We start from the raw sequence: 72,089 nt of genomic DNA, 5'->3' as shown, positions 1-72,089 counted from the left end.
CTAGAACTGAATTTAGAATTTACAGGAAGCCAAAAAACTTGACCAAAGACCACAAGTACACTTTGGCCTATCAGTGAAGCATGAGGTTATGTTGCAAGAATGTCCAACATAACTGCCTTGTATTGTTTAAGCAACTTATATTGTTTAAAATGCTTACATATTTGTCTGACCAAGTTTTAACAGGCCTGTTTAGTAGTCAACTGCATCTCTTTTTTTAGTTATGGAATTATTTAAGTGAACTCAATGTGATAGAGCAATTTACTTTTTAAGCGCTGGATGTCAATACACCATTTTCTCTCATTTTAAATGAGAGGCCGGATCGCATTGAGGGTTTTCTGTTAGAACCAGGCCCAGGGTGGGTAATCGGGAGAATTCCCGGTGGGCCGCTTCACTTTTGGGCCGGTCGAGGAAATTATTATTATTTTTTTTCACATTTGTCACGTTAGTTACATTAGGCTACACACGTTCCGCACTCTGACACCGCAGTGCGCAGCCTCTGCATGGGTTGTACCTGTTGCTTCATTTATCCAATTTGTAAAAAGTGCTAATTTGGAATTCCACCATGGAAAAAGTGGGCCAGTCTTGGGCCTGAAACTCCCGGGCTGAAAAGTTGCCCCACTCAGCCCGGGAGTTTCAGGCCCAAGACCGGCCCTCTTTTTCCATGTTTTTCCAGTTCAGCTCTTACTATTGTGTACTAGTTTTTATTAATACAATGGTTCAACAAATAATGTAAAGGTTAAATAATAATTCACTTAAGCTGAGAAGTTAACAAAAAATATTCCACTATTCCACAAGAGTAGTTCTTATACTATACCATGTGTCAAAATGATTGATGACTTCCGGTCCCGCCCACTAGATATGACATCTGGTCCCCGCCCTTCCGGTTGTCCGTTGACTTGTCCCGCCCTTTCTGGTGTATATTGATAAGGATATGGATTGTTCTATCCAGCATTCGATCATGCGTTTTGACAGTTTTATCTACCGCATATGTTGTTTTTATCTACCGGTGTCTTTCCGGCATATGTTGTTATGGTTTGCCCTATCGTCCTAGCTAGTCGTAGATCATTTGGTTTTGACAGAAAGTTTTTGACCCTATTTGACCCTTTTTATCCTTAGATCATGTGGTTTTGACAGAAAGTTTGAAGACTGTGTCACACACAAGCATTATCTCTTGTGCACACAAGCTGGGTGTATTTTCTGTGTTTTTGATAGACATCTGTTTTTTGACAGAAAGTTTGACTTTGTTGTCCAGTTCAGTTATGTGTGTCTGGCTATGTGGCATCACAAGTGCTGTTAGGAAATGTGTCAGCATGTGATATCTCTGCTACGCAGACGTCCACCCTCACATTCCTGAGGTAGCAGCAAAAGTGAGAAAAAAAGAGAGTTGGTCCCTAAACATGTTTTATATTTCACACAAATAATATGCAATAATATCTTACTAAAAATCTACTGAAACCATTTAATTCAGCTTTAGAGAAACAAAAGAATAAAAAATCATATTACATAAACATTCCGTTCTTTAGGCCTATAAGTGTATAAAATAAAATAGCTATCTTGCTAATTTAACTAAAGTTGAAAACCATTCAGTTCTTTATAAAAGTATATAATGAAATGCTTATAAAATAAATATCTTATTGATCCAATTGTTTTTGATAAAAATCATATTACATAAAAAAGGGTATACATTAAAATGGTTATCTTGCTAATTTAACTAAAGTTGAAAAACATTCTGTTCTTTAAAAGTATATAAAAAAATAAAAATAAAAAAAAATCTACTGAAATTTCAGTTTTAGATAAAAAATAAAATTCATCTAAGTCTGCTGACTGAAGATTTCATGAAGCACCAGACAAATGGTATGTGTGTGTGTGTGTGTGTGTGTGTGTGTGTGTGTGTGTGTGTGTGTGTGTGTGTGTGTGTGTACGTGTGTCTGTGACAGGTTCCGGTAAATTAGTGTGCCGTCATCTTTCTGAATTTATTTCAAAACATAATCGTAAAAGTTTAAATATGATCTTTTAAAATTAAAAGACTGTTTAAATAAAATCTTTGAAGTTTGAATACATTCATATCTTCTATTTATCTTTTAGAAGATTACTGTAGTGATTTTGTTTAACGGTGACCTAAAGTATAATTGTTATTAAACAATGTCTGTCTGTTCAAAAACTTTAGATTGTAGAAAAACTGTACTTTTTAGTCGTCTTAAATCTCATTTATATGAAAAGATTCAATCAGCATTTTTTTGTCCATGCGGGGTTTCAATTTTTATGGTGGGGGCTTTCCATAGCTATAATGAATTTTGTACCGTACACCTAAACACAGAAAACTACATTTGTACATTTTCAAAATGAAATAAATAAACAAATCATTTAATATAATTTTGTGCACACACACGGTTCTAAAAAATGAACTAATCTCTATTTTAAATTAAATTATTATTAATAACATATGTTACTAAAATGTAAACAAAGTTTTAGCTAAATAAATATATAAACAAAAACACCTTACAGCCCCAGATCCTTCAGAGATAAACCACAGTGTGAACTGAAGCTTCAAGAAACAGGGTATCAGACCAGATGAGTCTCGGGGGACAATGTCACAGTAAATCTAGTCTGCTAACGCCTTTCCAGAGTACATCCAGAGTTTATACTAAATTCATTTAAAAGCATAACCTTAAAAGTTTAAATCAAATCTTTAAAGTTTTATTAAAATCATATCTTATATTTATCTTCTAAGAAGACTTATGTATTATTTTTAATAAACAACGTCTGTTCAAAAACATTAGATTGTTGAAAAACTGTGCTTGGGCATCTTAGATCTTTTGTCCATACAACATGTTGTCAAAGTTTTGTTGTTGTGTTGTTTTTAAGAAATCCGAGGACTCCACATTACTCTTATTTAGACTAAGTTGTATCATTTGCAAAATCACTGACACGGCATAAGTAAAGTTGGTCTTGAGCGAATATTTAATTTTACTCGTCTTAATTCAAAGTAAAAGATCATATCATTTTTACTTGCATCTCCCGAACTATCCTTAATCAGTGTGGAAACACACAGGGTGAAACCCTTTTCTGAGAATATCGGTTATCTACTCAAAATATATGTAGAAGTGTAAATCTGGTGTTTAAAATCTGTCTGGTGGCCGCATGAATAGACTTTGGGGAGAGCTGATGATACTATCTATAGCAGGAAGCATGCCCTTTGACCTCCTCGATTGTGGAGGCTTTTTTGTTTGTTTGTTTGTTTTTTGTTAAAGACCCAACTACAAGTTAGTTCTCCCAAAAGAATTTCTCCCATCTAGTGGTTCTCCCATCTACTCGCTTTTTCAAATGCGTGTTGCAACTGCGGTAGCCGTAATGTGTCAAGAAGCTATGACAACATGGCTTCCAATAGCACATCATTGAGTTTAACGATACATGTTCTACTGTTATGGCAGCTATATAATGATTTACACAACCAAGCAATGAAAAAAGCTTGTAATTTAGACCATACCTTTGACTTACCTGTCGAGAAGAAATCAGGCAACTTCCCTTTCAAAGTCTTTCTCCTTCATTAGCTCTTTCCACATGGGGAAAAGCTATCCCGATATTTATTTACATACCGATAAATTAAGTTTTAGCTTTTAGGCGATGAGGATTCCTTCTCCTGCATAACTATGATCCAGAATTATAATGTACTGTGCAGCCTTTTCAAATTTGTCTGGGGCAGTATCAACGTCTCTCATATGGTCTAGCGGTTAGGATTCCTGGTTTTCATCCAGGTGGCCCGGGTTTCGACTCCCGGTATGGGAAGACAATTTTTTTTTACATTGTCAACAAAATTCAAGTTCATCAATAATCATTTTTAGTTATCCATAGTCTTGGAGGCCTACACGAACTGCAGAAACAAGCAGAAGATATGTAAAAACTCATAAATGCTGTTTCAGTACTGAATCATTTTCACAAATACAATTATATAGAATTCAGAAAATTTCACTATGGAATATTTACTTTATCATTTAGTACATCATCATTTAAACTTTTCATCTCATAATTATGACGCATAGTCATAATTTTAATTTAAACTTTTTGTCATAATTATTACTTAATTCAGAATTACAATTTTTGTCAATTACGCCTTTTTAACGTAACACTATTTTGATGGTCCTTTTGAATGTGCTGTTGACTATAGTAGTGTTGATGATGAAACGTCTTGAGTTAGGCTAGCGCTTTTTGTCCCTCTCTGTTATTATAGTGTTTCAAGATGGCGGAACGGCACGGAAGCCTCCTTGGACTTACCCGCCCCATGTAAATAAAGATAAGAAATGTTTCGCTTACGAGGATAAGTCAGATCATTGGCAGAGGTCATTTTACACCCATGAGGACATATTTTATGAATACAGACAATGATTTTAGCTAATAAAATACCATTTTTTTCAACGAGCGAATCTACACATGAGAGGCCTTCAGAAGTCATAACTTCAGGGGTCAACAGCTTAGGCCCGTTGGTTTAGGTATTTGTAAAAATCAAATACTGTATTACACTTTTCAAAGTTACAATAAAAAGACCTGTTGTGTTCTGACACAAGGCCATTAACTTGTTTTTATAAATGTATTTTGCTTATTTCTACAAATATCGGCCTGAAAATTGAAAAATCAGAAAAAGAAGAAAAAAACAGTGTTTTAAAATACAACTAAACCATGATAATGTTTAGTTTAGATGTTGATGACTAAGCTTCTGGCATATAGTGCAACCACGCAACAAGAAATCTAATATTGGTGTAATCTTTGCTAGGTCTCACTCACGACACACAACTTTGTAAATAAAATAAAATAAAATATCATTGTAGTCATTGTACTGTAATTTAACCATATTTTATTGATTAATATTATGGCTTCATGTTGATTTAAAGTTTTTAATTGTTATTAACTAATACCTTTATCTTTTAACATCCGGCACAAAATGAAAGAGATGTATTATTTGAAAAAAAAAAAAAAAAAAAAAAAAAAAAAAAAAAAAATTGGAATGTTCACAATCACTATGTGTCAAAAACAGTATGCGTGTAAATAGTTGTGCTAAGTTCCACACCCTATGGACTAACTTTAAAAAACAAAACAAAAATACACATACATATATATATATATATATATATATATATATATATATATAACATACACAAATCATTTCTTAACTAAGCAACTGCTTCTTAAATTATCAGACACTCACCGCACTGATGTTAACATCACCATATATTGTGTTTTCTACCATGATTGTAGTAACTATTGTCCCACCATTCTTCTGGGCAATTGTTAAGTTAAGCTGATTAGGGTTCTGAATTAATGGCTGTCCCAATGATGTAGAAATATTATGCTTTCGTCGTTGTGGAAGGTTGTTAGGCTGTTGAACGTCACCATCTGTTAAAAAATGAACAATTAAATACACAACCAAAAACCATGTAAACATTATAGTAAAGCTTATTGAAGATTGAGAAACATATTGATTACTAAAAAGTAAATTATACAACTTTTCCTACGTTTGATATTCTTTTTTCTGATTTTTTTCACTATGGACTTGATCCTTTTTAATGCTGTTTTCTCTCCATATTTATTCTGTAGTTCCTCTACTGTGTCTTCCAACCTCCCTGTTGTTCCTCTCCAGCTGTGTTAACCAAAGACAAACAGTTAGAAGAATAAAATGTATGTACAATAGCAAAAATAAAGTTGGTCATTAGTTGTTAGGGTTAGATACACCTGTAGACACATTCATACACCCGTCCGCCTGTTTTCATTTAGCATGCACCAGAGTTCAAACATTCACTTTTTCACTTTTTATTTATTACATCGAGAGAAAACATGAATACGACACACTGCACTTGGATGAATACATTTATTAGATTTATTTAATAATATTACCAGTTCCATATTATCTTTATTAAAAAATAAGGCAATAAATGATTTTATTTTTTAAATTTGACTGCATTCTTTACTTTTTGATTTATGAATTATAACAGACTGATGGGAAAAACATTATTTTGCAGTTACTTTTTTAAAATTTGTTTTATTATTCAACTATCTCTTTCTTTTTGTTAGATTTTATTAGTTGTAATTTTATATATAAACATTTAACTTTTAAAATAAATGTTTTACAACAACATCACCATCTTCCGCTATATTTGGGCCTCCATGCTCATCTATTTACAGTATATGATATTGGTGAAGGGGGCCAGCATGAATATATTTTTTAGGGGGCCCCCGAATTCTCTACGGCCCCGTTCACATCGCATCGTAAGCGCATAATATCACCTGCTCAAGTACGTCTTGACGAGTTTCTTCTGTATTAAACAGCGAATCTTCTCAGTCAGATCGTCGCAAGATCTCAGGAATCCTCTCACACTGCTTGTGTTCACGCGCTCCATCGCTAACGATTCAAACTTCCATAAAGCGCGCCAAAACAGCAGCGCGGAGATGTGACGTCATGTGTCGAGCGGGCGCTCGTAAAAAGCACATCTTTGCATTTCTTCTGAAACAACAATTTTTAACATCACTATCGCAACACTTATCGTATTGCCGGCTGGGATTGTAATGTTTTGTATGCCGTTTTCTTTACACTCACCCCGGATATCTGTTTCCTGCAGTTAGCTGTAATGTTAGTGAACTCTAGGTCTTCTCTTTGTTCATATACGACAGTATTCGCATGAATTGGCTTGATTTGATAAAATTATGTTTTAAACAATCATCTTCACTTGAGACATTTACATTATACCGTCCTAGTTTTTAAATAGCGCTAAAATGTATATTTTAACCCTTTATGCGGATATGCCGCACAAGGTTCTCTGTTCTCTGGTTCTGTGTTTTTAAAAATAAAGACAAGGATACCTCTTTCTATAAGCGACCCTTAAAATCTGCATACAACAAAACACGTGTAGGTGTACGATGATTTATCAGAAAATTACTTTTGTTTGAAGAAAAACTTAAATCAGCTGGTGCTTGATAACTATTGAAGTTATGATGATGCGATATTTATCACGTTTTCATTTTAACTCAATACTCTATGAACTTTAACATCTTGTTGGTCAAATTAACTAAAGCCTGCGCATCCTAGCTACTTTCTAAATGTGTGTAACAGAACTTATGGTGAACAATTTAGCCATATGTTTTAAACGTGTAATGTTTAAACAAATTTTGTTACTGGACTGAGTGAAAATAATAAACTTCTCCTTTGTTTTTATTATTTATTAAGTTAAATGCAAATGATAGGAAAACTTTAGGATAGGAAAGTACGGACAGCGCCTTTGACCAATCCTCTACATATGGGGCACTTGCGCAGAGAAGGTGCACATTCTTTGCACACAACTAGGTGACCACAGGGGATGAAGACAATGTTCACTTCCTTATCCATGCAAACTTTGCATGTGCGCTCCTCTTGAAGTCTTTTTAACTGTTCCTCCATAGGCAAGTCTGAAAGATCTTGACTAGGGGATGCAGCTTCATTTGTCTGGGGCGTCGGGCCACACTCAAATTCCATCTCTAAAGCAGACTTCACCACAGGATTGTTCTCTTGTTCTCTCACAAATTCTCTTGAGTCGCTGTCTCCATTAGTCAATAGCTGCTCAAATAGTCTTGGCAATCTTGCTTGAATCTGATGAACAAACTCTTGGCCCTTTTCTTGCAAGAGGTATTCACATCTTGGAAACCACTTGGCATGTTCTACCCATGGATCATCACCAGACTCCCAACATCCGAGTACACCATCGCAACAAAAGCACTTCACGTCAACATTACGACCAACATAGTAAAAACCAGCCTTAGCCAATTGTTCTGGTCGAACAGTTATTCTTGAGGGCCAGTAGACAAATGTGAGCAACCTTTCTTCACACCGTTGCATTGCCGATACATTGAAAGGGCTAGATAAAGGTACATTATCTGCACAGACACCTCGAACGAAACGGCAGCTGGGGTAATGTCTCTGGTGCTCTGATACTGCACGATCTCCCGGTTCCCAGTTGCTAAGCTGGCCTCCACAACTGAAGCAAGCCACTCTGTCGCCCTGGCCAAGGTAGTAGAAACCAGCTTTGGCAAGCTCGGCCGGAGATAATGCAGCAGGAGTCCATTTCTTAAAGGTGTCAAGGCGTTCCTGTTCCCGACGCATGCCAAGATTGTGACAAGCCGGAGGGCGCTGGTGAGACATATCCATGTAACCGGGTCTCATTCTGATACTTCGGTGATGGCTGGTGTTGTACCCCTGCATAATGTCTTGTAAAACATCTATGTATCGTCGGGAATTTGTAGCCGTTAAAAATCTCCACATACGACTCTTTAACGTTCTATTAAATCGTTCTACGACGCTGGCTTTCAAATCGGTAGCGGTAGCGAAATGATTAATGTCGTACCTTTTCATTACATCTTGAAATTGTTTGTTAAAAAATTCTTTCCCCTGATCCGTCTGCAATTTCTGTGGCACACGACCCTCTTCGAGTATAGACTCGAACGCTCTAGCGACCTCGAGAGTCCACGCGTACTTGCTAAATACGTCTATGCACGTCAGTAGATATTTATTACCGTCGTTATCCTAGGTGTAGGCGATCATGTCGACTAGATCGGCCTGGAACTGAGTATCGACCCCGTACACGACCACTCTGTTTCGTTTGTATTTTATAGGCGCTGTTTTGTGTAATGTGTAAGCATCCTCACCAGCCAGCCATTCTGAAACCTTTTTATCGCTTAAACGGACCCCACTTTCTTTTAAGACGGCGTCCTTTAATCGTTTTTTACCCCCTAAAGAGCCGGGGTTGGAGGGTGTATAATAAGCCTTTTTCATGAGCTCCGACATGCTGCCGTTTCAACCGCTGCAAAAGAATAACGCGTACATGTGGTTTGAATCAATCTTTTATTAAAAAAGTTACAGGATACATGATATAAGTAAACATGGATAAATGATGTTAATATAACACAAGTAAAAATGGATATAATAGAAGATAGTAAAAATGATTATAATACAATATACATGGATATAATAGAAGATAGTAAAAATGATTATAATACAATATACATGGATATAATAATAATAATGTTAGTACAACAAAATCTAAGTAAAATTGAATATAATGATGTTAGTACAAAATGGTTATACCATAAAATATAATACAATTGGATATAACAATGTTACATGCATAGTCTAAGTAAAATGAAGTCAACGGTAATCTAACCAGAAAAGAAAGTCACGGCAGGCCATCATGTTACGATCTAGGATGTAATCGACATACATTTCGATAATTTTTTCAACGTTTTTAATCACTTTGACAATTTGAACAGCATCATCCTCATCATCGGAGTCATATTCTTTTGAATTCTTTACCAGCTCGGTACAGACATCCGCCACATACGTACAAGTACACAGCACATCGGTGATCCCTAGTAGGGATTGTGATTCACACATCATATCTAGAACCTGTTTTATCATTACATCAGGCGGATCGGTACCATAAGCGCATTTGTCCGTCAAATCGTCCCATGAATTAGCCAGTCCTCTTATATGTATCATATTTTTCTTGAGATTTGCCTCACGCACAGTTTCATAACACGGTGTATCAGGGTGGGATGCATCCGCAATAATCTTATTCATCAGTTCGGTCATCTGGTGTCTGTAATGGTCTTTAAACATGAATTCCATACAGCTCTTTAGGCTACAGGCAGCACCCATACTGGTGGGGTCTTGGTCACTCTCCATTCACGATCGAGAGACCTTCCCAGAGATCAACGACGTCGTGCACTATTTCCTCGCAGGGTTTGTCCAGAAGTCTCGCGCTGATTTCTTCTAGCTTAGCGGCGATGAATGGTTTGTCTTTTAATTCGTGCAGAATAGTCCCGACTGTTCCTTGAATCTCCTGAGTCCTTGCGGCACAATTATCCAAGCCTTGTGTTTTTGGGTCGGAAGTTTGCGTCAGGTTCAGGCAAACAGGACTTTCAACTTTTGTTGCAGTAGCACAGCAGTCTGTGGCTAGTAGAGCTAGATCGTGCGATGTCCTGAAATATTTATCATGACAACGACTGGGGTCCGCCTCTCGCCTCAGCATAGGTGAATTGTTCGCAACAAACATTTTGCGCAGGCTTTAGTTAATTTGACCAACAAGATGTTAAAGTTCATAGAGTATTGAGTTAAAATGAAAACGTGATAAATATCGCATCATCATAACTTCAATAGTTATCAAGCACCAGCTGATTTAAGTTTTTCTTCAAACAAAAGTAATTTTCTGATAAATCATCGTACACCTACACGTGTTTTGTTGTATGCACAGATTTTAAGGGTCGCTTATAGAAAGAGGTATCCTTGTCTTTATTTTTAAAAAACACAGAACCAGAGAACAGAGAACCTTGTGCGGCATATCCGCATAAAGGGTTAAAATATACATTTTAGCGCTATTTAAAAACTAGGACGGTATAATGTAAATGTCTCAAGTGAAGATGATTGTTTAAAACATAATTTTATCAAATCAAGCCAATTCATGCGAATACTGTCGTATATGAACAAAGAGAAGACCTAGAGTTCACTAACATTACAGCTAACTGCAGGAAACAGATATCCGGGGTGAGTGTAAAGAAAACGGCATACAAAACATTACAATCCCAGCCGGCAATACGATAAGTGTTGCGATAGTGATGTTAAAAATTGTTGTTTCAGAAGAAATGCAAAGATGTGCTTTTTACGAGCGCCCGCTCGACACATGACGTCACATCTCCGCGCTGCTGTTTTGGCGCGCTTTATGGAAGTTTGAATCGTTAGCGATGGAGCGCGTGAACACAAGCAGTGTGAGAGGATTCCTGAGATCTTGCGACGATCTGACTGAGAAGATTCGCTGTTTAATACAGAAGAAACTCGTCAAGACGTACTTGAGCAGGTGATATTATGCGCTTACGATGCGATGTGAACGGGGCCGTAGAGAATTCGGGGGCCCCCTAAAAAATATATTCATGCTGGCCCCCTTCACCAATATCATATACTGTAAATAGATGAGCATGGAGGCCCAAATATAGCGGAAGATGGTGATGTTGTTGTAAAACATTTATTTTAAAAGTTAAATGTTTATATATAAAATTACAACTAATAAAATCTAACAAAAAGAAAGAGATAGTTGAATAATAAAACAAATTTTAAAAAAGTAACTGCAAAATAATGTTTTTCCCATCAGTCTGTTATAATTCATAAATCAAAAAGTAAAGAATGCAGTCAAATTTAAAAAATAAAATCATTTATTGCCTTATTTTTTAATAAAGATAATATGGAACTGGTAATATTATTAAATAAATCTAATAAATGTATTCATCCAAGTGCAGTGTGTCGTATTCATGTTTTCTCTCGATGTAATAAATAAAAAGTGAAAAAGTGAATGTTTGAACTCTGGTGCATGCTAAATGAAAACAGGCGGACGGGTGTATGAATGTGTCTACAGGTGTATCTAACCCTAACAACTAATGACCAACGGCCTAAGCTGTTGACCCCTGAAGTTATGACTTCTGAAGGCCTCTCATGTGTAGATTCGCTCGTTGAAAAAAATGGTATTTTATTAGCTAAAATCATTGTCTGTATTCATAAAATATGTCCTCATGGGTGTAAAATGACCTCTGCCAATGATCTGACTTATCCTCGTAAGCGAAACATTTCTTATCTTTATTTACATGGGGCGGGTAAGTCCAAGGAGGCTTCCGTGCCGTTCCGCCATCTTGAAACACTATAATAACAGAGAGGGACAAAAAGCGCTAGCCTAACTCAAGACGTTTCATCATCAACACTACTATAGTCAACAGCACATTCAAAAGGACCATCAAAATAGTGTTACGTTAAAAAGGCGTAATTGACAAAAATTGTAATTCTGAATTAAGTAATAATTATGACAAAAAGTTTAAATTAAAATTATGACTATGCGTCATAATTATGAGATGAAAAGTTTAAATGATGATGTACTAAATGATAAAGTAAATATTCCATAGTGAAATTTTCTGAATTCTATATAATTGTATTTGTGAAAATGATTCAGTACTGAAACAGCATTTATGAGTTTTTACATATCTTCTGCTTGTTTCTGCAGTTCGTGTAGGCCTCCAAGACTATGGATAACTAAAAATGATTATTGATGAACTTGAATTTTGTTGACAATGTAAAAAAAAATTGTCTTCCCATACCGGGAGTCGAAACCCGGGCCACCTGGATGAAAACCAGGAATCCTAACCGCTAGACCATATGAGAGACGTTGATACTGCCCCAGACAAATTTGAAAAGGCTGCACAGTACATTATAATTCTGGATCATAGTTATGCAGGAGAAGGAATCCTCATCGCCTAAAAGCTAAAACTTAATTTATCGGTATGTAAATAAATATCGGGATAGCTTTTCCCCATGTGGAAAGAGCTAATGAAGGAGAAAGACTTTGAAAGGGAAGTTGCCTGATTTCTTCTCGACAGGTAAGTCAAAGGTATGGTCTAAATTACAAGCTTTTTTCATTGCTTGGTTGTGTAAATCATTATATAGCTGCCATAACAGTAGAACATGTATCGTTAAACTCAATGATGTGCTATTGGAAGCCATGTTGTCATAGCTTCTTGACACATTACGGCTACCGCAGTTGCAACACGCATTTGAAAAAGCGAGTAGATGGGAGAACCACTAGATGGGAGAAATTCTTTTGGGAGAACTAACTTGTAGTTGGGTCTTTAACAAAAAACAAACAAACAAACAAAAAAGCCTCCACAATCGAGGAGGTCAAAGGGCATGCTTCCTGCTATAGATAGTATCATCAGCTCTCCCCAAAGTCTATTCATGCGGCCACCAGACAGATTTTAAACACCAGATTTACACTTCTACATATATTTTGAGTAGATAACCGATATTCTCAGAAAAGGGTTTCACCCTGTGTGTTTCCACACTGATTAAGGATAGTTCGGGAGATGCAAGTAAAAATGATATGATCTTTTACTTTGAATTAAGACGAGTAAAATTAAATATTCGCTCAAGACCAACTTTACTTATGCCGTGTCAGTGATTTTGCAAATGATACAACTTAGTCTAAATAAGAGTAATGTGGAGTCCTCGGATTTCTTAAAAACAACACAACAACAAAACTTTGACAACATGTTGTATGGACAAAAGATCTAAGATGCCCAAGCACAGTTTTTCAACAATCTAATGTTTTTGAACAGACGTTGTTTATTAAAAATAATACATAAGTCTTCTTAGAAGATAAATATAAGATATGATTTTAATAAAACTTTAAAGATTTGATTTAAACTTTTAAGGTTATGCTTTTAAATGAATTTAGTATAAACTCTGGATGTACTCTGGAAAGGCGTTAGCAGACTAGATTTACTGTGACATTGTCCCCCGAGACTCATCTGGTCTGATACCCTGTTTCTTGAAGCTTCAGTTCACACTGTGGTTTATCTCTGAAGGATCTGGGGCTGTAAGGTGTTTTTGTTTATATATTTATTTAGCTAAAACTTTGTTTACATTTTAGTAACATATGTTATTAATAATAATTTAATTTAAAATAGAGATTAGTTCATTTTTTAGAACCGTGTGTGTGCACAAAATTATATTAAATGATTTGTTTATTTATTTCATTTTGAAAATGTACAAATGTAGTTTTCTGTGTTTAGGTGTACGGTACAAAATTCATTATAGCTATGGAAAGCCCCCACCATAAAAATTGAAACCCCGCATGGACAAAAAAATGCTGATTGAATCTTTTCATATAAATGAGATTTAAGACGACTAAAAAGTACAGTTTTTCTACAATCTAAAGTTTTTGAACAGACAGACATTGTTTAATAACAATTATACTTTAGGTCACCGTTAAACAAAATCACTACAGTAATCTTCTAAAAGATAAATAGAAGATATGAATGTATTCAAACTTCAAAGATTTTATTTAAACAGTCTTTTAATTTTAAAAGATCATATTTAAACTTTTACGATTATGTTTTGAAATAAATTCAGAAAGATGACGGCACACTAATTTACCGGAACCTGTCACAGACACACGTACACACACACACACACACACACACACACACACACACACACACACACACACACATACCATTTGTCTGGTGCTTCATGAAATCTTCAGTCAGCAGACTTAGATGAATTTTATTTTTTATCTAAAACTGAAATTTCAGTAGATTTTTTTTTATTTTTATTTTTTTATATACTTTTAAAGAACAGAATGTTTTTCAACTTTAGTTAAATTAGCAAGATAACCATTTTAATGTATACCCTTTTTTATGTAATATGATTTTTATCAAAAACAATTGGATCAATAAGATATTTATTTTATAAGCATTTCATTATATACTTTTATAAAGAACTGAATGGTTTTCAACTTTAGTTAAATTAGCAAGATAGCTATTTTATTTTATACACTTATAGGCCTAAAGAACGGAATGTTTATGTAATATGATTTTTTATTCTTTTGTTTCTCTAAAGCTGAATTAAATGGTTTCAGTAGATTTTTAGTAAGATATTATTGCATATTATTTGTGTGAAATATAAAACATGTTTAGGGACCAACTCTCTTTTTTTCTCACTTTTGCTGCTACCTCAGGAATGTGAGGGTGGACGTCTGCGTAGCAGAGATATCACATGCTGACACATTTCCTAACAGCACTTGTGATGCCACATAGCCAGACACACATAACTGAACTGGACAACAAAGTCAAACTTTCTGTCAAAAAACAGATGTCTATCAAAAACACAGAAAATACACCCAGCTTGTGTGCACAAGAGATAATGCTTGTGTGTGACACAGTCTTCAAACTTTCTGTCAAAACCACATGATCTAAGGATAAAAAGGGTCAAATAGGGTCAAAAACTTTCTGTCAAAACCAAATGATCTACGACTAGCTAGGACGATAGGGCAAACCATAACAACATATGCCGGAAAGACACCGGTAGATAAAAACAACATATGCGGTAGATAAAACTGTCAAAACGCATGATCGAACGCTGGATAGAACAATCCATATCCTTATCAATATACACCAGAAAGGGCGGGACAAGTCAACGGACAACCGGAAGGGCGGGGACCAGATGTCATATCTAGTGGGCGGGACCGGAAGTCATCAATCATTTTGACACATGGTATAGTATAAGAACTACTCACAAGGATAGGTTGATAAATTAACATAAGAAAGAAAGCATTTGAAATGTATCCCACTCTTCCACAAAGAGGCATATTGAACTAATATTTACAGGTTTATTTGTATTCAAAAATATTCAAAAATAATGTTTTTTTTTAATAAAAAACGTGATACCTACTCTCAGATAAATGAGGCCTATGATTAATCAGATGCAAATAGAAATATAAAACCAGTCCTAATTGAAAGAAAACAAGTTGACAAAAAGATTGAATCCAATATTGGGTTATAATATATTATAATGAGAGATTTATATTCTATTTTTTGTAGGCTGGTCATTTTTGACCGGGAACACCACGAGTTTGACTATGTGCCATTTTGTACAAAATAAAAGTTTTTCAAAACAAATTTTCGGGGGACTGGCTTATCTGCTGCTCAGAAGCTAAAATAAAATAAAAATTAAGAGGTCATTTTACTGCATACACAGATCAAGCTTGAGTTTTGTTATCAATATTAAATTGCATAATATTTGCAAAGTCTATGAATCGCCATCATGTATTGGGTGATACAAAAAGGCTAATATTTTAATTAAATGTTATATTTTGCTTGTGAATAGGTTTACAACGCTACAACGGTATTAGCCGAATAATTACGTTGCAGCGTTGCTAATGCTAATCATTAGACCTATCTCTCTTTACCTGTTGCCACTTATGTTTGTCCTCTTGAAAATAAATCTGTAAGCTTGGCACATTTGGCAGCATCCTCCTCCAATGCCTTTCTTTTTTCAACCTGGCTTTTTCAGCCCCTCCTGGCCTCTTCCTCCCATCCATCCTCCCTTACACGTACCGTTACTGTAGGGCCGGCCCAGCTATCGGTAGGCGCCGGCGGTGCCGTGGTAGCCTACCTGAGAAAACGTTTTGGAAAAGACGGGCTATGGACCCAACCAACTCTAGGGGAGGGGAGGGGAGGGGAGGGGAGGGGAGGGGAGAACTCCCTCTCATGGTACAACCCATGCAGAGGCTGCGCGCTGCGGTGTCAGAATGTGGAACGTGTGTAGCCTAATGTAACTAACGTGACAAATGTGAAAAAAATTAAATAAAATTTCCTCGACCGGCCCAAAAGTGAAGCGGCACACCGGGAATTCTTCCGATTACCCACCCCGGGCCTGGTGCTCTATGGAGTTCTCCGAAAGTCAGGGCATTCTCCAGTTCATTGTTGGATTCTTCTGAGATTTTTGGCATTTTCTCTGAAAAAAACAGACAGTTGTCTTTGTGCTTTCAGATACTTTTTAAAAGTTTGATCAAATAAAACAGCATACTCAATGTTAAATATACATTTCTTATTGATTACCAGAGAGTTTAAAGTTTTATAAGATAGGAAGAAAAATAAATGTTTTAACAGATGATACAGTCAAAGCTTTTATTGTTTTAAAAATACAATAATGAACTTTAAAAAGCATTTGTTTTAATTATGTAAATAATAACAAGGCAGATGAGTTGCCTGAAATATACGAATCATTCCTCTCTGGTCCTATAGATGGAGCTCCTTACACATTTGGAGTCTTACAGCTCTCATACCAGTAACTTGAGCAACACTAACATTTAAAAGCAGACCACCAAATGCCTGTGTATTCAAAAAAATGTGTTCATGTTCCCTCACCATCTATAGCTTTCTGGTGTGCTACCATGATATTTCTTATATGGTCTATAATATGGTCCATATTTATTGTTTTTGTCATAGTCATAGCTAATGTTTGTAACTGCGATGACAGCAAGAATGATATAGATGACACCGATCAACCAGAAGAGGAGGCCAACAGCAACACCGACACGGTTAAGGATGCGAGCCATTCTGGAGTTTTTGCTTGCTATTGGTTGGTGTCCAAACACATTAGCATCCCGAGTCTGTGAAAGTAAAATACAATAATATTACAAATATTGGCATAAAATCACAGGTCAGAATATAAACACAATAATAAAACAAAAAATGCAACTCTAAACTAAGAAGAAAATGAGACATAACATGTATTGTTATACATTTAATTTATATTAGCAGTAAAAAAAAAAAAAAAAAACATATCACAGAGTTTTTAAACATCAGTGATTGGTGATTAGGCTATATTTGCAGTTTTGCACTAGCTTTTGCTATTTTTATATCTATTTTTAAAAGTTACAACTAGATTAACTGGCTTGGCATTTTCTATTCTACAGTTGAAAATGTCGTATGACATCAAAGCATCGCGAGGGTGATTGGAGAGCAGCCAAAGGACTGAGCCAGCACGGCTTCTCTTATTTAATTTTTTTTTTAAGTGAATGCAAAATCTGAATACAACAAAATGGCACAAAACAATCAATATACATAGAAAAAACTGGCATTGAAGGCTCAACACAGCGGAACCATATTGAATCAAAAATACACATAATACATCAAATTAAATAATAATGACCTGCAACAGATTATATAATGCAAGCGAGTTATACAGCTGTATTGCATTTAACTGGTGACATCTGAGACGTATTTTAATTCGTATAATAACCAAAGTAGGGTGTTCAAAGAATCTAAATTTATGTATGAAGTATTTTCCCTAGAACAGACTTTTATTATTATTATTATTATTATTATTATTATTATTATTATGCTTGCAAACAATACAGAGATGACAAACATGGTATACAATTTTGTAACAGAATTACAAAAATGTCAATACAAAATATAACAATATCTGAACATACAAAATAGCGGTGCACTAAGACAAATAAAAATAAAGAGAAATAGGTGTTAGCAAAAATGTTGCAAAATTAAAAAAAAGATTTTATACATTTAGTGTACACAAATACACTAGGTTTAGTTACCTATGATCACGCGCGTGAACTCGGCAATCGACTACTTTGGACTTCAACCGAAAACAGGATATAAACACAGGTATTTGCGCTGGCTTAAATAACATCATTTTTATACATATCTTTCACATCTACTGCAGTCAGATTCACTCGTGTTCACTCTGAAGGAATCACTCACATTTTCTGTGCACTTGTAATGACACATCAAGGATGTTAAGAGGCTAAAAGCAGGTTTAAAACTTGCCCCATTGAAGTCAATAGAGTGCAAATTTTAAAAATAGAATAACTCGGTGTAGGCAACACCGATTTTTGTCGTTGTTCTCTGTATTGACAGCACTCCAAATGTACAAAAAAATGAGCTCAATGTTAAAATTGACCGGAATTCTCCTTTAAGGCGGGCAACAATCTCGTGGTTCCATATCAGCTAGGCTACATAAAGTTTCAGGCTGGAGGGAATATTTCGACTCCCTCTACAAACGCCCTACCTCCAATAAAGTATGTTTGTTGTTTTGTCTTGCTTTTTCCACTACCGGCCACAGTTTGTTCCTCCTCTCTTTATCTGCTGGAGACAAATCCTCTGATATCTTCAATCCATTTTCCCTGAGAAACGTAGACTCCCTTGCTGCACGCCACACAGCGTCGCGATAGAAACGTGTACTGAACGTTTTCTTGCAATCAGACGCTGTAATCAGTAGGCTACATAGCGTATTAAATGGAAATGGATCTGAAACGTCTGTGTATTTGACAAATATTGCATTTATTTCACTTCAGCTATGCAAACACCACGTGATGAGTCACTACGGGAAGCAGAAAGTGTCCGAATTCACGTCTCACGTCTCTGTAAATTGACAGCAATTCACAAAGTTGTTTTTGAACCATGCAATCCTAAAAATAAGGGTTCTTTATCGACACCGGTTCTTTATAGTGAAAAAGTTTCTTTAGAATTTTTAAATGTTCTTCAAACTAATAAAAATTCGTTATTTTCTCTTAACTTTTCACTAAAATGTTCTTTGGGGAACCAAAAATGGTTCTTCTATGGCATCATTGCAAAAACACCCTTTTGTAACCTTTATTTTTTAGCGAGTCACTGGAAGCCACAAAACAGCATTTAATGCTATAAATAGACCTAGACGTAAAAAGGTTAACCAGAGGTGGACAGTAACTAAGTAAATTTACTTGAGTACTGTACTTAAGTACACTTTTTGAGTATCTGTACTTTACTTGAGTATTATTTTTTCTGGAAACTTTTTACTTTAACTTCACTACATTTGAAAGACAAATATCGTACTTTTTACTCCACTACAATTATGTCATGGTCCTTGAGTAGAAAGTAACATCAGTCAGTGGATGATTTTGGTTGCAGGGGTTGCATTTTGGTTGGAAATGAAAGTCGGGTTGACGTCAGAAGAACCCTGCATCTGATTGACATCAGAACCTGACGTCAGATTGACGTTGGATATTGATTGAAAATAAAAGTCGGGATGACGTCAGAACCCGACTGATGTTGGTTTCTGACGTCAACCCTATTTTCATTTTCAACCACGATACAACGTCTGTCCAATGTTGGAGATCAACGTCAATCTGACATTGGATTCTGACATAAACCTGATTTTCATTTTCAACGTTGGTTTTCTAAATGCGAATTTTGTCACTTTTTTGGAGCACACTAGATTATAGATAACAGTAAGGTTAACATATTCACACTAAAAGCCAAAAAACTTTAAATAGGGCAATATTTTAGGGAACAGCCATTTGGGTGTCCGAAACCATTGTGGACGTTATTTAGTGTACTTATTCAATCTCATATTCAATCCCACTACTGGAACTGTGTTCTAGAAATAAATTTGATATTGATATGAGGGTAGGCAGGCACAGATTCAGAGGCATACGGTACTTTAAGTATTACATACAACAATGCAACAATAATAAAACAATGCATTAACATTTACTTTTTACTTTTGATACTTAAGTATTTTTAAAAGCGAGTACTTCTGTACTTTTACTTAAGTAAAAATAGGTCTTTACAACTTTTACTTGTAACGGAGTAATATTTGACCAGTAGTATCTATACTTTCACTCAAGTAAGGAAGTTGTGTACTTCGTCCACCTATACTAAAAATACAATGCTGAAATTTTGAACAGAGGTTCAAACAACGTCACAATATCAATGTTGATTGGAATAGCAAACTCTTTTTGATTTAAATTCAACCTTGATCCATGACATTAAATAGGCCTAATTATTAAAAATGCAGGCTGTAAACAATAAAGTCTTTCTGAAGATTTAAGTAATTCTTTACATATTTAAACTCTGAAATATGAACCTTGGTTAATATTCTAGTACAACTATGACCTCATTATTTTGACTGTCTCTATTGTCTGTTTCAGTTCCACGTTGATTCCTTCATACTGACGTGAATCATGACCCTGTGAAGTCTTGTTTAGCCCTTAATATAAAGTGATTTTAACGGTGCTCTATAAACAATTTCAAAACAATATTTATGCCCTATATTATTTTACAAATAAAGGTTCAATTATTTATTTATTTTGAAGAGTAGGCCAATCATTTGTAAATGTGCTAAGCGAGGTGAGACAGGTGTATGAACCAATACTTACTGTGATGGAGTAAACAAGAGCAGCCGATCCCAGAGGTAAGCAGCAGCACAGCAGGGTAAAGATGGAATAGTACAGGTAATCTGGCTCTGGATTGGTCAGTGGAGTGAAGGACGCATTAACTGGAGGCTGCACAGTGACCACAGTCTGCCCTGGATATGGCCCTTGTATGTACTGGCCAGATGCTGCCGGAGCTCCATAATGCTGCACGGGTTGACCTGAAGTGTTGGGATAACTCACAGAGGGAGGGCATCCAATGGAGTATTGTGGAGAGACCTGCTGAAATGGAAGTAAAGGCTGCCCTACTTGCATTGGAGAATTTTTGGGATCCATGTTTGTCTTGGATTGTGTTTTTTCCCTGCAATAAGATCTGTACGTCTGTCTCTGGTGTGTAGTGAAGACTGATCTGTTGCGTGCATCTCTCATTCCTGTTTTGGTACCACAAAACCAGTCACATGTGTATTGTCAAAAATAACTGGTTTTGTGGTCCAGGGTCACAGTTGTGTTCTGAAAACATGCTGTTACATTTGTTTTCAATTTCTGAGTAAAAATTGTTTCTTATTTATTTTTTTAATTTTTTTTATTGGACTACAACAGTAAAAATAACTAATATAATAATAATAATATATAAAAGATGTGTTGCTGTTGATGGGGTCTCCAGTGTCACCTCTCTAGAACTGAAAGTCATTTACAGGAAGCCAAAAAACTTGACCAAAGACCACAAGTACACTTTGGCCTATCAGTGAAGCATGACAGTTATGCAAGAATGTCCAAAATAACTGCCTGTATTGTTTAAAATACTTACATATTTGTCTGAACAGCTGAAGTTTTAACAGGCCTGTTTAGTAGTCAACTGCATCTCTTTTTTTAGTTATGGAAATATTTAAGTGAAGAGTCTTTAGTGAAGAATGTTACTTTTTAAGCGCTGTATGTCAAGCATATACACCATTTTCACTAGAATCATTTGAGTAGTGAATCATTCATAATGTCTGTGATCAATGTTTTTTTTGATGCAAGTTTAAGCTAATAATGTAACGTAGAGCATATAAGAATATAAGGCTACATGAGGGGTCTTCATTCCAGATTTCTCTGTTCCCCATTTCTCTACTGTATCTTCTCACCTCATCATGCAAGCTGTAAATGGTTTCTCTGGGTTTCTCCTTCCTTACCCCATCATCTCTATTGTTAGATTTTGGTGTATTTGGCCGAGCAGTGGTTTGGGTGGCTCGCCAATGTATTAGATTTCTACAGTACATAAAATAATAAGCTTGACCAGAGTTCTTGTGGGGGAGAAGAATTTATTGAAGGTTTTATTGAAGGAAAACACCTGAAGTTTCAAAGTCAAGTAAACCATGTTTGCAGGAAAGTCAAATCAAATCTGAACTGTTTTCGTTTTATTAGAGGAGAGTTGTCACATCATGCGGCTTTATTGTTTATGCATGCAATGGTTTTTTCACATTTGTCATACTGTATTACAGTATGGTCACAAACATCAGCGTCCACTCTGAAACCAGTTACTTCTCTATATAAACAGGCAATTAAGATATTTGACAAGAAACCAATGAGATGGCATCATTACAAAAGCACAAGCTTTTTACTTTTGAAAATTTTGTAAATTTTAGTATTTTGAAATTGACTTGTAAATGTTTGAACAACTGTGTATCACCACTGTTCTCTGGCCTCATGGAGAGGCGTCAGGGCTCTCTTAGACCTTCCACCAGAGCCTCAGTTACTGGGGATTGTGTGCTCCCAAAGTTTAGAAAATCTTTTGGACAGTCTAGCTTCTCCTTCAGAGGGGCTACACTATGGAACTCTCTCCCCACTGGATTCAAACTGCTGAACAATATTAACATCTTTACCAGAGAGCTCAAACAGTGGCTTAAATCGGGCCAAAGTTGTTCCCATGTGTAAAATGTGCCTCGTTTTGTTTAACTATGTGTTTTTATCTGTTGTCTCCAGTGTCACCTCTCTAGAACTGAAAGTCATTTACAGGAAGCCATAAAACTTGACACAAGACCACATGCTGTCAACATGACAGTTGCAAGAATGTCCAACATAACTGCCTTGTATTTTTTAAGCAACTTGTATTGTTTAAAATACTTACATATTTGTCTGAACAGCTGAAGTTTTAACAGGCCTGTTTAGTAGTCAACTGCATCTCTTTTTTTAGTTCCCAAAGTTTAGAAAATCTTTTGGACAGTCTAGCTTCTCCTTCAGAGGGGCTACACTATGGAACTCTCTCCCCACTGGATTCAAACTGCTGAACAATATTAACATCTTTACCAGAGAGCTCAAACAGTGGCTTAAATCGGGCCAAAGTTGTTCCCATTTGTGAAATGTGCCTCGTTTTGTTTAACTATGTGTTTTTATCTGTTGTAAAAGTTACCATGGACAGGTGTTGAAAATTAGCACATGTGCTATAACACTTTAAACAATGCATCTGGTTCGCCCAATGTTATTGCTATGTCCATATTAATTAAATAAATAAATAAAATAAATAAATGAGTTTGTAGTGTAGCAGTCCTTCAGCAGCGATGTTAGCATGTCGCCCTTCAACAATCTTAACCCAAAGTTCTGTCTAAGACTGAACTTTATACATGAAGACAAAGGGGCTACAAACTAAGGAAAACTGTTAGGACCTCCTACAGGGGATCGATCTATAGTACTGACACTGTTTTCAGTTGATTAAATCTAAGTCACAATGTAGATGAATCTGATGACAGACAATGTTTTCAGTTGATTAAATCTAAGTCACAATGTAGATGAATCTGATGACTGAAAATACAAAATCTTTCACTATGTTTCCTCTCTCACATCCTGCATGCCTTTATGTTTCTCTGAGGTGGTACAGTAAGATAGAGCTTATATACATTACAAAGAGACTTACAGCTTCCTTGTAAGGTAGCAAAAACACCTAATGCTTTGACATGGTACAATCCACTTTCCACATTAAGAAACTATTTCTCAGTGTATACATTAATACATTAGTGGTATACAAATGGTACATTTGCATCAGTTGAAACATTCCTTTTCTCGCAAAGAGCATGCCAACTGTACACATTTGAAGTATCATCATCATCATTGGAACATCTCTGCTAAGTGAACATTGCATACCTCTAAGCAAAATATAACTCTACCAGTTCTCTGCTCAGCACACAAGTACAAACCTAGTCTGACTTCACAAAATACATTATGGAATTATAAAGAAAATGAATAATGAAAAATTAAACTAAAAAATAACACTAAACAGTACATTTGTAGTCTTCAAGCTGGCAGGTAAACCACTGAAAAGGGTTGGACAAGGCCTTAGGAGGACGATAGAGCAAGATAATTACAAGAGAGCCAGCCTTCAATACCATATTCAAATGTAGCCTGGTGTTGTGAAAATCAAGTTGAGTGAGTCGGAGGTTATCTCAATAGATGACAGCAAGACCACCCTTTAGCATTTAGCTAACAGATCAACCACATTTTTATGTGTAATTTGTTTTTTGAAAAACATCCTCAAACAGTCCTGCTTTGATATCAATGATTTATACAGAAGTATAAATATACATATTAATAATAGTCAAGTCAAGTCACCTTAATTTATATTGAGCTTTTAACAATATATATAGTTTCAAAGCAGCTTTACAGTGATAATAGGAATATTAAAGTAACAGAGATTGTTTTGGCTTTACAGTAGCTCTAGAATAAAGTTATTATCCAGCTAAAGTTAGTTTTGATTGATTCACTTCCGTCGCAACGATCATTATTAACTTAGCTCGACACCGTTCTAACAGAATGCCATCCGGCCTCTCATTTGCACAAAACAGTGCCTGGTGGCTCGAGAACGCAAACCATGAAATAGGTTCCAAGGTACAGTACAAGCCTTGAAAAATGTATAATACATAAGTGTGTCCAGGCACAGGTCCTTCATCAGATCTGGATACAGCCTGGATCCGGCGGACTTTTTTAACCTAAACCTCGGGATAAACAGAATGACTAATATTAGGGTAGACGCCATCCTTCTTATGATGTAACAAGTACATCAGGATTTATGGGAAGTGTTCCGGTTCCAGCTGACCTAATCTATGCATCCTAACATTGAATTATAGAAGTCTATAATGTGTTATGTGTATGCTAAGTCTAAAATATTTTTGTTTTTAGTCTAGATTTGAACTGACAGAGTGTGTCTGCTTCCCGGACAATGTTAGGAAGACTGTTCCAAAGTTTTGGTGCTAAATATGAAAAATCGGTATTACTAATATCTGAATATTAACAATATTCATAGTTTATATACAAGTTGAGATGGCGTACAAATCACAGTTGAAATCACATTGTAATTTTCTTGTATTTTACCTTGTCGTTAGTTTTTGTTATGTTCTATTATTGCATTAGCTAATGGACTTATAATGGATGAGAGGCAAACTTTAAACACTCAGTTTCAGTCAATCTCATGTTAATCTTGAGTACCTATAGAGTAGTATTGCATCCTTCATATCTCCAAAAAGTCTTTAGTTTTATTATATTTATAAAAGAAAGATAGGCTGTACCGAAACTTTCCGGAAAAAAACGAGCGGCTGGAGGCGTGCCGTGTGGACGGAGCTAAAGAATCAATAAACAAACAGACACCTACAGTGGCCAGCTAAACAAATGTATTTAAACACACACACACACCATACATCGCATGCTCCATAGATACATGAACTATACCTGATCATGTTGTTTACTCAGCAGTTTTACTCACCGCCTGCAGTTCCAACGCACGACCGTGAACCTTTATCGTTGGGACTGCTCCATCCTAAGCATGAATTAACTAAGCATTAGACGATCTGCAAATCCGGCGTCGAACTGGGCCTTGTTTATAAAACAATCATCGTCGAAATGCAGGGAACAAAAAAGAACACTTGCACAACTCCGTTGATGCTCTGGAAAAACAAACTCCATCCACTGGTCCCTTAACGCTGGGTTCTTTGGGAATCTGTGCAGGGTTGTCTTGCCCTGGCAACCAAAAACACACTTCTTTGGTGACATTGTTTATTTCTTTAAGTCCTTTGACTGCATAAAACTACTACTAATAACTACAATAGTATCTCAATGATCCTAGAATAACACAGCAATTAATGCCTTGTCACCCATATGCATACATTTAAAGGGGTGGTTGATCATGATTTCACTTTTCTAACTTTAGTTAGTGTGTAATGTTGCTGTTTGAGCATAAACAACATCTGCAAAGTTACGACGCTCAAAGTTCAAAGCAAAGGGAGATATTTTCAAAAAATTGCTTTTTAAGCACTACAACAAATGGCTGGACTATTCAACATTCCTCCCGGGTTAGTGACATCACCAACCAGGGCCGACCCTGACCAATTTGCCTGGTGCCCCATGCATCAAGATTTTACCTGGTGCCCCATGCATCACAGCCTATTTCACCCCATCATTGTGTTCATGATTATTTAGCCTATATAGCCCCCCATCCAGACTGCGCGCACACCTTCCCAAACGGACGAGGCATTTATACTTGACGCATTCGCCGTTGTATAGCGGTGAGAAGAAGAAAGCTATACACACGTGACAAAGTTTATTTTAGTACACCACCACCAATACCACACTACAAAAAGAATCGTGTAAAACCCAGTAAACCCTGAGAAATTAAAATTTGTTTAAAAAAAAAAAAAAAAAAAAAAAAATCACTCGTTCACTCATTTTGGCGCCCACGAATGAGTGGCGCCCCTAGCATTTGCCTATTCTCCCTATTCTGCCTATGCCTATGCTGTCACCAACCCCAATATTTACATAAACCCCGCCTCAGAACACAATTTATAGATTATCAAGATAGAATATGCTAATCAATGACTAGAAGATAACTCGATAAGCTACATAAATTCATCAACTAACCATTCAGAAATGTTGTCTACATGTTTACACTTCTTGAGACTCTCTATCTTTCTGACTCCAGTTTGACCATAAAAGACTAAAGTTTTTTAAATTTTCAGTGCATGTCTGTGTGAGGTAATCGAAGCTACTAAGGACAAGAGCTCTTGAAGCTCTGTCCCCTGTGCTGGGAGCTCATTTGCATTTAAAGAGACAGACATAAAACGAGGCGCTTTTGCTCACCCTCAAAAAGTGACAACTTTAACATATGATGTTTTATTAACAAGGTTCGGGAGGAGCAGGTGCAGATAATTAACCCAATTAGCACAAGTGGCGATTGTAGTGGATTTTTCCCTAAACCTGACTATCTAGCGTCTGCAAATCGACACTTAATAAATATAAATCTGGCGTCTTCAAATCGACACCCATAGCGTCTTCCAACCTTTATAACCTTTATTCTCTAGCTTTTTGCGTCTTCCGTCGACAACTGGCCGAGTCTCTTACTCTAACTTACTTGCTTCCCTAAACTGACCTGCAGCGCAGCAGAAATTAACAGACAGACATCAGCAAATGTCCACTAAATGCTTTAATAACGGCCGGAGTCGTATTTGGTGAGTCTTTGAGCAGTTCTCAGAGAAACTCTCCCAAGAAGAATCAAGGCCGGAGGATCTCAGACAAATTCCATTGAGAAAATCCCACAGAGCACAAGAACACAACAGTTTTTATAGTATAGAGGTGTGGCATAAATGTCAGGCTGCATTACATAATTTCCCCACTATTTGATTGGTTCTTCATTTGCAAGCCCCTCTGTTACCAGGTAAAGCAAACTTTGTTTTAATGATGACTTCATTTGTTAATCACAAGATTCTAACAGACTGTCTAGTTTAATTTCCCAAACTTTGTTATTTATACACGCACACACTCAGTCACAAGTTTTCCATTGGTTTCGTACAGTACATCCTGTTCAAATGTAAGATGTTAAATAAGGTTAGATGTTAGAAACATGGTTAGTTTAATGTACAGTTTAAATTTTCTACGAAAAGATCAATCAGTAATCAACTCAGGACAAAATAAATAACAGCAGAACCCACCTCTGTTCCTTGACAGTTTATCAGCATCCCACCTCCACCCCATCTCCTCACCAAATACGCATAACCTTTATTTTACATCTTGTGAAAAGGGCATTATACCACCCCTTTAAATAATGATTGTGTGAATATTTGCAGTGCGTTTCTGTATGTTTGCATTGTGAGCATTTGCAGCACGTGTTGTCAAACTGATGAATTTCTTTTCTAGCCGTTGTATTTCACGTCACATTTTTATTAATCTTGAAAACTTGTGCTTTTTCTGGGTGATTTAGAGTGAACTGCGGCGCTAATAGAGTCACACGAACGTGCACGTCGCGTAGCTGTGCACAGAAGACCAATGGCCAAGGTCAGGATTTTCTTTAAAGGTCCCGTTATATGCCCCTTTTCACAAGATGTAAAATAAGTCTCTGATGTCCCCAGAGTGTGTATGTGAAGTTTGAGCTCAAAATACCCAACAGATCATTTTTTACAGCATGTTTAAATTGACATTTTTTGGGGCTCAGAAAAACGAGCTGTTTCAGTGTGTGCCCTTTAAATGCAAATGAGCTGCTGCTGGACGACCCAGGGGGCGGAGCTTCATGAGCTCGCGCTCAGTCTGTCAGGACCAAGCGTGCCGCACATAGATATCATATAAAGGCTAGATGTCTTAAGGCGGAGTCGAATTCCGGCATCACCGGCGGCCATCTTAGGACAGGACTCTGTGAATTACGGTGAGTGAGCAGCACGCACACAAATCCTCTTATCTCGCTGAAATCTGGACAGATTTACAAACGGTTTGGTTTCTTACAAACGTTATTAACGTGGCTATAATTCTGAATGCTTAAACATTTTGAACATAATTATTCATATGTATGCAGTATAATAGCTACATCTCTGACGTTTATAACAAACCAAACCGTTTGAAAATCGGTAGAAAATTGAGCAAGTTATGGTTATTTAAAAGTACATGCACCATGTTATGAGTGAGCGAGCATCCTGTCGTAAGATGGCCGCCGTGTGCGGATGTCGAGCTCCATTGGCCAGCAGCGCGGACGAGCCATCTAGCCTTTATATGATATCTATGGTGCCGCACAAGCCCTGAAAAGTGAAGCCAAAACGTCTCGATCGCCCCCCGGTGACTGGTCCTAGTATAGGTCATAAGCCCCTCCTCCCCGTGTTATTCAACGGGACGCGAGACCAACTAAACAATTAAATTACACTTCAAATATCTTTTTTCCAAAGGTGGTTTCTTTCATTTGCTGTCGTTTTCATCACGCTGATGTAAGTTCAAGTGTCTGTTTCAAAAATAAGTTGTTTTTTAGTTAGTTACGTGATGCGGTGGTGTAACGTCATGATTGACAGCTGTGATTGACAGGTTCTCCGAGCGAAGTAGTCACTGAAGCACCAACGGACATTTTTTTCGGGATCTTCGGAGGACTGAGGAGATTGTACACTGTTAGACTTTTCTGTAATTTCTACAGTTATTTACTTTAAATCCCCCAGTATTATACTGCTATTTCTCTTTACAGTAAATAACTGTGATTCCCATTGCATCATGGGAATTTTCTGTGACGTCTAACACCACATACAGAGACTTACTGTATTTTTTAAATTTGCTGTATACTACTGTATTTGACGTAACTGCCTCTCTGGCTGGGACCATTCCACCGTGCTTTTTATTTCCTAATTTTTGCCTTACACCGCGTGTCTACAACGCTATAGTAGCCAAAGGCTGTCTAAATTGGACAAATTGAAGCGACCGGACCTTTAAATGCAAACATGTTTGTCCCTTGTCAGAAATAGCGCGAGCGCTTGGACTCGTAGCCTATCGGACTACGTCAGAAATATAACGGCCGCGGCGCATCACTACACTGTCTGGGATTTGTCGTGTCGCGTCAGAGCATCCAGTGTAGGTAATGGGGTCTGTGTTTTGTTGGATCGCGACGTTCGTGTCTGGCCCGGGGAAGAGACGGAATTCACTTCACCGAGAGAGAGATCAGCAAGCAAGGTAAAAAAAAAAAAAAAAAAAAAACCTTCTGTGTGTGTTGACAGGATTGTGCCCAGTTTAACCTGTTATAACGTTAACGTTAGCCTAACGTTACTCGTCGTCAACATGGCGGTAACGAACTTTACCATAGTAAACTGAGCTAACGTTTCATTTTACACACTTTGTTTGCCAACGAGCAACGAGTTTACATAAACAATAAATGTGAATAAACTAATGTGAAATTCTGTTTATAGCCTAATGTTGGCCTACTGATGAGAACCTTATAGTTAGCATTATTTTTCAAACTATACCATATTATAGTTTTTTTTTTTTTTATAGAATTTAATATTTACTTCCATTTTTGTGTTTAAAGGCAACTGCAACAAAGCGTCAATTCGCGCCAGTGACTTCTAGCAAGATTCCAGAGGTAAGCAGCCCATTTGTGATATATTTTGAGATAAGTTTGCTGAAATGATTAGCATACGCTATGTGAAAATTGCTTTGAACCACTGGTGCAGACTAGGTAGCTTACAATATCTTATAAAATCTCTATAAACTTTATATCAAATAAGTGACCTTTGCATTATGTCTAACTTTATTACACAGCAAATGAACCAATCAGAAGATGGACCATTGTCTTTGTTCAGTCTCACCAGATTAAATGTATCCAGGTAAGCACTGCAGTAAAACTCTCACTAATTCATTCATACCAAATCTAGCATTCTAAACAACTTAAGTTTATATTTTTGCATTATTTTGATATTTTATTAGCCAGAAGACTCTACCATTGCAGTCCCACCTGACTAGGAAGGTCCTAATATCAGCGCACAGGTGGGTTAACTACTGTAGGAAGGAGAAGATCATCACACAGTGATTTCTTGCATGTATCTTACTGTGTATTTGTCTCAAACAGGTACTCCTTCACTGCAGACAAGCTAAAATGGGCTAAAATCATCGGTTTCAGTCGTTTTTTCTATGGATCTCAGCATTTTTGGACAGAATTTAGGATTTGTAAGTATAAAATTTAATCTGGCATAATTTAATTTAGTTCTTTTGTATGCTATTTATTGACAAAAGCTGTTTACAAATATATATTCTTAAGTTTTTGTGAAAATAATAATACAAATTAACAAAAAAGGAGGTTAAAAATAATGTGACACTAATATTTTCTCTCTCTCTCTCTCTCTCTCTCTCTCTCTCTCTCTCTCTCTCATATAGTTTTGGAACCGGGATCTCCTTTGAAGGACTGAGTACATTTGTGTTTGTGGGCACGCATGCAGACCAGGGAACATTCTGATGTTGTCAATCAAGTTCTGAACAGGAACCAATCTTTGGAGAAGTTCATTTATTCACAAAGGTGGACAAAAACATTGTGTTGGCTTTTTAAAGATTATTTTGATGATGACTTTTACTCCTATGCTGTAGAAAAGATGGAGAAGTAGACAGTCAGACATTGATAATAATAATAAATGTTTCTTGAGCATCAAAGAGACTTCTTTCAAAAACATTAAGACACTTATACTTCTTTTGGCCACCAGTGTACATGAATCCAACACATTTTTGGAAATAAGTGAAATTATTTTTAAGGTGGGGTTATGTTTCTTGTATTGTGAAAAGAACTGTGTTTTGTCCTGTTTTGGACATTTCCTTTTTGAATGCTTAAAAATGTATTTATATTCTGCAGTTTTATGAATGTAAAGGTTGATATTTCATTATAATACTTGTATAAGCTAAACAACCAATGACTCTACATTCATTTAGTCAAATGCTAATGTTTTGTTTATGGTTTTATGTATGTTTTCAAAAATGTTTGCACATAAAATGGACAGCACATAATGTGCTAATTTAACACGTTTACACATATTTGTGCTAACCTCTCTGACATATTTACTTTGTTAAAATCATTAACACAATGAATGAGTTAAAATTAACACAAAAAAATGTTGTCTCTAAACTCACCCATTAATGTGTAAAAATTTCACACATCATTTCCAGCATTGGCATGTTTATTTTGTGATATATATATGAAATGTTTTAAATAAAAAAATGGTATTTTGTGATAACTTTGTCTAATTGTGAAAGTAGTACTTATGTAGGATAAAAATAAAATTAATCATATATCAAAATTATCAAATCTAATTTATATTTAGTACAAATAAAAATAATTACAGTAGTGTACTGATTAGCTTCGTTTTTACAGTAATGCACTGTACTGATTAGCTTCGTTTTTACAGTAATGCACTGTATTTACACAAAACTGAAATACGGTTTGGTACTGTAACTCTTAATTACAGTAACTTACTGGCAACAGTGTTGCCAGTAAGTTACTGTAAAAAACCCTTGAAAAGTCTAACAGTGTATTTACTTTATTTTAACAAGCCTCTTGTCGTACTGCAATCAATTTTTTAAAAAGTGTGCAGAATGCACTTTCCCTGCGAGAGTGAGGGCGGAGCGTTGATTTCGCGGCTTTACTTCCTGCTCACGACTGCGGAGGTCTGGTCCCGAAATCGCTACTGCGCAGACTCAAGTTCCAATATGTCAGCGCCATATCGGGACTCTGGCGGCTTCAGTTCTCATCAATGGAAGAGAGCGAAGGGGCGTCGTCCATCTTTTTTTACAGTCTATGGTCAGGACAAATTCATCTCACGGAATGATGATAATATCAGAAACTCTCAGTAACGGCGTTCATTTCGAGTCGGACAATAATGCCTACAAAGTCAGAGTGCGGTATAGAGATGAAACAGGTATGGTTTAGTAGTTTAATTACGGTTATTATAACGTATTTGTCATCTGCTTGTATGTATCCATTATTTATTAACAGCCTACAAGTCTGCTGTTTCGGACCAGGTCCGAATGATGATCAAACATGTACTGATGAGTTTAATAAAGTTTATTGTACATCACACAAAAGATGAAGCGTCAGTTTTACTTCAGAAAATCACCATAAGAGCTGAGTAAACACAGTAGGCTAAGTTATAAGAAGTGCGCAAGTAGCCAGTAGAGTTGAGGGAGCATTTCTGTGGGCGGAGGTTAGTCTAAACACGGTTCTGGTGATGTCACTAATGAAGGAAGTAGAGGGGTGTAGTCCAATCGAGCTGTTTTATGTAGTCAACTTCTGTTAAATAAAATATCTCGCTTGGCATTGAACTTTGAGCTTTATAATTTTACAGATATTATTTATACTCTAACAACAACATTACACACTAACTAAAGTTTGAAACATGGGATCACGTAGAACGGGACCTTTAAATAATAATACATTAAGTTGTTTTTTTGTTTGTTTTTTACCAAACCCTGTCGTATAGGCTTACCCCTAGAACTTGTGAAATATATAACACGTCACATGGGACCATTCTGTGATACTTTTGCTTCTTTTTTTAAAAAGCTTGATGTTGGTCGCTCGCTAGCACGCAGGTGCACACAACAAAAATGATGGTGTGGGTGGTCGTCCTCATTGAGTGCGCGAGACCCCTTATAGCGTGCCGGTGTGCACAACATTTTTTTGTTTGCAAGTAGCTCAATTTTCAAAGATGCACGTGTAAACCCTCCAGTTCTACTCTTAGAGCAGGATTTGAACTGCCATTTCAGGCATGGGTGTTGGGCGCGCTTAAGGACTCTAAAGACTGCATCCTCTAGCATCAGTCGCCGCAGTGCACCTCCTGTGGCCAGAGGAGAGAGGTTTACTAGCACAGCTCTTACTAGTTGGCCTCCGTTACACTTACCCTAAACCTCACTCCCATCCGGGTCACAACACCAAATGTAACGAGCGGGATTCGAACCCGTCTTTCCGGCATGGGAGGCCAAACATTAGAAAATGTAAGTATGGAAAACAGACAATTGTCTTTGTGCTTTCATATACTTTTTAAAGGTTTGATAAAATAAAACATCAGACTCATAATGTTAAATACATTTCTTATTGATTACCAAAGTTTTATGCTATAACATAAAGATAAGAAGAAAAAGAAATGTTTTAATTGATGATACATGTACAGTCAAAGCTTTCATTGTTTTAAAAACACAATAATGAACTTTAAAAAAGCATGTGTTTTAATAATAATAAGGCAGATGAGTTGCATGAAATTAATACATTTGGAATATTACAGCTCTCATACCAATAACTTGAGTAACACTAACATTTAAAAGCAGACCACCAAATGCCTGTGTATTCAAAAAATGTTCATATTCCCTTACCATCCATAGCTTTCTGGTGTCCTACCATGATATTTCTTACACTTATGGTCTATAATATGGTCTATATTTATAGTTATTGAATATATTGACGACAAAGATCAACCAGACGAGGAGGCCAATAGCAACACTGACATGATTAAGGATGCGAGACATTCTGGAGTTTTTGCTTGCTATTGGTTGGTGTCCAAACATGTTAGCATCCCGAGTCTGTGAAAGTAAATTACAATAATATTACAAATATTGGTATAAAACCTTTCTTAAGACATGTATAAAATCAAATCAAAGGTCTTCACAGGTCAGAATATAAACACAATAAGAAAACACAAAATGCTACTCTAAACTAAGAAGAAAATGAGAAATAACATATATTATTATATACTTGATTTATAGTAGCTGTAAAAAATAAAAAATCACAAAACATATCACAGAGTTTCTAAACATCAGTGCTTGGAGTGCATTAGGCTATATTTGCAGTTTTGCAATATTTACACATATACACAATATACACAATATTTGCAGAAAGTGTCCGAATTCACGTCTCCATTTTCAGCTCCTCCACTCCTGCACGCGACAACTCTCGCCAATCGGTTACATCCAGTCGCAGCTGATTTCGACACACCTTAAATTTTAATAAAGCTGACTAGATTTTTTTTTTCATACTATTTTAAAGCACGTGGTCTATACTATTTAATTCTGTATTATGCATTTTTAAACACGGAAGCAATATTTTCTGTATAGGCTAGAGGCTTCCTTTTCATTAACCACAGCTAAGCATGGCGCTTCTCGTCTGTGTGACTGACTTAAAACTGTTTGTGCTACAAACTAGTGTGCTTATTAGGCTACGTTAATAAATTAAAATAATATGGAAAGAAATACCTATTTACAACGTCAATCACCATAATAAACTGTTTTTGCACAGCTAAAATAACCTAACTGGAGAAGATAATTCAAAATTAAAATGGTTCTTAAGTTAAGAATAAGGTGAATACAGGCCTAAAGTATTGGAGTAAACAAGCGATAGCAGTGTTATAGCTAGATGACTTCTGTAATTTAAACTTCCGTAATGCATAGTTTATTATTTTATGTTTTTTACTCAAAAGAGAGAAAGGATCTACCGGTACTGTAAAATGACAGCAATTCACAAAGTTGTTTTTGAACGATGAACTCCTAAAAATAAGAGTTTTTTATCGACACCAATGGTTCAGTGAAGAACCTTTAACATTCATGGAGTCTTTCCATTGCACTAAAGGTTCTTTATAGTGAAAAAGTTTCTTTAGATTTTTTAAATGTTCTTCAAACTAATAAAAAATTGTTATTTTAGGAAACTTTTCACTAAAATATTCTTTGTGGAACCAAAAGTGGTTCTTCTATGGCATCACTGCGCAAACACCCTTTTGTAACCTTTATTTTTTTAGCGAGCCACACCCTTTCTTTAAAAACGAAAGTTACTGGAAGCCACAAAATAGACCTAGACATAAAAAGGTTAACAACATGCTAAAAATACACTGCTGAAATTTTAAACAGAGGTTCAAACAATGTCACAATATCAATGTTGATTGGAATAGCAAACTCTTTTTGATTTAAATTCAACCTTGATCCATGACGTTAAATAGGCCTAATCATTAAAAATGCAGGCTGTAAACAATAAAGACTTTCTGAAGATTTAAGTAATTCTTTACATATTTAAACTCTGAAATATGAACCTTGGTTAATATTCTAGTACAACTATGACCTCATTATTTTGACTGTCTCTATTGTCTGTTTCAGTTCCACATTTATACTTTATACTGACATGAATCATGACCCTGTGAAGTCTTATTTAGCCCTTAATATAAAGTGATTTTAACGGTGCTCTATAAACAATTTCAAAACAATATTTATGCCCTATATTATTTAAAAAATAAAGGTTAAATTATTTATTTATTTTGAAGAGTAGGCCAATCATTTGTAAATGTGCTAAGCGAGGTGAGACAGGTGTATGAACCAATACTTACTGTGATGGAGTAAACAAGAGCAGCCGATCCCAGAGGTAAGCAGCAGCACAGCAGGGTAAAGATGGAATAGCACAGGTAATCTGGCTCTGGATTGGTCAGTGGAGTGAAGGACACAGTAGCTGGAGGCTGCACAGTGACCACAGTCTGCCCTGGATATGGCCCTTGTATGTACTGGCCAGATGCTGCCGGAGCTCCATAATGCTGCACAGGTTGACCTGAAGTGCTGTTATAACTCTCAGAGGGAGGGAATCCAATGGAGTATTCTGGAGGGTCCTCCTCCAGTGGAAGTAAAGACTGCGCTGCTTCCATTGGAGATTTTTTGGGATCCATGTTTCTTTTTGGTGTTTTTCCTGCAGCCCTGAAGGAATAAGAAAGAAAGGAATAAGTAAGTCTGTCCCTGGTGTGTAGTCAGGTGAAGATTGATCTGTTATGTGTGTCAAGTTTCTCTTCTGGTTACTGGTACCTGGGTTGTGTTGTACTGTAAGGGGAGGAGTGAGAGGATTTTGGCACAGATTTCCTGTTTACTGGAACTTTTCTTGTTTGACTGCAGGCGTCACTTGGTGGAATCAACGTCAGGAAAATGAAATACCAGGAGACATATGATTTAATGATTCCTGAGCATGTTTTTTTTTTTTTTTTTTTTTTTTTTTTTTTTAACTTCTTTTTTCTTTTTCTTCCTTTTTTAAAAATCAGGTTACTGTTCATCAAATCCTATTTGACAAACACTTTTACTGTTGATGTTGTTTGATGGGAACTAACAGTCTTTGTGGTATTTTTGGTTTTTTGCTTGTCTGACAAAATTCCATTCTCATAAATTCTCAGGAAGGTGTAGGTGTTAAACTGTCAGACGCATCACTTCCTGCACAGTTGGTTGAAACTTGTGTTGCACATCTTAGTTTATAGAGTTATAGACAAACTCTTCTGCTAAAATGTATTTTTTATTTTATCCTTACATTGTTAAATTCAATGGGGGTTTCTTAAAAGATCTTTCATCTTGAAGACATATTAAACAAATATGTACAGTATGTGGGTAGTACAATCTGATGAACAGCGTCCTCTCCTGTGACTTTTACTCATTCATTCTCAATTATCCCCCAGACCTCAAACTCATTGCCCTCAGGGAGGCAAGAGAGACGCCACAACCCACTGTAACTTTAACCGCAGGTGTCGCTGTCAAACAGTGTACACATTTTTTAATTGCATATTTTTGTCCATTGTTTTATTTTTGTACCTTGGATTCTTTTATCATCCAATTCTTTTGAGGAAGCACTGCCTACTTTGCCTCCTCAGACGAAAGGCCCCAGATAGATATAGATAGATAGACCACAGACCACCACTGAAATGTTTCAATTGGACCCCAATAATTGTATAATAATCAATGGACAAACCTGGCTGAGACATGCTTCTTGTTGACATCTCATATGCACTAAGAATATATTTCTGTTATTAATAACTGAAAATGTAATTCAATAATTAAGAAAAACAAGAAAAAGTTTTTGATGATAAAATTTAATTAGACAATCAAAGCTTTCATTGTTTTAAACATACCATAATCGGCGTATGTTTTAAGTACAATGAGCAAATAACATTTCAAATGCTGAGAACCAAATCTGTTTCTAATCTGCATCCAAACATGACAGCTCTAATAGCTGTTATTTATTCATAATAACCATAATCTCTAAGACAATGAACAAAACAGTGCAAACAAGCCCAAGAGCAACGGCGACATGATTCAGGGTGCGTGCCGTTTTGGAGTTCTTCTCTGCTAATGCTTGCTGTCCTGAGTAGTTGGCATTTCGAGTCTGTGAAAACAGTAGTGAAACATAATGTTAACCACTTCTGTTCTCATTCTGAATTTATGAAGGTATAAAAGAGTAGCAAAACTCGAGAGCACGTAGATGTGAATTTGAGAACTTGTACAATAAATATTCGTACTTGTACGTGAACATTTACACTCACAGCTCCAATGTGAAAACCTGTAAAATAAAAATCTGAAGCTGAATGTTGAAATTTGCACTCGCAGACAATAGTCACAAACCTGTATTCTGAATTTGAAGCTGCAGACAAGTAGTCACAAAAGTGTAAAATGCCATTCTCAGAAATACAATGACAGACAAGGCGCCAACCAATAAAACGGCTCCTTTGAACACCCCCGCTCCTTCCCCCATTTCTCTCTCGCCGTCACGAGTTGCAAGAGCACAAGTTAGTTTTGCACCTAATATATCGCGAAAAGAGTAACAAAAATCAAGGCACGAAATTTGAAATTGCAGTGACAGATTTGAGAAGTTGCAAGTGCCTAATTGAGGTTGTACTGTGAATGTGAATGTAAGCTTAAATGCAAATATATACAGTATTACAAGTTTGTGTCTGTCATTGTATTTCTGAGAATGGCATTTACACATTTGTGACTACTTGTCTGCAGCTTCAAATTCAGAATACAGGTTTGTGACTATTGTCTGCGAGTGCAAATTTCAACATTCAACTTCAGATTTTTATTTTACAGGTTTTCACATTGGAGCTGTGAGTGTACAAGTACGAATATTTATTGTACAAGTTCTAAAATTCACATCTACGTGCTCTCGAGTTTTACTCTTTAACCTTCACAGTATTTCTTTGAGCCAATGGCACAGGGGGGAATTCTCAAATGAGGGAGGAAACTCCACTTTGTGGATGGGTTTTCTTATAGTTCAACATATAAAGTTTAATTTCCATTTGATTGAAGATTCAGGTCAAAGGTGTTTGAAACACTATTTAGTTTAACAAGCAATCAAAATGATATATTTTTGTTTATTTATTAAAACCAAGTCACACCAACATGTCATCAAATGTATACATTTGAAACATTTCATTTACTTTTTATTGGTAATAATGCAAATGCAAATGTTAATCCTAATGCAAATCCTATAGGTTGCAGGAAACCTTTCATTTAGCCTAACTGAGCCTAACTCAAAAAAAATTGTTTGCTCATGGATCTTTATTCTGAGTTGTTTACTTTGTAATTAGTCGTTTGACCGGTTTGGGCTGCTTTGCCAAGCTTTGACAGACAGAGTGTCAAGAGACATAAAACATCTGCTGTTTGCATGGCTTTAACTCGTTCAAACACACCTGAACCAACTAATCAAGCTTCTTCTCAGATAAACTTGAAATCAAAAGTACTTGGGCAAAATACTGGAAACAGGCTGTAAAGAAGTGGTCAAGCGGGACAGGCCTGGAGGTTTCCCGTAAGAATGTGATTAGCTACATGTGATTAGCTTATCTAACCTCGTTCTTTTGCTTATAAAAGAGAATTGTGGACAGAAGATTATTTTTATTTTTATCTTTTAATAAATTGTTAATAAATGTATAATTCAAACTTTGAATAAAATTTTTTTTTTACACATGATTGTTAATGCTTCACAAATGAATTGATGTTTTAAATATTACTCAGAAATTTAAAAATGATCAATATTAGCATGAAACATATTTTTATAAGCATTACTTAAGAAAATGTTATAAAGGGTGAATTTACTTAGAGAAAGTATAAACTTTACTTTATAATTTCTGAGAATTTGTTTTGCTGTTACTTGAAAACATGCTGTTACATTAACTTTCAGTTTCTGAGTGAACACTGTTTCTTAGCTTTTGTTTTCAGTCAAATTATGTAGCCTACTGGATTACAACAGTAAAAATAACTAAACTATAATAATAGTTTTCTCTTAAAAATGTGTTGCTGTTGAGAGGGTCTCCAGTGCCACACCTCTTTCTCACGAACTGCAAGTCATTTGATTGAGACAAAAAACTGGACCAACGCCCATCTGTGTTTATCAGTGGAAGAAGGCACTTTACATATCCCACAAGCTCAAGTTGTAACAGGCCCCTGATGTTACAATGACTCGTTTTGTATATGTATAGCCTACATACAGTATAAATAATGAATACTTATTTTTCTATAGTTTTTTCTTTGCATGTCTTAAAGGGTAATGACAAATAAATAATTAATCCCTGTAATTATGACCTTGATGATTATCAAGCTCCTTGCTCTTTATATTTTTTATATTTTACATTACTTAACACTAAAATGTAAACCATGGTAAATACATGCCTAAATATGTTGACTTCTCTATCGCATGAAATGCTTTTTTGATTTGATTTATAATGAGATGTTATGTTTAATTATGCTTATATAAAGACTAAAGAAATTAAATAAATAGCTCATAAATAAAAGGAAAGTACTAATACTTACGGAGCAGGAGAAAACCAGTGCAGCGATACCCAGAGGTAAGCAGCAGCACAGCATGGTAAAGATGGAATAGCACAGGTAATCTGGCTCTGGATTGGCCAGTGGAGCGGCGGTCACAAAAACTGTAGGCTGCATGGCGACCACAGATTGCCCTGGATATGGCCCTTGGGCATAGGGGCCCAGGGGCATTGGCTGGCTTGGAAAGGAGGGAGGGTATCCAGCAGGATTGTCCTGGTATGCTGGTGGTGGTGGTGTAGGCTGCAGCATTCCTGATTTCTCTGATGAATTCCAGGCACCTTGAGGCTGATTTCTGGGGTCCATTTTTCTAATTATTTAGTTTTGAATTTGATTGCAATTTCCTTTGCGTTGTCCTCTGCAGGGATGTATGTTTCGCTGTATGTATGTATCGTGGTTCATACTCTCATATACAGTCAGCAGCAAATGGGAGGAGAGTTGTAGTTGTAGGGGTGTGACATAGGGATGGGCAGCTCTATGGAGCTTATAATATGACAAAATGATTTGAATTTGAATTGTGTAAATAGTTCTGAATTTGATTTTTTTAAACGAATATTGAACATTTGAAATTTAACAAATTGAAATGTTTTAATGGCTGAATTTTATAGACATGTATTTTCAAACAGCTAGTTTTTTTGTTCTGAATTCTTATACTGCATATATTCAGTTTAAAAAAATACAGATTCAAGTTTTCAAATTCGGAACTTCAAATTCAGTTTTCTAAAATTCAATCTCAAAAATTCAAACTCAAAAATTCAGATCTTACAGAAAGTAGGTCACAGGTCATCCACAGGGAAGAGTAAAGGATCTCAGATAAGTCGAACAGAGCATTTTGGCTGCACTGCAGTAGTTTTCTGCCGCAAACGCGGTGGTGGTTCAAGAGAATCCGTGTATCTTTCGTACAGTCGTTTTTTTTATTTAATATTAAGAGTAGAAAAATGAGAAAACAGCTTGAGTATTAGATTTCTAATATTCTAGTAATAATAGTCCGCTGCAGCAGTTGCAAGGAGCTTACATAACTATGGAGTACAACTCCATACTGATCGATGCTGCAGTATCGATATATCGATAGCCTACTCACAAGATACTTATCGATACCTCTACAAAAATATCGATATTAAAATTATATTAATAATTTCTGCATCACTAAGTGTTTTGGGTACTTATTTTTAAGGTTTGTGTTACATCGACCCCTCCCTGACATATTTAGCTGGCCCGTGAGAGAAGCGAGCGACGTGCCCTGCCCACACGTACACGTCATGTAGGCTACACGGCATGTATCGCAGTCGCACACTAGTTGCACACTTCCGAATAAACAGAATGGTACTACAACCCCAAATCAGAAAAAGTTGGGACACTGTGCAAATTGTGAATAAAAACAGAATGCAATGATGTGGAAGTTTCAAATTTCAATATTTTATTCAAAATACAACATAGATGACATATCAAATGTTTAAACTGAGAAAATGTATAATTTTAAGGGAAAAATAAGTTGATTTTAAATTTCATGGCATCAACGCATCTCAAAAAAGTTGGGACAAGGCCATGAGTACTTGTTAAAGTACTCAATGACGTTTTTTTAGCCACTGACTCTGGAGATTCTGTAGCATTGATACTCCTGGATTTAAGTGCGGCATTTGACACGGTAGACCACAATGTTCTGCTATCTCGGCTAGAACACATAGTGGGCATCAAAGGCCCAGTATTACATTGGTTTCAGTCGTATCTTACAAACAGGAGTTTTTCAGTCAACATTAGTAACTACCGATCTTCATCAGTAAAGTTAACATGTGGAATTCCTCAAGGCTCCACACTGGCTCCGATGCTGTTTTCTTTATATATGCTTCCTTTGAGTACTATTTTTAGAAAATATGACTTGAGTTATCATTGTTATGCAGACGACACACAAATGTATTTTCCCATTAACCATGGAAAGAATCTAGAAGAGATGGCTGATTGCCTTGAGGATGTGAAAGCATGGATGTCGCAAAATTTTTTAAGTTTGAATGAGGAAAAGACCGAGGTTATAGTGTTTACACCTTCCAGTCTACACGATACAACAAATACAAATCTTGGTACCTTGACACCATATGTGAAGCCATATGTTAAGAACTTGGGAGTGGTACTAGACAGTGCCCTAAAGCTTGATAGACAGGTCAATCAAGTTGTAAAATCAAGCTTTTACCAGTTACGAACTCTGGTAAAAATTAAGTCTATACTCTCATTCTCTAACTTCGAAAAAGTCATACATGCTTTTATCTCTACCAGGCTGGACTATTGTAATTCGCTCTATGTGGGGATCAGTGAATCATCCATTAACCGCCTCCAAATAGTCCAGAATGCCGCTGCAAGAGTTCTGACAGGAACTCGAAAACGAGATCATATAACTCCTGTCCTTAAGTCACTCCATTGGCTGCCAGTGCGCTATAGAATCACTTTTAAAATTTTATTATTAGCTTTTAAGTCATTACATGGGATGGCTCCATCATACCTCACGGACTTACTGACTGTATATCAACCATCAAGAGCTCTTAGGTCTGCGAACCTAGGCCTTCTGGTGGTTCCAAGAATAAAACTTAAGACTAGAGGAGACAGGGCTTTTTCTAGTGCCACTCCTAGACTCTGGAATAGCCTCCCTCCTGAAATCAGAGCTGCGCCAACTTTGGGGATTTTTAAAGTGAGGTTAAAGACATTTCTATTTGACCTGTCGTATGCAAATTGAATGTTGAAGCAACTGTCTTGTTGTTATCTGTGTAGTGTATTGCGTCATGTCGTTTTTTATCCTATGTACAGCACTTTGGATCAACGGAAGTTGTGCTTATTTGTGCTTTATAAATAAATTGATTGATTGATTGATTGATGTTTACCACTGTGTGGCATCCCCTCTTCTTTTTATAACAGTCTGCAAACGTCTGGGGACTGAGGAGACAAGTTGCTCAAGTTTAGGAATAGGAATGTTGTCCCATTCTTGTCTAATACAGGCTTCTAGTTGCTCAACTGTCTTAGGTCTTCTTTGTTGCATCTTCCTCTTTATGATGCACCAAATGTTTTCTATGGGTGAAAGATCTGGACTGCAGGCTGGCCATTTCAGTACCCGGATCCTTCTTCTACGCAGCCATGATATTGTAATTGATGCAGTATATGGTCTGGCATTGTCATGTTGGAAAATGCAAGGTCTTCCCTGAAAGAGACGACGTCTGGATGGGAGCATATGTTGTTCTAGAACTTGGATATACCTTTCAGCATTGATGGTGCCTTTCCAGATGTGTAAGCTGACCATGCCACACGCACTCATGCAACCCCATACCATCAGAGATGCAGGCTTCTGAACTGAGTGCTGATAACAACTTGGGTTGTCCTTGTCCTCTTTAGTCTGGATGACATGGCGTCCCAGTTTTCCAAAAAGAACTTCAAATTGTGATTCGTCTGACCACAGAACAGTTTTCCACTTTGCCACAGTCCATTTTTAATGAGCCTTGGCCCAGAGAAAACGCCTGCGCTTCTAGATCCTGTTTAGATATGGCTTCTTTTTTGACCTATAGAGTTTTAGCTGGCAACGGCGAATGGCACGGTGGATTATGTTCACCGACAATGTTTTCTGGAAGTATTCCTGAGCCCATGTTGTGATTTCCATTACAGTAGCATTCCTGTATGTGATGCAGTGCCGTCTAAGGGCGTGAAGATCACGGGCATCCAGTAGGGTTTTCCGGCCTTGACCCTTACGCACAGAGATTGTTCCAGATTCTCTGAATCTTTGTATGATATTATGCACTGTAGATGATGATAACTTCAAACTCTTTGCAATTTTTCTCTGAGAAACTCCTTTCTGATATTGCTCCACTATTTTTCACCGCAGCATTGGGGGAATTGGTGATCCTCTGCCCATCTTGACTTCTGAGAGACACTGCCACTCTGAGAGGCTCTTTTTATACCCAATCATGTTGCCAATTGACCTAATAAGTTGCTAATTGGTCCTCCAGCTGTTCCTTATATGTACATTTAACTTTTCCGGCCTCTTATTGCTACCTGTCCCAACTTTTTTGGAATGTGTAGCTCTCATGAAATCCAAAATGAGCCAATATTTGGCATGACATTTCAAAATGTCTCACTTTCAACATTTGATATGTTATCTATATTCTATTGTGAATAAAATATAAGTTTATGAGATTTGTAAATTATTCCATTCTTTTTTACTCACAATTTGTACAGTGTCCCAACTTTTTCTGATTTGGGGTTGTAGACAGAAAGCGAAGTGTGGTGTGGTGCTACTTTTCAACGACAAAAATATTGCAAGATGCAATATTTGTGACAAGAAAGTTTCACACAGCAGCAACACAAGCAACCTCTTTAAATATTTAAAAACAACACACACCCTGAAACGTATAAAGAGGCTGAACAAAAACAAGATGCCAACAGTGCCCAGTCTCCCGCTCCACCCTCTGTCCGACAAAAGACGTTGCAGGAGAGTTTTCAGGGAGGCAGACCCTATCCAGGTACTACAGAGTGCACATTTAGTTATTATCTCCTTCTCTCTCTTTCGTTAGGCTACATTAGGGTAAAAACCTAATATATACATTAGCCTTCGGGCAACATGTTATATATATACACATATAATAATGGGGTCTGTAATATTAAATTTTTTCAAAAGAATAGTTATGTTCACAATTGTTGCATCTATTTGATCAAAAATACAGTAAACACAGTAATGCATATGAAGAGTTCAGATGAAAAAGCCTTTAAGTGCCATCTGAAATTTTCTTCTAATGATCATTTTTATCAACCTCGTATATTTAAGTTCAGTAATTTCACTTAAATGACAATTAATAGGTCATTTTCATTGCTATTTAAGTAAAATTACTGAACTTAAATATACAAGCTTGATAAAAATGATCATTGTAGAAGAAAATTCCAGATGGCATTTAGAGGCTTTTGCATCTGAACTCTTCATATATTATTATCTCTATTAGCTGCAAAGTAGCCTACTAGTCATTGCAGGCCACAAAAAAACTACATTTAAGATTACACTAAAAACTTAATTGTAATTTCATACATATTTAATTCATTAAAAATATTTTTATACCATCATTCATGACAATGCGTTATATCATCATCATTAAGCACACAGCAGTTGACACAACACAAATATTTATAATTAAATTCATGTTGTCTTTATTCATTTGTAAGGCCCGCTAGAATGTTTGACTATTTCTTTTAACCATTAAATGAACAATGTCAAAATCAGTTAGAATAATCACAGAGAGAGAGAGAGAGAGAGACAGACAGACAGACCACCTATTCCATTCGTGTCCAGCAAAGAAGAGACCCAAGAGCCGGAGCACACCTTCCTTTATCCCCTTGACCAGGTGACATGGGGGATGGGGGAGATCACCCTCAAAATGGCTTCTTATTCAACAAAAGGGGGGTGGCATTATCTGGACCAGTTTTCTCTAAACTTCTATAAACCTTACTTCCTTTTATTTTATCTGGATATGAGATATCTGTACCACTCACTTTGAGACATTTCAAATGACACCAAAAACATAACAGTCAATGATAAACATTCACATTAAACCATGTTCTTGTGTGAGTTCTTCGTTGTTTCTGAGAGGAAGTGAACCTCACTTCCTGTATGGGGGAGGTCGAATGTTAATTAGCTAGCAGGGCCCTTTGTCTCAGACCCCAACCAGTATTTTCAGTCTTACATCATTAAAATGCATAATATCAGCGTCGTATGCATACATCAGTTACAATTCAAGTCTTATCATAACTGGTAAAACCTGAAAGTCAAAGAAAGAAAACATCTGTGTTTTATACTTTCTTTAGACCATATACAATATCACTACTATTAAATACTATGGTAATGGGGGGGTGGGCGGATGCAGCGGAGGAGTGCAGACGTGTGTTCTTGAGCTCTCGGTGGTGGTACCTAGCATCTGCCTTTATCCTGATTTAACTTCTCATCACTTTAATTTGTTTGCAAGAGGCAAAGCCATTGAGAACACTTTTGTATGGAAAGCTACAATTTTCGACATAAAAAGCGAAAGAAAACTACAACTCAAATTTCGCGACACCTGCACTCTGTAACCACAAGAAACATGGCGGATGGGGAAAAGGAAACATCCTTCAGCAAACTTCTCGATGCTATTCAAGAAACTAAAGACGACCTCACAAAGCATATTGACAAGAAAACAGCCAACATACAAACAACATTAACGAAAATCGAGTCCTCACTCTCTACGCTGTCGGAACAGGTTGAGGAGATACAGACACGAGTGAGTACAAATGAAGACAATATCAAAGATATGCACGACCGTGTTGGCGAAATGGAGAAACTGATAACGCATCTCAAAGAGAAAACTGACGACTTAGAAAGCCGCAGCAGGAGGTCTAACATTAGGATAATAAATGTGCTGGAACAAGCAGAGGGTCGTGATACTGTAGGATTTTTGGAAAAGTTTATACTGCAAATCCTGGGTAAGGATAACTTTACCTCACCTGTCACCCTGGAAAGAGCACACCGCATCGGGAAGAAGTCTGACAGACCCGCGGACCCTCATCGCCAAGTTCCTGAACTTCAGAGACCAAGAAAAAGCCCTTTGACTGGCCAGAAGTAAAGGAGCAATGACATACGAGAACAAAATGATATCGTTCTACCCAGATTACAGTGCAGACCTGCAGCGTAGGAGAGACGAGTTCCGTGACGTGAAGAAGATACTGCGAGAGAAGGAGATGGAATACGCGCTGATCTTCCCAGCCCAGCTTCGCATCAAACATCTGGGATCAAGTTTCTCTCCACTCCAGCCGAAGTGCAGCGCTTTTTGAAAGATCTCCCAAGTGAGTATAGCATACAAAGTGTCTGCAGTACATAGTCCACCTTTATAGACACTGATGAGAAGGGTTGTGATTCAAGCTACGACTTGATAGCCTAATCCTGTTATCTTCAATGTTCAAAATAACTGGGACCATGGCTGATGATAAACTGCAGACCCTGCGTGCAGGCTAATGAACGTGATGTTATGGTTTACACCACAATGGTAGAATGAGATTACACTTCATTTAACCAACTTCTCTATCCCTTACATATTTCTGCCTTATCTCTAATATTGTAAAATTGCAAACTTTCCCATATACAAACTGTTATGAGTGGCTAGTTTTTAATTATCAGCAGTTGCTGGAGCCACCTCTGTTGTTTAAGAGAGTTACCTACCTAATGTGTTTTTGTTACAGGGGTTTTACTAGGCAGGTTTTTACTTTAATGTTTTGGGGTTACGTATGGTTTCTCACTAAAACTCAAACTTCTACTTACACACATATCCAGATTACTCTCAGGTTAAGATTCAGTCTTATCATTATACCCTTGTTCGTTATTTTACTACCTCTAAACTCAATTCAGGAATGTATCCAGACATCCTTAGAGCCGAATAGAATGATACTTATCCTTCTGAGACATCTATATGAAGAAATGGAAGCTTTAGCATAAAGTTCTGCCAGGAAGACTTAATTGGTGCGTCACTTGACCTTTTATCTATCCAATCACATTCCAACACTTGTGGTATAAAAGATCGGTACTTACTCATGTTTGAGTTCGCAGATGCTGACGCTCCAATTCGCCACCATCCTCCCCACCACCTCCAAGTCAAATCCTTCCCTCCATCCTCCCCACCACCACCAGGATGGTCCCTGCCATACCTCACAGGGGGTCGGCTGCGCCCCTGCCTTGGTCTTCAGGCAGGATATGCAGAGTCCGGACCCTCAGATTGCGAGCTACGGACGGGGCCTACGCCAAAGAATCTTATTGCTTGCTTGGTTGTTAATAAATGGATAATTGTCACAGTATTTATTCTCTGAGTCTTTCTGGTAGAACTTATATTATGGGTAAATTAACATGTATATCTTGGAATATAAGAGGGGTCAACTCACCAATTAAGAGGAAGAAAATGTTGACATATTTAAAGAGGCAAAATGTAGACATTGCCTTTATCCAAGAGAACCACCTCACTGACTCTGAACATTTAAAACTGCGCAGAGACTGGGTGGGTAATGTTTTCTATACTTCCTACTCCTCAAAAGCAAGAGGTGTCGCCTTGCTCATTAATAAACACCTGAACTTTAAATTAAATTCAGTTGAAAAGGATAAAAACGGCAGATTTTTGCTTGTAGACTGTGAAATAAATAGGAACAGCATATCCTGAATATATGGGCCCAATTATGATGTGGGTGGAGACTTTAACTTGGTCTTAAACCCTCTTTTGGATCGATCATAACCCAAAACATCTTCACTATCAAAGGCGGCAACAGCACTAAACCAAGGTATGAAAGACATAGGCATAATTGACGTGTGGCGAAATTTCTCTTTCTTTTCACCTATGCATAATACACTCTCTAGAGTTGACATGTTCCTGGTGCCACTATGTATGATAGCCACAGTGATAGAATGCTCCTATCTAGCAGCTACCTTCTCAGATCATAATCCCATCAAACTCTCCTGGTTGGTTGATACTCCACAGCCCACAACCCGCAGGTGGAGATTTAAAAATTACATGTTGAAAGACCCTGAGTTTATTTCATATGACTACCAATATTGAAATATTTCTTCTATATTGAAATTCCTCTTCACATGACAACATTTGGGAAGCTCTTAAAGCCTATATGAGAGGTCAAATTTGATCATACAGTGCCCACAAGGTAAAACAAATTAGAGAGAGACTAACCAAATTGGAAAGAGATATTAAAAAGCAGGAACAGGAATACATTGCCACCAAAAAGGAAGAACACCTTAACACACTAACAAAAACAAGGATGCAATATAATAATCTATGTACCAGCAAAGAGGAAGCAACTATGGTCAGAACTAGATATCACTATTATGAATTCAGGAACAAAACAAGTAAACTCTTGGCTTGGCAAATTAAAAAGGAAGCATCTGATAAATTTATACACTCAACATTAACAGAGGACGGCAGACTCCTTGATAATTCACCATCCATTAATGCAGAATTCAAACAATTTTACGAAAATGTATAAAACTGGGCAGGACGCTGATAATATTGGAGCAAAAAGGTTCATGGATGGAATAATCCTTCCCAAATTGCAAGATGAGGATAGAGATCTGCTTGATGCAGATATATCAGAAACAGAGGTACTCCAAGCCATTAATTAACAAGACTCCCGGGCCAGACGGCTTCCCTGTCGAGTATTATAAGGCCTTTTCAAAAAAGTATTAACTCCACTTGCGAACATGATTAAAGAAGCTCTAGAAAATAAAAAATTACCACACTGCTTCCAAAACAAGGACAAACAGAAATGTGACTCATACAGACCCCTCAGCCTCTTAAATGCAGATTATAAGATACGATCCAAACTAATTGCTCTCAGACTGGAAGACGTTATACCAAAGATAATACACGCTGACCAAACAGGTTTCGTTAAAAACAGGTATGGAGCAGACAATGTGCGGCGACTGCTCCACATACTGAACACCGCTCAAAAAAATCTAAATCCTTTGCTAATAATGTCTATGGATGCAAAAGCATTTGACAGGATTGAACCAAGCTTTCTATTTCGGACTCTAGAGGCTATGGGCTTTGGAGAGAAATTCACTTAATATGTTAAAACACTTTTTAATGCCCTCAAAGCTAATATTTTAACAAATGACATCCTATCTAACACTTTCTCATTATCCAGAGGGTGCAGGCAAAGCTGTCCAAGCTCCCCCTGCTCTTTGCACTTGCAATTGAGCCATTAGCCATCGCCATCCGCTCTAACACCTCCATAGCAGGAATTAAATTTGGCACAAATGAACATAAACTTTCTCTGTATGCAGATGATCTCCTATTATATATAACTGATCCACAAACATCAGTCCCCCCTCTATTAAAATGCCTCAAATAATATAGTGCAGTTTCAGGATATACATTAAATTACACTAAAAGCGAGATCTTACCACTAAATATACAGGACAATAATATTAGAGCTCTCACTGTTCCATTAAATGGTGCAGTATTGGTTTCAAATATTTGGGTATACAAATTGGTAAATCGGATGAGCATATATTTTAACAGAACTATATAAAACTATTGGAACAAACCAAACTTAACCTTCAAAGATGGATTGATCTTCCACTGTCTCTCATAGGCAGAATTACTACTATCAAAATGAACATTTTGCCCAAGTTTATTTATCTATTTCAATGTCTCCCGATGAATGTTCCCAAGAGTTTCTTCAAAGAGCTTAACAAAATTTTAACTCCTTTTATATGGCAAAGAAAAAACCCTAGGGTCAAACTCATTTCTCTACAGGCTTCATATTCAAGGGGAGGAATCAACTTACCAAATTTTAGGAATTATTATCTTGCTTCTCAGTACAGATCGATTTGGATCTAGCTGCATGCAGAGAACAGTGAGGTTAGATGGGTCCCTCCCAATAGAACAACATGAGATGAAGTCTATGCCTTTAAAGGATATTCCATTCATAGGCACAAAAAAATGTTTAGCCACACTCACAAATAACTCAATAATACTGAACACATTTGCTGCTTGGCAAGAATCTTACTCACATCTCGACACAAATATTTATTTTCTTAGAAGGGCACCTTTGTGGGCTAATCCCAACCTCTCACACCAGCTGACTCAGTGTTGCGGGGGTGGAGGGAAAGAGAAATCCAAGCAGTTGCTGACTTATACATTGATGATACATTTGCTAACTTCCAACAACTAAATGAAAAATTCAACCTTTCCAAAGATAATTTCTTCAAATTCCAAATTAGAGACTGGGTCAAGGAGAAATCCAAAGAAACATTCCCATATATCCCAAAAGAAACTCCTCTTGAAACCCACTGTAACAAATTATGCGGATTAACAAAAGGAATAATATCTCCTATATGGTATCATCAGTGGAAAGTTACCAGTTTATGAAAAAAACATCTACAAAAGGGAAATGGGAAAAAGACCTAGACTGTATTTATGAGGAGGCAGATTGGCGTCATCTATTGGAACAAGCACAGACTATGCTAACCTCCACAAAACACAGGCAAATTCAATTTAATATATTCCATAGGACATAGGCTACTTCACCCCCTACAGGTTACATAAAATTAACAGCAACATTTCCTCCAAATGTCAAGAGATGTAAAGTGACCGATAGTGATCTTATACACATGCTATGGAGTTGCCCAATGCTAGAAGAATTTTGGAAACGTGTCCCCTCGGGGGAATCCCTGCCGCCATTTTGAAGTGCGTTCGTGAAGTGGACGAGGGAAGTTTATATGGACAGACCCTCGTTCCCTCGATTTTGACCGAGGGAGCGAGTCTACTTCATATGTACACTTCAGGTACCTATATGTTCCACAATGCAGTACGATTGTGACGTCACCACATATCTCGTCTAATCACCACCACAACAAACAACTCTATGATATATTAATTATATATATTTAAATTTAAAACAATTCAAACACCATGGGCCCTATTTTAACGATCTGAAACGCAAGTGTCAAAGCGCAAAGCGCAAGTAACTTTGTGGGCGGGTCTTGGCGCTGTTGCTATTTTCCCGGCGGGATAAATGACTCTTGCGCCAGGCGCAAATCTAAAATGGGTTGGTCTGAAGTAGCTTCATTATTCATAGGTGTGGTTTGGGCGTAACGTGAAATAAACCAATCAGAGCGTCATCTCACATTCCCTTTAAGAGCAGACGTGTTTGTTCTAAAGCGGATTCCTATTATAACGGCGGATTTGCCAGGCGCACGCCAGGAGCGGTTCACAGCCAAGGAGAGCAACGCTCTCATCAGGGACGTTGGGGATGGAGAAACCCACCCAAATTAACTTCGGTTAAAAAGGCGTATAATAATTTGGGTAAATGTGTAAGCTAGATGTATGCTTTTATAATAAATTGTCTATCTATCTATCTATCTATCTATCTATCTATCTATCTATCTATCTATCTATCTATCTATCGTAATAATGTATGATTTGCAAAAATGAAAACTGCTGCTTCTGTGTAGATGAGAGAATCAAAGTGTATGCGCGTTGTGCACACGCTACATTGATCATGGCCAAGCATGCGCCCTTAAAATAGCATATGAATAACATGCGCAACGCGCCACTGACTTTAAAGGGGTGATGAACTGAGAAATCAAATTTTCCTTGAGCTTTTGACATATAAGAGATCATCATACTATAATAATATCCTGTAAGTTTCAGAACTGAAAACTACCTTGTTAGTCCAATAAAAGCTTTTATAGACATCAGGCTCAGCAAACGACTCGTTTTTCAAAGTGGGGAACAATGACGTCAAAGAGGATAAAACACCGCCTCCACAAAAGAAGATCAACGCCTACTTCAAAACGGCCTGTTTAGCCCCGCCCACCGATTCGCCCAAACATGCTAAATAACATAGGACGACATGATGATTGCTACCGGATCGAGCTACTTCCAAGCAATAAACATGCTGTTTACTAAATATTGTGCAGTTCCTGTTTGTGGAAGAAGACCGTCTGCATAAGCTTCCTTCGGATTCCAGCATGGTTAAACTTTATTAAATCAGTCAATCACAATTTCCCGACGGATCTGCCAGCAACATGTAAGTAACCATGTGTATTCTAATGCCTGATCTGCGATCAGTGATTTCTGTGTAATTATTCAAGTTCAGATATTTCTCTTAAAATCGTTCAATACTGTTTATGCATCAGCGACTAAACGATCAACTTCACATAATTTCTCGTAGTATTATGAAAATAATCTTTTTTTAAACTGTTATTAAATTATATAGCCTACAGAAAGCGATCAAAGAACGATCCCTTTCGCCCAAGCTGTCAATCAAACAGCACAGCGCGAGCCGCGAGAGCTTATCTGGACACTTACCAAACTCGTGATGAAATAATGACACTGTTACACTAGGCTACACAACGAAGCTCTTACTGTGTACTCACATCGTGTTTGCATTGTGATTTGGTGTAAGCATTTGTGAGAGTGCAAAAATTGCGTTGCAATGATAAGATCTTTATTCACGCCATCAACAGACTGTCTGTCATCTGCTCAGTCAGTGCTCATCATGCTGCAACCTTTCATGTGATGGAATAGATTTAAATATAATGCTTTAAACGATACTTTTCACGATTTGTTAATCTCGATAGCTGTATTAGTAAAAACGTAGTACAAGTTTTCGAGAGAGTTCCTGTAATACTAGCTATTTCATTGCAAGCATGTCAGCCAATCACAGCAGTGGGCGTTTGCACTGCAGTCTCACAGCAGACACGCCCCTTAAAACGGAGCGTTCAAATCTGAGGCAGAAATCAGGCTTGGAAAAATGGCTTTTATTTATAAATTATGACAATTTTTTTATGTAAAAATCATACTAACATTATAAGGGCACCCCAGGCAACATTATAAAATAATAAAACAATCCAGTTCATGACCCCTTTAAACAATTTTTTCCTGGTTAGTAGCGCAATTGTTTTCTAAACCTGCAAAATAGCATGAAGGAACGTTTGCGCTGGAACACGCCTCCTTTTTTGCGCTGAACCGCCCACGGAGCGCAAGTTCATTCCCTAGTTTAGCGACGTGCTTCTGTGGAGGGAAAAGCGTGCTTTGCGCGGGTGCAAAATAGGAATGATACATGCGTCGGTGTACAAAGTCAATTGCGCTGGGTGCAAGATAGGGCCCCATATATACATTTGGATGCTGCATTAACCCTCTGAGGTCTGAGCTGTTTTCTGGGCCCTGGAGGTGTTCTGACATGCTCTGACATTTGTGGTTATTTCTGTTACTTGTGACATTTTCATGGCTAAAGTCTAATTACACTGTATTCAGCACAAACTCTGCTACAATAATATATCAGCAGCATGTATGTAAAAGTTTGTAGTTTTGAGATAATGACATTTATGCGTGGTTTGTGAAAATACAAAAATAAATTCTCACTGAAATAAGGTCATGAAACCCATACTGATTATTTCTTCACAAGACTTTTGAAAATTGTATCACGTAGCCTAGAAAATTTGCTCTAAAACTATGTGAGAATCACCCTGACTGCTCATTCAGAGAAGACAATATATTGATTTAAAAATTTTACGACGTGTTTTGTGTTAGAAAGCAATATGCGAAGGGGCGGATCACCTCATTAATATGAAAGCTTTCCACACCTGAGAAAGACAAAGAACCTCCCTAATGGCCCTATTAGGAGCTTATCAGGGCCCATCATTCTGACCACCCTTGCACAAAGAATGAGGAGATTTAAAAAAGAATGGCTTTTAAAATTGTTTGGATTTATTTACAACACAACATAATCCAAAGATACACAACAAAAAAGCACTTATTGAAGAAAGAGACCTTTGTGCCATTCCTAAAAACATTGTACATACCTTTCATTTTCTAAGGTGTTTGATTTTCACTTTACCATGTTCATGTACAGAGACATGTACTGTGAATGTTGAAGTCAGCAGGACTCAGTGGCATCTTGGCCCTGAAAAAAAAAAAAAAAAAAAAAAAAAAAAAAAAAAAAAGTGCACATACTGATATCAAGAGAAAGGCCTGCACGATTTTGGGAATACATTTTAGATTTTTCTTGTTAAAATTGCTTTTTAAAATTCACAGAATACACACACACACACACACACACACACACACACACAAATGTTTCCAACAATATATAATGAACACCAGTTTTGTTGTGCCTTGTAGGTATAGGCTATGCGCAGTGCTGCATAAAATAATAACAATATAGCAGCCTATATATATTTTCAAAAAGATTTCAGTAACAACTAAGCTAGAGAAAAATATATTGATTATCATGTTACTTCAAATGTTTCCATTCGTTATGATGATATGAAATGAGATAATAGTAAAAACATGAAGCCGTTTGGAGCGTTTTGCTTTTCCAAAATATGATACATTCAAACGCGATCGCGATCAAAAATATGATACATTAAAACGCGATCGCGATCAAAAATATGATACATTAAAACGCGATCGCGATCAAATATAAAACATTATGGTTAGGCCTACCATATACATATCTACGTTTGAGCAGATATCCACAAACACAGTAACAGTAAACACGGGTCTAAATATTATAATATTCACCATATATCTAGCAACAGTTCAACTGCAATGTGAAATTTATGCAACAATAGCAAACTAATATGTAAGAATTTCTTACCTTATCTTTCTTGTCTTCAAATATCGTTCTTCTTCTTCTGATGTAAATCCAATGTAAGCTCAGGCACGTCTTTCAAACTCGACGAAAAGTGAAGTGAAGTGTTTTGTTGTTGAGGTAATGAGGGCGATCGCGTTCCATGTGGAGATTTGCATGTGAATATCTTTTGCGCGAGTGGGCGTGGCCGAATTAAAAATAATTAGGAAGCGTTTGAGAAGCTGGACATCTTGTTGGTTTTATACAAATTACTTAAACAGAGAATATTTGTTTTCGTTTTGAATCCGATCATTTAAAAGTACACACTTAAATGTTTATAAAGGTGTATGGCTCATAAATGTGTGACAAGTATTCGCTGAGTTTTGTTTCAGTTTATTGACGTGCTCAAGAAAAAAAAGTTCACCGCGATGGAGAGGCAGAACGCACACACTGTTTATTTTCTTTATTTTACAAAAGCACAATGTTTTGATTTGATTGGAAGTGGACACATACAAAAGTAGAAATACCACAGATTCTTTTTTTATATTTCTTTTTTCTGTATGACCATAAATGACGGAGAAATTTAAGTTTATAGTGCTACAATGTGGAGAAAATCCAGCAAAACGCGCCGGCGCGTTTGTCGACCTCAGAGGGTTAAACAAATTCTTAAATGGAAAAAAAATAAATAATAAATAAACTCCATAGCTGATTCCAAGTGATCAAGGGCTTAGCCCACTGCAGTTTCCGCCAGTGTTCGGCACTCGTGCAACGTAATCAATGACGTACATCCGAGTGAACGAGACGGAGGGAAGTTAGCAAGTGAAGGGCATGACAATTTTGGACTGGAACGCAGCACTCGTCTCCTCGCTCCTAGGTCCTCCATCCTATGACCCGGAACCCGATCGAGCTCAGCCATCTTGAAGGACATCTCAATTCTCTAATTGCACCGCGAGGAGTCGAGGATCGAGGAGTGAGGAGGCTTCCAGAGGAGTCATGAGCGAGGATATACAGGTGTATCCTATGCGGAAGAGTTTTATCGACTAAAACGTGACGCACGTATAAATTCTCCTCCCCCTTCACATCGGTCACAATCATTTTAATTTATACTTTAACTTTGTTAAAGCTAACTTTGTTCCAAATTCAACTAACTTTGTTCCAAATTCTGCAACTTTTGAATACTTTATGCGATCACCACAAAATTTTATCCAGATGCAGCTCACATGTAGAGGGACTTAATTTTTCTCCTACCATATTTCCTTCCCGAGTGAGTTATTGCATGTCAAACAAGAAAGATATGCAAAATCATAATAAAAATTATATATAATATAATGGGGGGGGGGGGGGGGGGGGGGGGTCTTATTTGCACTCTTGATGTTTTGTGTCACCCCTTTATTGCTGTGCACTTTTTTTCTGCACAGTGCTATTTGTAGTTTGTACCACCAAAAGTTTCTCAGAGTTTTCGTATTTTTTTGTATTTCCCATTCATTTCCTATGGTGGTCATTTTTGACCGCAAAGGAACCAAGTGTGACTATTTGTTTTACAACCCTTTAACATATCCGAAACATGTCCATGATTTTTTTTTTTTTGTGTTCACATACTGTAGCTAATACAACAAAAGTCACCAAGTGTCATCCCATTCCGATGAAGCAAAAAAATTAAACAATTCAAAACTTAAATGTTTTCGGTCATTTTCATAGGTCATTTTAGACCGAAGAAGCCTAGAGTGGAATTTGGTCATAACGAATGTTATAAACTTTGGTTCAATACGTGAGTCAGATTAAATCAGTAACCACTCATAAGAGATTTAATGAAAGAACTGGCACAAATAAGAGTCATTCATTCGGTAATCGGACTGGTCGTGCTGTATGTTTTTGATTCACTCACCATCAGCCGGCTCATAAAAGTACTGGTAAGTCACTCCTTCTGGAATCTGGATAGATTGCAGTGGGAATATTATTGCAAAGAAATTAACCTAAAAAAATATAATTTAAAAGGCTCAGTCTGGCCATGTCTGCAAATTGTAAGTGACTTTAGAATTCTAAAATCGTGGGTTGCATCTTTTTATTTTGGGTTGTGCCAAATAACAGTCCTCAGTTCATTTCAAATAGGACATAACCAAAGTATTGTGGTTAAATCAGTTACTGTAGATTAATTCAGTATTTGTTTTTGATTCACTAATAAGAACCGGCTCAGAGTGATTCTTTCAGGGGTTCTGAATAGAGAGTATTTGGGTGACAACATCAATGGTTATAAAAAAAAAAAAAGAAGAAACAGAGCACTGATTTTTGGTCATTGAAAATTTTAATTAAATATAATCAAAAGACAGGAAGAAAAACAAACATCAATATGTCTACTTTGACAGAGAGAGTTTGCATTATTTTGAAACATAAGATAATCAACTTTAAAGCATGTGTTAGTTACATGAATCATTTTACATTAGAGATGAGCCAGACAGATCAAACATAGTCAATCATACGAAACTGCACATTAGTTTGTAGTCTAAAAAAAACATCACAATGTGGTTAAAAAATTATACTTTTGGCATTATATAATGTTATTTTTGGAAATCCCTCATTCCTGGTGTCCAGCTGATATGTCTGACAATTAAGGAGGTGTTGGTTGATGTTTACTATGGACAACCACCACAATAATGTAGACGATGTACAACACAAAGATGGCAAGGCCAATACCAAGAGCAATATGGTTAAAAGTGCGTGCCATTTTGGAGTTTTTCTCTGCTATTTGTTGTTGTCCGGTCATGTTGGCATTCCGAGTCTGTGAAAATAAATGTAAAAACTTAGTCAGTTACGTCATTTGAGTTTTCACTAAAAAGGAGTGATTAAAGTGTTTATATCATATAAAGCAATGACCTGTGTCCATACTAACAGTTTCACATGTTGCTCATGAATAAATTGTGGAAACATGCATATTTAAACAGATGCTGCAAAAAGGTGTTATTTTAAAGTGATACTTTTTGTGCAATAATGGAAACCCAGAACAACTTTCATATACAGGTTAATATGGTTTCATTTCCTTTATCTAAAGCATCATCTATTGCATTTCCTTTTTATGAACCATCATAAAACTAATTTGGTGTCTTTAATTCATACTCTATCAATGAACTATATTGCAGGACAACAAATGTGCACTTTAGCTACACATTGTCATAGAGAAAATTCACAGATATGCACAAAGCATTAGTGAAATTTGGACGTAGTACCACACCTATTTCTCAATACCAAAACGTCACATCATTTATGGGAACAATGTTTTATTGTAAATGGAGACAAACATCTGCTCAGTAAGTGAAGTTAGGTATGGGGAAGCTACATGTGTGAACTTCTTTTTTTTGAATGGTAGTCATGTAATCACAATTCTTTGAATGACAAAGATTTTTTAGCACTAAAAAAACATTGTATATGTTTCTTGTTATTTAGACTATGATCTCTCTTTTTTAATTTAACAAAGTCTTGTCGTCCATTTATTTCAACAAAGTCTTGTAGACCATTTAGCCTTTAAAGGTAGCCTGGTTAAAACCAGAGCATTCTCAGTAGTAACTGAGTTATGGTCTGGCAAATCTTCATAAATCATTTCCAAAGGGGCGTCACCAACGGACGTCGCTCAAATGCCTCTGGGCGCAATTGGATAGACCTAAAACCAATCAGAGCGATCGTCATCATGTAAAGCCCGCCCCAACGTTTCTGATTGGTGCCGCAATTTCGACGGATTAGAAATGGGCTTGAATGAGCTCTTTGCCAGACTACTTGCAGAGCAAATCTAAATTTGCGGAAGTTTGTCTGGGTTTTCCCAGGCTACTTTAAAGGGGAAGTTCACCCAAAAATGCAAATGTGCACATTTTCATATGGTGAACTTTCCCTTTAAATTAAAGTGATTTAGTGGAAAAGATTTACATTTATTCATTAGCAGATGCTTTTATATCAACTTACTATAAGCGATTCATCTTGAAGTGGCAATAACCACAAGATACAAAGTTTCAGACATCATTCAGAATAATACAAGCAAGAACAGGAAGTGATTAAGGAAAAATGAGAGCACAGACAAAGTAATAGTAAAAGTTTAGAAGAACTTTTTTTAGTTTATGCAGTTAAGTGCTCTCAGAAGAGATACATTTCAGCTGTTTCTTATTATAAGAGAATTATTACCATTTAAAAAACAAAAACAATTAAGATTTAATGAAAAAAAAATTATGTAAAATTGCATTTTATGATCAGCCATTAGTGTATCAGTTTAAAAAGGGTAAAGAAAGGTAGGCTACGTGAACTAATACTTACATTGATTGAGTAAATTAGAGCAACAATGCCCAGAGGAAAGCAGCAGCACAGCAGGGTAAAGATGGAATAGCCCAGGTAATCTGGCAGCGGATAGGCCAGTGGAGTGTTGGTCAAATAAACTGCTGGCTGCACGGTGACAGCAGGATGACCTTGATATGGCCCTTGGATGTGTGGCCCTGGAGCGCCGTATGGCTGGCCTTGATACCCAGAGGTGCTCTGAAAGTTCCCTTGAGGAGGGTATCCAGAATGGTCCTGGTAGGGTGGTGGCCCAGGCTGCAACAACTTGGATTTCTCAGATGTATTCCAGTTTTCTTGAGGCTCCATTGTTCTGTTTAGTAAACTTGCACGGTCTTATTTTCTTTGTACTCGGAACACCTTTGTTGACTCTGGCTAAGAGGAATCAAGCTTCTTCCGCCACGGACTTTGGCTCGTCACATGAAGATTTATAGCAGTCATATGATAGGAGGATTGTAGGAGGAGTGACAAGCAGTGACAACAGGCGTGACAGATTCAGTTCCCTCATCACACAGCAACACAGAAACATAATTCTCACAGTATTGACTGCAGGTGCCAGCTTAAAGGTCATTGGGGGTTATTTGTGGATTAATGGGTTTTTGGAATATATATATATATATATATATATATATATATATATATATACAGTACCAGTCAAAAGTTTGGAAACACTACTATTTTTAATGCTTTTGAAAGAAGTCTCTTATGCTCATCAAGCCTGCAGTTAAAAAAAAAAAACAAAAAAAAAACAAACCAGTAATATTATGAAATATTATTACAATTTAAAATAATGGTTCTCTTTTTTAATATACTTTAAAATGTAATTTATTTTTGTGATGCAAAGCTGAATTTTCATCAGCAAGTACTCCAGTCTTTGGTGTCTTATGATCCTTCAGAAATCATTCTAATATGCTGATTTATGATCAATGTTGGAAACAGTTGTGCTGCTTAATATTTTTTTATAACCTGAGATACTTTTTTCAGGATTATTTGATGAATAAAAAGTTAAAAAGAACTGTATTTATTTAGAATAGAAATCTTTTGTAACAATATACACTACCGTTCAAAAGTTTGGGAACAATAACTATTTTTTTTTAAAGAAATTAGTACTTTAATTCAACAAGAATGCGTTAAATTGATAAAAGGTGATGGTAACGATTTATATTGTTAGAAATGTTTTTATTTTGAATAAATGCTGTTTTTATGAATAAATGCTGTTAACGTTTTACTCATCAATGAATCCTGAAAAAAGTATTCCAAAAAAATATATTAAACAGCACAACTGTTTCCATCATTGATAATAACTGAGTATCAAATCATCATATTAGAATGATTTCTGAAGGATCATAAGACACCAAAGACTGGAGTACTTGCTGATGAAAATTCAGCTTTGCATCACAAAAATAAATTACATTTTAAAGTATATTAAAAAAGAGAACCATTATTTTAAATTGTAATAATATTTCATAATATTACTGTTTTTTTTTTTTTGTTGTTTTTTTTTTTAACTGCAGGCTTGATGAGCATAAGAGACTTCTTGCAAAAGCATTAAAAATAGTAGTGTTTCCAAACTTTTGACTGGTACTGTATATATATATATATATATATATATATATATATATATATATATATATATATATATATATACAGTGAGGAAAATAAGTATTTGAACACCCTGCTATTTTGCAAGTTCTCCCACTTGGAAATCATGGAGGGGTCTGAAATTGTCATCGTAGGTGCATGTCCACTGTGAGAGACATAATCTAAAAAAAAAATCCAGAAATCACAATATATGATTTTTTTACTATTTATTTGTATGATACAGCTGCAAATAAGTATTTGAACAACTGTTTATCAGCTAGAATTCTGACCCTCAAAGACCTGTTAGTCTGCCTTTAAAATGTCCACCTCCACTCCATTTATTATCCTAAATTAGATGCACCTGTTTGAGGTTGTTAGCTGCATAAAGACACCTGTCCACCCCATACAATCAGTAAGAATCCAACTACTAACATGGCCAAGACCAAAGAGCTGTCCAAAGACACTAGAGACAAAATTGTACACCTCCACAAGGCTGGAAAGGGCTACGGGGAAATTTCCAAGCAGCTTGGTGAAAAAAGGTCCACTGTTGGAGCAATCATTAGAAAATGGAAGAAGCTAAACATGACTGTCAATCTCCCTCGGACTGGGGCTCCATGCAAGATCTCACCTCGTGTGGTCTCAATGATCCTAAGAAAGGTGAGAAATCAGCCCAGAACTACACGGGAGGAGCTGGTCAATGACCTGAAAAGAGCTGGGACCACCGTTTCCAAGGTTACTGTTGGTAATACACTAAGACGTCATGGTTTGAAATCATGCATGGCACGGAAGGTTCCCCTGCTTAAACCAGCACATGTCAAGGCCCGTCTTAAGTTTGCCAATGACCATTTGGACCAGGGATGGGCAACTTCGGTCCTGGAGGGCCACTGTCCTCCAGAGTTTAGCTCCAACCCTGAAAAAAATCACCTGCCTGTAATTTTCTAGTAATCCTGAGGACCTTGATTAGCTTGTTCAGGTGTGTTTGATTAGGGTTGAAGCTAAACTCTGCAGTGGCCCTCCAGGACCGAAGTTGCCCATCCCTGATTTGGATGATCCAGAGGAGTCATGGGAGAAAGTCATGTGGTCAGATGAGACCAAAATAGAACTTTTTGGTCATAATTCCACTAAACGTGTTTGGAGGAAGAAGAATGATGAGTACCATCCCAAGAACACCATCCCTACTGTGAAGCATGGGGGTGGTAGCATCATGCTTTGGGGGTGTTTTCTGCACATGGGACAGGGTATTAAGTGTTTACACTGTATTACACTGTATTAAGGAGAGGATGACCGGGGCCATGTATTGCGAGATTTTGGGGAACAACCTCCTTCCCTCAGTTAGAGCATTGAAGATGGGTCGAGGCTGGGTCTTCCAACATGACAATGACCTGAAGCACACAGCCAGGATAACCAAGGAGTGGCTCTGAAAGAAGCATATCAAGGTTCTGGCGTGGCCTAGCCAGTCTCCAGACCTAAACCCAATAGAGAATCTTTGGAGGGAGCTCAAACTCCGTGTTTCTCAGCGACAGCCCAGAAACCTGACTGATCTAGAGAAGATCTGTGTGGAGGAGTGGGCCAAAATCCCTCCTGCAGTGTGTGCAAACCTGGTGAAAAACTACAGGAAACGTTTGACCTCTGTAATTGCAAACAAAGGCTACTGTACCAAATATTAACATTGATTTTCTCAGGTGTTCAAATACTTATTTGCAGCTGTATCATACAAATAAATAGTTAAAAAATCATACATTGTGATTTCTGGATTTTTTTTTTTTAGATTATGTCTCTCACAGTGGACATGCACCTACGATGACAATTTCAGACCCCTCCATGATTTCTAAGTGGGATAACTTGCAAAATAGCAGGGTGTTCAAATACTTATTTTCCTCACTGTATATATATATATATATATATATGGTAATGCTTTAGATTATACAGCCCGGAAAGTACTGCGTAATTAAGAAAAATTTACAGCGTAACTTTCAGTAATAGTGTACGTATAAAGTACTTACATGTAAGGGAACAATATGTAAAGTTTGGGGAAAAAAGGGGTAACAACCAGGAGAATTAAAAAAATATTTATATTGTAAGTATTATAGAACTAAGGGGTAGCCTTCTTATTCTACTATTATGATACAACAATCTTACATTTGGGAGCAATTTAGCGAGAACATACACTGTGTTCCTTTTTGAAATATTGTGTACCAGTAGATACTGCATAGGCCTTTTAAAAATGTAAAAAAAAAATATTTTTTTTTTTTTTAATAGCAAAAGTGCAGCTATTTAAGTTTGGGCTTACATGTTTCAAGGCAAGTAAGGCTAAAACTATTGCAATTTTTTAAAATACTGGGAAATATACTCTTGTTCCATGTAGTTACAGGGTAAGTGTTACATTGAGGGCCGTAAATTAAAGTGGTGCTTGTTACCCTCATGTTCCATGTACTGCATTTTATTTGAATACATAATACAGAATAGCAAGAGACATGATTTCTTCTTCAGATTCATCAGTGGAAAGAAAGAAAAAGAAGAGGAACAAAAGGAAGAAGCCAAGCAAGAGATAAAAAGGGGGGACAAAACGTGCTACTTTCTGTCAAGACTTAAGCATTTGAAATTGTTGATTTAAAAAAAGCAGTTTTAAACGAAAAAGAAGTATTGTAAATCTGTTTTGAATTAAGTTGTTTTTCAAATAAAGGTTTCTGAGTCAGTGATATAAGATTGTGTATGTATTTTTATTGTACTTAAACCACATGGAACAAGAGGGTAACAAGCACCACTTTAATTTACGGTCCACAATGTCATACTTATTCTGCAACAACATGGAACAAGAGGGTAACAAGCACCACTACATGAAATGATTATCTTTCCCCAATAAGCAAAAGTTGCAATTGTTTTAGTTTTAAGTGCACTTTTGTTAAAAAGATTACTGTATAAATGCAAGGATATGTACCCTGTAATTTTTAAAAAACATATGTATTGGTACACAATTATTACAAAAAGGTACGCATTGTATGTTCTCGCTAAATTGCTCCCAAATGTAAGATTACATTTGTAATCTTACAGTACTGATTGTTGTATCATAACAGTAGAATAAGTACCCCTTATTTCTATATTACTTACAGTACAATTTTTTTTTAATTCTCCTGGTTGTTACCTCTTTATTCCCCAAACTTTACAAATTGGGTTTCTCCCAAGGTTCTGTCACCTGCTGGAGTTTAGGTTCCTTGTTACTGTCGCCTCTGGCTTGCTTAGTTGGGGACACTTAATATTCAACAATATTATTGATCTGACTGCACTAACATTATTGGATAAGAATGATGATGACATCACTGTTTTTTGCAGAACTGCTTTATAATGTTATGAACAGCAGCTACGCAAGTTATTTTCCATTTGCTCTTCTGTTTTATCTCGGGTTTCCCATATGGTAACTACAGAGTATGTCAGCTCCAGTTTGGATCCATTATAACATTGTCCCAGTGATCTTAAAGACAGTTAATACCATGGTAACTTGATAATACTGACACATACGTGACATTTTAACGGCATAAAATAAAAGTATTTATACCATTTAAATATTTATTTAATATACAAATGTATATATACATTTTGGTAAATTATTTTTTTACTAGGGTGTTCATGGATTTTTTATTATTCACAAAATCGGACAGATTTTAAAGACTTTGAAAAATAGAGAATGAACAAGATTGTACTTCTGAAGTAGGCTATTTATTTCAACACTTACAAAAGGAAACATTTATTTTCATAATGTTTTTATTAAAAGCAAATTGTAATGTTTTTTTTGGTTTGTTTGTTTGTTTGCTTATAATATATATTTTATGCAGTGATGAAACTATCCAGAGCTGCATACAGAGCAAAAACTAATCGCACAATGATTCATTCAACATTATGAAAACATAGCATGGGGTAACTTTAGAAAGGTAAAAGATTTCCTTCAAAGTAATAGGTGTCGAGGAGATATAACGTAAGGATGATGGCGCCCACAACAACACCGATATGGTTCAGGATGAGTGCAGTTCGAGAGTTGCTTGCTGCTTCAGCCCTTTGTCCAGCTCCGTTTGCTTTGCAAGTCTGTGAAAGTAAATATAAAATCACAAATGTCAACAGGCTGAAAAACAGGTTACTGGAAAATCAAACCTGTAACCACAAACCATAATATGCTGCAAGCAAGAGTGCTTAGAGCAAGAGCAACACATTTTTAAGCTTTATAGAATGGAGGAATGTGAGTGTGGGTCAAGGGGGATCAAGATTGTTACTATTTTGTTAATGGCAACTGCATCATTCACCTCATAATTATCATTATAGAGGCATGTAGAAAGTAAAAATTGCCCTCTGTCTCTTTGCTTCTGAAGTGAACAGTAAATTACCAGTAAGAGACCAGCACTGCCCATCTAAAATTAACCAAGACCATATTTTTTTTAGATGCCCTATTAGCCAAACACTTATATTTGCTGTCAATTGTCACAGCAGAGAAAATCAATACGTCTTCATGATATACTGTGGCGAGCAGGACGAGGCGAGGGCCCTGAGAGAGCGGCGCGAGGCCGGTGCCGTGATTGCGGATGAGCGACACTTGCGCGACGCACCGGACTCATCTCTCTCACGGAGGAGCGGAAGCATAGGAGCGACGACAGAGGAGAAGAGAGAGAGGACAGGCCTGGACTTGTGTTTTACTATGTGATAGCAGTCGATCGTGAGGGTTGCTGTCTTTTACTTTCGTTTTATATTTCTTTATTTTACGTTATTAAAGTGGGCTATTTAAATGTTCGGCGCCTCCTCCTTCCCATTATATCTAACTGCGTTACACCTGTAGGACGGGATTAGGCACTAAAAGGTGAACCGACAACCGAACAACTGCAGTGTGTGGCCAATGTTGTGAAAATTACATATATGTTAATTATGGTGATTACAGAGAGTCAGGGGCATAGCACAAGATCCCGAGCCATATGCATATGGACCCCCATGCAACATTCATGCTCTCTTCTCTCACTTTCACCATCATCCTCAATCACAACTTCTCTATCATCTTTCTCTACATGAAGATCCTAATTATAACCTAATATAATAAAATACACTACGATAGAGTTACTTAACACCTTCAAAACTTAACACAGTCAAAATAAGAAAAAAAACAAAAACATTTTTTGAAATGAATGGCTTTCGTCCAGAGTTTTTGCTTCTACTAAATCTGACATAAATGTTGACATATGTAGCTACCGATGAGCTACCTATGACACTGATTAGCCTATTGTTAATTTTAGATATTATAGCCTATTAACGAGTTTGCTTGCCCATAAAATCTTTCAGATATTAGGTTAAACTTATTTGGCTTGCTGTCCACTGAAGAGGGGCTCGATGAAGCAGCTTCAACTCGAGCTCTGATATACCCCCCAGTGGCTAAATGTAGGATATGATAATTGAAGGGCAAGGTACCGGAGATGAAGGTGGAGTTTGGGGAGGTGGAGGGATACTGGAACAGCTTGATGCTAGAGAGAGGTAAGCGGCTGCTTATATACTCAGGCTGTTGATTGAAACATTAGATGGGCTCACTCCTCCCTAACTTGCGTTTAGGAACTTCATTTAATTTAAAATTAAACCTGTTTCAAATTAGGCTATTATAATGGTGTGTATGTTGTATGCAAAACAGGCATTGTTAGTGTAGCCTACAATTTATTAATGTAGCCTTTACTTCAGATTAGGCCTACATGTAGGCCTATAACCAAATTATCGTCTGAAAGTGTATGTTCTGAATCTGCTCTTTTTTAGCACTAACGATCGCGGGGATTTTCAAGCAGTTTAGTACTATAGATTTCGTGTTCTAGTTTGTGCTTCTTTGAAAATAAGTCATTTACCAATTGTTTCCCCTCATTTTGTTTTCTTTCCTTCTCATGTCTTTCCTTCTCCTGTCTTTCCTTTCTTTTTTTGTGGCCTGATTTGGCTTTCTTTGAGAGACATTTCTACTGCAGAAGTTTGCGCTCAACTAACTTAATGAACAAAATGCGTGCAGATGGACTAAACCATTTGGCGGGTGGGACCGTGAGACCTTAGATAGTCTTTACTTTTTCGTAAACAACATGTACTCAGTCAATCAACCAAGTTATTCAGCCAATACACTAACTTTACATTTCATCTGACTGAGCATTATTAAATTTAATTAGGAGATGAAAATGTCCAGATAAAATAAAACATATTCCAGACTTTTCAAGGGCCCTCTCTCCTCTTGGGGCCATGGTCATCAGTACTGGTTTTACCCCCAGTCCAACCCTGCAGAGAGTTATGCATATGCTGATTTGAGCTCAGCATCATAAAGCCCCTTGAGCATTGTGGCTTTCCATGATGCATAGGACTTTCCAAAAGCATGCACCTGAGCTGATGTAGCCTATACTTACAAGAAACATGACAAACCACAATGAGTTTTGTGGTTGAGGTTAATTTGGGTCAAGAACCTGCTTGCTTGTATTTGACCTACAAAGCAAATAACTCTCTTGGGATCTTGATGATCAATTTTAAATTTTTACAGATAATGCATAGCACATGCACAGATAATTAATCTTTACACACTCGTTTAGGGTGTACACTCTGCATAGTGCCCACCCCAGATAATTTATCATTGTGCAAAACTCAGCACAAGCTTTTGTGTCAGGTTATTTTGTAATGCAACATATAAAGCAAAATATAAAGCAAAACAATGTTTTATTGTGTGTGTGTATACAGTACTGTGCAAGAGTCTAGGCACGTTAGTATTTTAAAACCATAAAATGGTTTTAAGCTAGTTATTTGTATCGATTCCTGTAGTGTGTCAGTAGAAAATATCAGTTTACATTTCCAAACATTAATTTTAATGTTAATTGTAATATAGTGTGACTATTTATTTATTTATTTATTTTTGTATGCACAAGGAATCTGACGACAGCCGGTATGATCCACACAGAGATCTGATCTCACCGTCATCAAGTCGTCTGGGATTACATGAAGAAATAGAAAAAACTGAGACAGACTAAATCCAGAATTGTGGCAATGTCTCCAAGACGCTTGAAGAAACCTGACTCCAAAGCTACAGTACTGTGAAAAGTTTTACGCCCTTGTGTTAAAATGCTGTAGTGAGGATGCTTTCAAAAATAATGTTATAAAGAGATTTTATTTATCAATTAACTTCTATTAACTAAATCAAATCCATATTTGGTGTGACCACCCTTTGTGTTTAAAACAGCTTTTGTCCAGGTACACCTGCACATAGTTTTTCAGGTAGATTTGCAGGCAGGTTTCTCAGTTCTTCTGGATTTAGTCTGTCTCAGTTTTTTTCTGTTTCTTCATGCAATCCCAGACGGACTCGATGATGGTGAGATCAGATCTCCGTGTGGAGCACTGGATTTTCACTGGATTATTACAATTAATGGCAAAATTATTGTTTGGAAATGTAAACTGATATTTCCTACTGAAACACTACAGCAAAAGATATGAATAACTGGCTTAAAATAATATATATATATATATATATATATATATATATATATATATATATATATATATATATATATATATATATATATATATATATATAAAATGTTTTTAAAAGTTTATAGTCTAGATATAAACAATGAGTAAATCACTTTTTGAAACTAACATCACGCTTCAAATGGAGATTGTATCTATTACATTGCTATGTCAGTAGCATCCAGTGACTGATTTATCATTATATCATTCATTCAAGAGATTCATTCAGAAACTCTGGACTAAACAATGCTTCATTAATTTCAAAAAAATAATTTTAAAAATTTTAATTTTAATTTTTCATTTTTTCAATAGACACATTTTAGACATTTTTAAATAGAACATTTTTGTCATAACCTCAAGTAAATTATTTTGTCTAGCTGTCTAACACTCTTTTATTAAAAGATTGTACATTTTACATCCTATAGTCTGTGATGTTGTACTAATATCAGGTACACTAATATGTACCTGGCTGGACCACAAAAAGTCACATGGGTCAATTTTGAGTCAAATTTGGTCAAATTGAGATTTATACATCATCTGAAAGCTGAATAGATAAGGTTTCCATTGATGAATGGTTTGTTATGATTGGACAATATTTGGCTGATATACAACTATTTGAAAATCTTGAATCTGAGGGTGCAAAAAAAAACAAATCGCCTTTAAAGTTGTTCATTTATGTTCACGATTGTGCTGCATTCACTCACAAAAATAAATATTTACGGTTGGAAATTTGCAAAATATCTTCAAGGAACATGATCTTTACTTAATATCCTAATGATTTTTGACATATAAGAAAAATGTATAAATTTGACCCGCACAATGTATTGTTGGCTATTGCCACAAATATACCCGTGCGACTTGTGACTGGTTTTGTGATCCAGGGTCACATATGAGATATGGTGCTTCTCATCCAATGTGCGAAGTTCTCCAAACCACTTTAGGTATACCCCTCTAGCACCCCTTAATCTTGGTGTGATTTAATTTAATTTCTGTAAATGTCTGTGTATTTGTCTTCTGCGCTGTGGCTGATTTAGTGATTTTATTTGGCAAATTGCACACGCAAAAAATATTGGGGTCAAAATTGAAGATGTGGCCCATGACATAATGTTATAAATTATTTTAATAGTATTGTATACGCAAAACATTAGAATAAGTGGATTTTGAGGTTGAGTGCATAAAAATAGCTTGCACTCTTAATCCAAGGAAATATCCCTACAAATATATTTTTGGACAGTGGAAGAGAAAAAGTGACAAGTGGGAAAAAAAATTCTGGGTTATCAAACAACTTTCATAAAAAAATGTCTATTGTAAATATTCTAATGCAGTGTATCACAATCTTCAACACATTATATAACAGTAATCATACCATATATATTCATAAATTCATGGAAAATCAAAGACACATGGCATGACAGATCACATCAATTCACAAACATTTTTCGCTGCATTACATAATCTGTGTTCTATCAGATAATAATTATTTATGCCCCCCAAAATAAAAAACATGATGTTTATAAGTGTGGATTATTCATTGTTTCATCAAGTCATCAAATCATATGATAACATAACAAGCAACAATGTATTTTATAAAAAAAAAAAAAAATCTAAATCTGTGTTACCGTTTTAAATAAATATTTCAAATGTTATCAATGTTTCACAAAGCTTTAAAGCAAACCAGATTATCTATCAGCAAGGACACATCAAACTGATCAAAAGTGACAGTAAAAACATTTATAATGCTATAAAAGATTTCTGTTTCAAATAAATGCTGTTAATTTGAACTTTAAATACTGAAAAAAAATAATACGTTTTTAATGATGATAATGACAAAAAAAAAAAAATTTTTTTTAAATGCAGCCTTGGTGAGCACAAGACAATTTCAAAAACAGTAAGAAAAATCTTACAGATCCCAAACTTTTGAATGGCATTATGAATATCTTATTTGAATCTTGCATAATATGAAAAATCTTCCTAAAAAAAAGCATTCAAAGGTAAATAAATGAATACTTACAGCTCTTGAGTAACCAATTGCAGCAGCTCCCAGACAGATGCAGCAGCACAGCGTGGTAAATATTGAGTAACACATGTAATCGGGCTCAGGGTCAGGCAGTGGAGCGCGAGCCCGGTACACAGGGGGTTGAACAACGACCACAGGCTCGTTGTGGTGATTCAGGAGCTGGGAATGGAGCTGGAGGTGGACGCTGTCAGGATGGACTGCATGATGTTTTCCAGCATTGTTTCCCTGAGGATATAGTGGAGATATAGCTTGGGCCATGTCTGAACACTTGCACCCTTCTACTTTAGATATGGCTCTTTGTTTTTCCGATCGAATATTGTGAGTCTTTTCTCAGTACCTTGGCCTTTTATGGTGAACCGTTTGAACTGAAAGGCCCCGATTTCCCTGTTTGACCACATTCAGTACAGAAGTCAAACTGTGGCAGTTATAGAACACTTCCTCAGGGGTGGTTTATACGACACGATTTCCAATTAAAAACAGAAAACTTTTTATGCAGTTTGGCCGTTCATTTACTCAACAAAGCCGTTTTAGGGGCCTGCAAATGCAAACTTTTGAAGATGGGTTTCAAAATGCAAGTTTTTGAAAACGATACCGTTATCATCTCCATATAAAATACAAAAACTTGAATTTGTGAAAATGGTGTCATGCGCATGCATATTACGTGTTCAGTTTTGAACGTGTAAAATTTTCTTATTTTACAGTCTATGGTTCAGTCTATAGGCGTGCAGTGTTTTACAAAGTTACATTACCATTTACTGGCCTGGCAGCATAATACAGTGTTTTAGTCGTTTTCACGGATCCATGAAAATGGTGATCATTTTGACAACATTGTATCTGTAGGCAAAAAAAAAAAAAAAAAAAATTTTTGGTGTAGAAACAATTGCTAGAACATTTCACAAAGAATTATAAAGAATCGGAAAGTAAAACATTGTGTGCTTCTCAATATCCCTCCTCTCTCCGTCCTCCATCCTATGACCCGGAAACCGATCGAGCTCAGCCATCTTGAAGGACATCTTGAAGGAGTGAGGAGGCTTCCTGAGGAGTCATGAGCGAGGATGCACAGGTGTGTCTAATGTGGAAGTGTTTCATCGACTAAACATGACGCACATATAAATTCTCCTCCCCCTCCATATAGGTCACAATCATTTTAATTTATACTTTACCTTTGCAGTTTATATAAACCACACATCTCACATATTTCAAAAGGGTATCTTGCTTTATTATTACTAGTGCAAAGTGCCCGTGCAAAATCCGTTTTTGTGTGTTTTTAGTTATTGTTGGTTTGGGTGTGTTTGAGTGCTCATGTAAGGGTGGATTCCTGCAGTGGTTCAAGCTGCAAGACTGCCGGATGACTAAAGAAACGTTATTAGCAAGATGGTAGAAAACTGCACATTTCTTGTCTATTCCACTCACTGCCACTTGTACCAACGACACAAATAAGCGCAGTTACAATAGCTTAATATTTGTGGGAGAGCGTTGCTATAGAGAGTGACGATATTGTATTGCAATATGTAGCACTTCAAAGTCAATACTCAAATCAAAACTAGTTAGCACATTAGTTGTAATTGAAAAGGTTTAATGACAAAATATGGTTATGGTTACACTTAAAATAGTTACAAAATAGATGTATGAGATGATGATAACTTATACCATTAACCTTACCCAGCATGTAAAATGTTACCAGA

General features: G+C 36.5%; 2 protein-coding genes and 1 long non-coding RNA gene across 3 annotated transcripts; 1 reads left to right on the top strand and 2 right to left on the bottom strand.

The window, feature by feature from the left end:
- Window positions 1–29,240: 29,240 nt before the first annotated feature.
- LOC307171984 (uncharacterized protein) lies at window positions 29,241–30,898 on the top strand (the record flags this gene model as incomplete). Its single annotated transcript, XM_079893962.1, has 6 exons — window positions 29,241–29,477; window positions 29,830–29,883; window positions 30,063–30,127; window positions 30,228–30,287; window positions 30,370–30,467; window positions 30,846–30,898. 6 exons carry the CDS (start codon window positions 29,241–29,243, stop codon window positions 30,896–30,898), a joined length of 567 nt encoding a protein of 188 aa, XP_079750088.1.
- Window positions 30,899–32,329: 1,431 nt separating this feature from the next.
- Window positions 32,330–36,197, bottom strand: LOC307172080. The gene is made up of 3 exons (XR_013823652.1): window positions 36,105–36,197; window positions 35,642–35,999; window positions 32,330–33,854 (listed from the first exon to the last, which is right to left on the bottom strand). It is a non-coding gene; the product is annotated as an uncharacterized lncRNA (long non-coding RNA).
- A 20,848-nt stretch (window positions 36,198–57,045) lies between these two features.
- Window positions 57,046–59,719, bottom strand: LOC307172506 (uncharacterized protein). Its single transcript, XM_079894932.1, has 2 exons — window positions 59,292–59,719; window positions 57,046–57,774 (listed from the first exon to the last, which is right to left on the bottom strand). The coding sequence occupies exons 1-2, from the start codon at window positions 59,613–59,615 to the stop codon at window positions 57,604–57,606; spliced, it is 495 nt and encodes a 164-aa protein (XP_079751058.1). The 5' UTR covers window positions 59,616–59,719; the 3' UTR covers window positions 57,046–57,603.
- Window positions 59,720–72,089: the final 12,370 nt, after the last annotated feature.

The sequence above is a fragment of the Squalius cephalus genome (genome assembly GCF_949319135.1).
Source record: "Squalius cephalus genome assembly, chromosome: 15".
Lineage (NCBI taxonomy): Eukaryota > Metazoa > Chordata > Actinopteri > Cypriniformes > Leuciscidae > Squalius > Squalius cephalus.
This window is presented reverse-complemented; position numbering and strand designations above follow the sequence as displayed.

Excerpts from the sequence above, each read along its gene's own strand:
- LOC307172506 (XM_079894932.1), bottom strand. The coding sequence starts at position 59,615 with ATGGAGCCTCAAGAAAACTGGAATACATCTGAGAAATCCAAGTTGTTG. Across the intron at positions 57,775-59,291 it reads CTCTAATTTACTCAATCAAT|ACTCGGAATGCCAACATGAC; the intron begins GTAAGTATTAGT and ends TTATTTTCACAG.